Source organism: Zea mays, chromosome 2 (assembly GCF_902167145.1).
Source record: "Zea mays cultivar B73 chromosome 2, Zm-B73-REFERENCE-NAM-5.0, whole genome shotgun sequence".
Lineage (NCBI taxonomy): Eukaryota > Viridiplantae > Streptophyta > Magnoliopsida > Poales > Poaceae > Zea > Zea mays.
This window is the reverse complement of record NC_050097.1, coordinates 128,594,920-128,667,008: the sequence shown is the minus strand read 5'-3', so window position 1 is coordinate 128,667,008 and position 72,089 is coordinate 128,594,920. Positions and strand designations below refer to the sequence as shown.

The 72,089-nt window shown below is 45.3% G+C and overlaps 1 protein-coding gene across 3 annotated transcripts; it reads right to left on the bottom strand.

Annotated features, from left to right (window-relative positions):
- Window positions 1-42,964: 42,964 nt before the first annotated feature.
- LOC103646942 (mRNA-capping enzyme) lies at window positions 42,965-66,587 on the bottom strand. Of its 3 annotated transcripts, none has more exons than XR_562556.4 (18): window positions 66,354-66,582; window positions 65,702-65,847; window positions 64,935-65,067; window positions 64,651-64,802; window positions 62,802-62,885; window positions 62,666-62,728; window positions 48,002-48,139; window positions 47,720-47,929; window positions 47,440-47,553; window positions 46,861-46,910; window positions 46,325-46,484; window positions 46,120-46,242; window positions 45,480-45,605; window positions 45,291-45,389; window positions 44,434-44,523; window positions 44,172-44,332; window positions 43,919-44,049; window positions 42,965-43,517 (listed from the first exon to the last, which is right to left on the bottom strand). XR_562556.4 is itself a non-coding variant. In XM_008671549.4 (18 exons), the coding sequence occupies exons 2-18, from the start codon at window positions 65,837-65,839 to the stop codon at window positions 43,365-43,367; spliced, it is 2,049 nt and encodes a 682-aa protein (XP_008669771.1). In that variant the 5' UTR covers window positions 65,840-65,847; window positions 66,354-66,587; the 3' UTR covers window positions 42,965-43,364. The 3 variants fall into 3 exon arrangements, 2 of the variants coding, with proteins under 2 accessions (XP_008669771.1, XP_008669772.1); XM_008671549.4 differs by having other exon boundaries at window positions 44,248-44,332; window positions 66,354-66,587; XM_008671550.4 differs by having other exon boundaries at window positions 42,968-43,517; window positions 44,248-44,332; window positions 65,702-65,885; window positions 66,354-66,579.
- Window positions 66,588-72,089: the final 5,502 nt, after the last annotated feature.

Sequence of the window (72,089 nt, the reverse complement as noted above, 5' to 3'; positions counted from 1 at the left end):
TCTCAGGCAATTCTATGTTATATTACTATCTATATACTCATCTTATAAATTTTTTATCTTACTTCGCTTTTGGTTTACTTGCTGGTCATATAGTTCTATTCTTACTCCTATGCTTACGATGTCTTTTGTAGATGGCTCGTATTGGATGCACTGCACGTAAGTCAGTGATCCCCTTTTGCCCTCTCGCATTGCGGAGCGTCCACTGCTCCGCACGGTGACAGGTCAGTCTAGCCACCTGGAGAGACTGCATCGCCGCCAGCACGAGGAGTAGGAGCGCCGATGCCAGGAGCAGGAGCTGTAGGACTCTTCCCCCTTGCCTCAGCAGGAGGTGGAGCCTGGGAGGTAGCCTTCCCCTGCACCTCAGCCAGAGATGCCCCCTGCACCACCACAGGGCATCCCGGCTGCTGGAGGAGACCCTGACGGAGACGGAGACAACGACGATGATGGTGACAGTTCGAGCCACAGCACGGAGCTCTCGGAGGAGCAGGAGCCTAAGGGATGGATCGCTAGACCCATCACTCGTGACGCCGCTCGCAGTTGTCACTTCCACGATGCTCTCAACACCTTGCTGCGTCGGGCCTTCGACCGACACACTTGGTCCATCGAGTACCGTTGTGTAGTCTACCAGCATCATCACAGGTTATACCTAGACCAGTGGGAGGCTACTTGCCTGGTGCGCTGTTCAGACGATGATCTCCAGGGTGCAGAGGCCTTCTCAGATCATTATTCTATCAGTGAGAGGGACTCTGCCGAGGCAGCCATGCAAGATGCTGCACGGCGTGCACTTTCGCAGTACTGCTCGTTGTTTAGCGGGGTAGCGGACGGCCTTGACCTGAAGTACTACCCTCATCGTTCGACTGGTAGTGCTGGAGGTGTGATTGTCTCACCAGTTGGTGACGGCAATTCCAGGCTGAACAACATGGTCAACCTGGTCACCGTGCTCAACACCGAGATGGACCACATCCTTGATGAGTTGGGCAAAGCTCAGGCGGAGATTGCGGAACTGCATGATAAGCACGTGGCATGCCACTATCAGGATGGTGGTTCCCCGCTCCTATTGTGATTCAGCACCCTTACTGCTCGCCGCCCCGTGGTCATTATGCTTATGGAATCCCTGACTGCAGGACCCAGATAGATTTGGAGCCATGGATCTACCGAGTCGGAGTATGTAATAATGCTTAATTCAGTTTCTTAGTCTTAGGCAGTCCTATTTAATGTTAGTTTACTTATCTTGTTTTTCTATGTCTATCATGATGAACTCGTGATGAAGTTGGATCTTTTAATGATTGTCACCAAGGTGTGGGCATCCCCTGCAACTTGGTGTAGTTATTAATAAAGTCAGTTATCTAGTTGGGCAACCCTTTTATTTCCACTTCCTTCTTTATCTAAGAAGTTGTGTTGGTTGTGTTGAGAGTCAGTGAAGATGGTCAATTATTTAGTGTTGTGAAGACTTCTATATATATTTTCTTATGCTGAAAGATTGCAGAGTCAGATCTAATATGTGTGTGCTTTCTACAAATGTCTGAAAACAGGCGTAGAGGTGGAAGGCGTGCTCAGTAGGAGCAGCAGGTACCCCAAGAGGAGGCACCTCAGTAGCAGTTGCCACTGCCACCCCCAATGACTATTGAGCAGATGTCCCTGATGCAAACCCAAGCAATCGAAGCGATTGGCTAGACTTTAGCAGCAATGCAGCAGGTACAACAGCAGCAGCCCCCACCTCAACCTCAGATGCAAGTGCAGATGCCTCATATGCTCAGGGACAAGCAGGCGGAGTTCATGAGGGGTCATCCCCCTGTCTTTGCCCATTCTGCAGACCCCATGGGCGCTGAAGATTGGTTGCATACTGTGGAGCGTGAGTTGCACATTTACCAGTGCAACGATCGTGAGAAGGTTCTATATGGTCCCCACCTGCTAAGGGGAGCAGCACAGTCTTGGTGGGAGTCTTACCTCACCACCCATGCAGACCCTGAAGCTATCACCTGGGAGGAGTTCAGGGACAACTTTCGTCGTTACCATGTGCCTAAAGGATTGATGATCATGAGGAAGGAGGAATTTCTAGCGTTGAAGCAAAGTCTGTTGTCCGTTAGTGAGTACAGGGACAAGTTTCTGTAGTTGTCACATGTTGCACCTGAAGATATCAATACAGATGCTAAGAGGCAGTACCGCTTTCTGAGAGGTTTGGTTGACCCCCTTCACTACCAGCTGATGAACCACACTTTCCCTACCTTCTAGCATTTGATCGACAGAGCCATAATGACGAGAGGAAGCGTCAAGGGATGGAGGATAGGAAACACAAGATTGATGGATCTCAGGCCGGGAGCAGCAGTCATCCCTGCTACTCAGACAACTGACCTCAACAGTTCAAGCAAGGTCACCCTCAAGGACACCAGCATCAGCATCAGCGCTAGCACCAGCAGCAGTATCAGAGGTAGTTCCCTCAGCAGCAGCAGCGTTAGAACAACCAACAAGGAGGAAATCAATACCAGCAACAGAACAACCAGGCACCTCGCATTCCTGCCCCAGCAACCAATCAGAGCAACCAGGCAGCGCCAGTGCCAGCGCAAGGAGGAGGTTGTGGATGTTTCCATTGTGGGGAACAAGGTCACTAGGCGAATCACTACCTGAAGAAAGTAGTTCAGCAGCAGCCAGCTTTCAACACCTCAGCAAGACAAGGAGCACTACAGCAAGCACCAGGCAGCTGTGGCTAGGCCTACAACCGTGGACAGGTGAGCCACTTGGAGGCCGAAGCAATCCAGTCGAATCCCATCCAGCAAAAATACTATTTGATACTGGTGTCATGCATTCTTTGTTTCAACATCATGGGTTGAAGCACATAACATCCCTGTAGAACCAATGATTCCACCTTTAAGACTTAATTTAGTTGGGGGAAAGGTTCAGTCCGATAAGATGTGTCTGAATCTAAGGATTGAAATAAGGGGGATAGATTTCCCTGCTAACCTAGTAGTAATAGGTCCTCAAGGGTTAGATGTCATTCTAGGGATGAATTGGCTGCACAGAAACCAAGCAACTATCAGTTGTGACAAAAGGACAGTAAAGTTAGTGTCCCCATCTGGGAAAAAAGTAGTAACTGTAATGTTCATGCCTGGCCTAGAAGACGGAGCCTGTCACCATTTGTCTGTAGATGGCAAGGAGGCCAACCTAATGGAGGATATTAGAATTGTGTTGGAGTTCTCCGACGTGTTCCCTAAGGAGTTACCAGGCATGCCACCCAAGCGTAAAGTTGAGTTTGCCATAGAGCTTATACCTAGCACCGCCCCTATTTCCAAGAGAGCCTATCGAGTGTCCGGACCAGACTTGGTGGAACTCAAGAAGCAGATAGACGAGCTGTTGGAGAAAGGCTACATCAGACCAAGCACCTCGCCTTGGGCCGCTCCAGTTTTGTTCGTGGAGAAGAAAGATGGGACAAAGAGGATGTGCATTGATTACAGATCTTTGAATGAAGTCACTGTCAAGAACAAGTGCCCCCTGCCCTGAATTGAAGACATGTTCGATCAGTTGAGAGGAGCCAGTGTGTTCTCAAAGATAGATCTGAGGTCAGGTTACCATCAGCTTAGGATCCGACCTTCGGATATACCGAAGACAGCATTTATCACCAAGTATGGACTATATGAGTTCACCGTCATGTCATTCGGATTGACGAATGCGCCAGCTTTCTTCATGTACTTGATGAATAGTCTGTTCATGGACTACCTCAACAAGTTTGTAGTAGTGTTCATTGATGATATCCTCATATATTCTTAGAATGAGCAAGAGCATGAATAGCATTTGAGGAAGGTATTGCAGAGGCTACGAGATTGTCATTTGTATACCATGCTTAGCAAGTGTGAGTTCTAGATCAACGAAGTCCCGTTCTTGGGTCATATCATAAACCGAGATGGATTAGCTATGGATCCGAAGAAGGTAGCAGCTATTTTGGACTGGAAAGCACCAAATGATGTCCGAGGAATCTAGAGCTTCATTGGAATGGTCGGCTACTATTGGCGTTTCATTGAAGGTTTTTCCAATATTGCTAGGCTAATGACAGCACTGCTAGCGAAGAAAGTTGAGTTCAAGTGGACCCTAGTGTGCCAAGAGTCCTTTGAGACGTTGAAGAAGAAGTTGACTACATCAACTGTGTTGATTCTACCAGATGTTCACAAGCCATTCTCAGTATATTGTGATGCTTCGTACACCGGACTGGGATGTGTGTTAATGCAAGAACGGAGAGTAGTGGCGTACTCATCCCGGCAATTGAAGATTCATGAGAAGAATTACCCCACACATGATCTAGAGTTAGCAGCAGTGGTTCATGCACTGAAGACCTGGAGGCACTATTTGTATGGGCAGAAGTGTGATATCTATATAGATCACAAGAGTCTAAATACATATTCACCCAGTCAGAATTGAACATGAGGCAGCAAATATGGCTGGAGTTGATCAAAGACTATGAGCTAGAGATACATTATCACCCAGGCAAGGCTAATGTGGTTGCAGATGCTTTGAGCCGAAAGAGCCAAGTCAACAAGATGGTCGCTCACCCGATAGGTATGAGCTAGCAAAGGAATTCGACAGGCTGAGTCTTGGATTTCTAAACAACGCTCAAGGAGTGACAGTTGAGCTGGAACCCTGTCACACCCGGTTTTTGAAGGTAAACCGAATGTGAACCATGTACGTGCCAGGATCCGAAATTCACGTACACAGCGATTACATAAATGACTCATCATAGCACAATGCTTCGAATGATAATAAAGAGTAAGTGATAATATTAAAGACTAGAGTCATTTACATAATACAAATCAAAGTGTACATAATAGAAATGTAGCCAACGTAAATAAACCCACCACAGGCAACTGACTGGGGGAGGTCGCTAGCCTAATCCTCGAACTCGTTGAAGTCCTGGAACTCCTGGAGATCCGCCTCAATGCATTCTTCTTTACCTGAGCATAGATTGCACCAAAGGCAACCTGGTGTTTTGTGAAAGCAAGGGTGAGTACACATCAACGTACTCAGCATATGTCCTGTTTGGCTGAGGTGGACTAGCTTTATGTGGAGTTAAGCTCAAAGCAGTTGCTTTTAGTTGGTCAAATATTTATTATTAGTGGAAGCCAAATTTTAGCAATAACCAGCCCATGAATCATTTCCTCATCGAGGAACATCATTATCATCATCGTAACCAAAACCATAAATAAAACCATTGTATCTCGAACCATCTGTATCTCTAATCAAAGAGGATCCCAAGGCCGCTCATAACCGTGAGCACGGCTGAAATATCAGTTTCATTCCCTCTATAGAGGTCGCACACTTTACCCATGAGCCGTGATCCCTTTCCAGCCTAGGTTTGCAAGACCCGATCTTCACTACCAAGGTGAAGGGCTAGGGATACACTACATTGCCTTTACAAAGACTCCCCTGGTGCATAGCTGCTCATTAGGTTTTGCCAGTCGTACAAACGTAGTACACCCCACATGGTGGGTGACTAACAAAACCAAATCGAATGAACCTCTGCACCCCCCCCCCTTGGCAGAGCGAGCACTACGCCCCGGCCCCCATTGACGGCCCTCCGACAAAGCCAACTACACCCCTAGGTTCATCTAATTATTTAGCTAAGGGCGTCCCATTCCACCCTCATGGCTGCACTATTATCCTAGGTGGTCACTTAACGAACAGGTCCTTACGGAGAGGTACTCAGGAAAACAGTCTCAGTCCCCTAAAGTAACACAAGATCATCATCGAGATAACATCATCATATCATAAAAGTTCACATCATGTTCATTGATTAAAGTAAAGCAATAGCATGAGGCTAACCATAATAACGCAAAAGGTAATCAAGGACAAGGTAAATACAAAGCTAGTCAATCCTTAGGTCGATCATGGTATGCGGGGCAGTGGATTATAAAGTAAATAGGACATAATAGGTCAGAGGACACTTGCCTTCACCAAACAAATGCTCAGGGTCTTCAATCTCGTAGAACTCAAAGAACTGAATCATTTGGTCGCCGAAGCTTGATCTTCGATTCCTCGAAGCTCGGAAATGGGTCACAATCTATTCACAATGCACAACAAATACAAACAGGCACAAACAAACATATACATGCATAAGAACATTACACCATACAAGATAAAACATTATAGAAACGTGCAGTGTGAAATAGAGCTCGTTAATACAGTCACACGAGAAAAAGAAACATCAAACTCGAAGCTACAGTCAAAAATTTATCGCGTTTACGCTAAATCAATATTAACTATAACATTTAATTCAACATTATCAACTATAAATAATATCTACCATCTAGTTTTCGATTAACATGTTACCCTAGCAGCTATCAGTTAAACCCGTAATTTAATTAAAGCGAGAGATTCTAAGCGAGACTAATTTACGACGTGCAAAACAATGCGACAACGTGCAAATGACGCATGGACACGCGCGACATAGCACGCTGACGACACACAAAACAGTGCGCGCCCGACCAGCGCGAACGACGTGCGAACTAGCACGCCACCACATGTGGAACATCACGCGCGACAGGCGAGAAATCTAAATAGGTGAAACGATTATACTAGACAAATATTAAATAAATAAAAGGTAGTTGAGGTAATATTAGCCATGTTAATGTTTATTATAAAGCGCAAGTTGAACACTACATATTTAATCTGATTGGAATATTAATCTAATAAATATTAGTCTAGTAAACCTTAAGTTAATTATCTAAAATATCTGATCTGACGAGTTAACGTTATTAACATGAGTGTTAATAAGCGAACACAATTTATTATCACATGTAGACGCCATGCGACACACGTGGTCGACACGCGAGATACGCGCGACATGCGCGGCAAGGCAAGCGACACATGTAAATGGCATACGCGACACACGCAAAAGACACGCAAACAGCGTGCAAATGACACGCGAAAAAACACGCGCGACAAACCGCGAACAGCGTGCACGTTAGCACTCGCAACACGCGAGAATCAATAACAGAGGTCGCGTTTCTGCTAAACAGGTATTAGTGCAGAAAATATTTGAGGTGGCATTAATCATGTTAATAGGTATTTTAAACTACGCTTAGCTAGATTACTACTTTAATAATCCTCAATTAAACAAATAATTAAATAATTAATGAAAACATGTGTCACGATAAAATAATGCTACTAACACATAGGCAACCAGGTTACGAAGTTAACGCAACTTAAACTAGTCGAAACATGTTTGCGGTTGAAAATAATAATAATGTTTTGTGGATTCAGTGTGATGCGACGTATTTTCATTGGTTAAAACTCACCACACGGATGGCCACGGGTTTGCTGACGCAGAAAACCCGACCGGATCTGGTGTGGCCATACACGGAACGGCGTTGCACATGGCCAACCAGGCATTGACACATGGCAGTCAGTTTTCTTTTCCACACACATTACATGCAATGAGGAGGTCGTATAGGAAGGAACATGCAGGGGCCTATAACGGTTCTCTTTCCATGCAACGATCGTGTGTGCAGTGAGCCGGTGAGAAGATCGCGCCGGGGCGCTAGGCAACGAACGAGCATGCAGGTTGGGAATTGGCATGCATGTAGATGGGACCCACAAACAGTTTCTTCTCGTAGCGTGCCTGAGGAACTCAGGACGGCATGCAACACTGGATGGGCAGCGGCACAGCGCTCACCGACCGGTGGCAACATCAGCGGCTCGCCGGAGAGCGACTATTGGTGCGGCGGCTAGGACAGGGTGTCTATGCCCTGAGTGTGCATGCACACGCGCAGAGAGGCATGTGAGGCAGCAGCGGCGAAGCAGCACGTGCCTATGGCACGGTCAGTCCACCGTCGACGGGGCGAGGCTCGCCGGAGCCGAGGTCGGGGGCGGGCAACGTCGGCGCAGCAGGCATGCACGGGCAGACAGTGCGCGGCCAAGGATGGCAGGGTGGACGCGGTGCATGCAGGAACTAGCCGAGGCGGTTCCAGGTCGAAAGCTCACTGAAGCGATGGCTCGGAGCTGGACGGCGTGGCGCTGCCTCGCGCATGGAGGCTGGGCGACAGGGTCAGTGCTGCCGGGTCTACTAGCCAACGCACGGGAGAAGAGATGTTGAGGAGAACTCGTGTAGGGGCTTGCATTGGAAAGGGCAGGACGCCATGGTGCTGGTGCTTAGGCGACTGGCCTGTGGGGACAAGGACAACGCGCGTGTCGCATCGTGGCACGACAAAGCTCCTCGACTAACGCAGCGAATCGAAAGCGAGCAACCGGAGCAGGTGTAGAAATGACACGAACAGAAAATCGAAAACACGGGAGGAGAAGAAGGCCTCACCGGGGCGGAGAAGATGGCCAAAGCGGGCACGAGAGGTGGTGCAGCAGTTCCAGGGCACAGGGGCTGCTGCGGTTTCGTGGGAGAAGAGAGAGGGAGGGGGTTAGCGACACCGAGATGTGTGTATATATTAAAAGGGAAAGGCGTGGGAGGCAGTTGCTGATTTTGTCGTGGCTCATATCCTGACCGAGCGAGTGAGACGATTGTCCACACAATATGGTTGATGTTGCGCGACGAGGCAAGACAAGAGGATAGATGGGGGTAGACAAGGGGTAGGACGAGGTTAGCAGACGCGAGTAGCATGCCGTTCGCAAGAAGCGGTTCGGTGATCTTGCGAAAAAGCGCACGAGATCTGGAACAGGCTCGACGAGAGGAAGAAATATATATATTATCGAGATTCCATATTTTTTATAGGTTTTCACAAATGCTAATTTTTTAGGTATTTAAATAATATTAGAAAAACTGAAATGTTTAATATCCGAAGAAACGTTCCGAAGATTCCAACCACTCTTGGAAACGTCCTCGAGATATTTTTAACATGTTTTCGATAACATTTTGCACTCATAAACAGTATGCATCGGCATGAATGCAACACTCAAGCTCCTCTAAGATTTTATTTTACTAGGCTTACACCTAGATATAAAATAAAATAATTCTCCACTTTTAGGAAAAAGAGAAGGAAAGCAAAGAAATGATAGAGTAATACCTAAATTTGGTGGATATTAAGAAATGAAATTTTATACTCCCAAATTCAGGATGTTACAAATATAACCCCCTTAACAGAATCTCGCACTCAAGATTCAAGGAGATGCTAGCAAGAAAATGAGATTGGTTCATTGGTTGTTCACGGCTTTCTTGAGTTGATGTTGACTCTGCAAGTTTAACTTATGGACCGGTTGGTTTGACCTTCAGATGTTCACGACCCACTGATGCAATTCTTGAGGAGCCCTTAGACCTATGGGTTAGGACCCACCCCACTTCTGTTGTGCCACTCCGATCTTGTTGGTTGATGTTGATCGCATTGTCTTCATCGAGGTTAGCGGCTAACCCCCTTAACAGGAGCGTTGATACGCACTTGGTGAAGATGCTACCGACTCTGATCTTGACTAATTAAGAGAGGTTGTAGGCTGCTGATCGGACAGGTGCAAGAAGGAAGGGTACAGATAGAAAAGGCAAGTATTGATGGATTAAAGAGAGAAAAGGGAGAGCACCCAACTACCTAACTTTATGGCACTCACCTAGTAAACTGATGCCATTGCGAACCAAGTGCCACAATACATCAACACTCATTTCAAAGAAGCAAAACAGTCATAACACAAAGACAAACATCACGGGCACACAACAGCAAATATCTCGTTGATATACGTTAATGTTAGCTAGATGGTGGTCTTTCCTTATCAAGGGGAAACTACTCTAAGGCCATCGAAAGGCAAGGGGAATAATAAGACATGCAGGATAGGGGCATGAGCATAATAAAGGGTGGAGCTAAAGCAAGGATTGTAACCGATAGGGAGAGAATGCAACCAAGATCAGGATAGGTAAAACACCATTCTCAAATCGAGATGGGAAAGATGATATTTCAAAAGGTAGGATAGGATAAGCATCATGGAAAGATCTAGATATTAGGAAGGTAAGGGTGATATCAAGCAAAAGCTAAGACTTGCAACGTGACAGAAGAAAAGGGAACGAACAAGAGCGGGATGGGTAAGCCATCACTCTTGAAATGAAATGGGAGAGGCGGCTTTAAAATATGGGTACATGATAAGTATCAAGGTAAAGATCGAGGGATGACAAGGGTTAAGGTGATAACGGGCAAACACACAACAAATGATGTATTTTAGACAAAACATGAAAGGTGTCAAAGAAGGGGGAGCAGTCAATGATGAAATAGATGAGGCATTATCCCTGAACAGGGATGGAAAAGATCGGAGGCTTCAAAGGGTAGGTTCAAGGTAAGCAGGAAGACAAGGGCATAGATATCAAGAGGGTTTCAAAGGTAATAACGGACAAGGATGTATGAGAGGAGGTAAATAGGCATAAGACAAAGGATATAAGTACCATAAAGGATGGAGTTAAGACATGACCTGCAAATGGAAAAGGAGAGGGTACGTCCAAGGGCCAGATAGGTAAATTGCCACTCTCAAATTGAGGTGGAATAGATGAGATTTTTGAAGAGCAGGAATAAAGATGAATATCAAGGCAAGATCGATGGATGACAAGGTGATGGTGATAGCAAATAAAACACAACAAAGGATGGGATTAACACAAACTTGTAAGACGACAAGAAGTGAAAAGAAATCAAGGGAGATATAGGTAACTCGCAACTCTGAAACTGGGTTGAAGGAAAGGGGAGACTTTTTAAAGGATAAGTTTAAGGTGAGCATTTAGGTAGAAGACCTCAATATCGCATGGGTCAAAGGCGATAACAAACAAGGGTATGAAGGAAAAGATGAAGGCATTGGAAAGCCAGTGGTATGAGTACAACAAAGAATGAAGTTGCGCCCAAGAGTACACGCGGTAAAGAAGAGGATAAGCCAAGGGTGAGGTAAGTAAAACACCGCTCTCAAATTGAGATAGGAGATTGGAGATTTTAGATAACAGACATAATGTTATCACAAGGTAGGATAGAGTGATGAGAAAGGTAAAGGAAGTAACAAACAAAAACCCAACAAAGTATAGAGTTAAAAACTCACAGGTGACAAAGAAGAGGATACGACCAAGGGAAAAGTAGGTAAAGTACAATGCTCAGATTGAGATAGAAAAGAGGATATTTTAAAGGCCGGTATAAGATAAACATCAAGGTAAGATATAGAGGCGACAAGGATAAAGGTGATAATGATGAAAAAGCATAATCCATGGACAGAGTTAAGGCAAGACTCGCAAAGTAATGAAGTGGAGAAAACAATCAAGGATAAAATAAGTGAGGTTCCGATAGAACAGTTGAAGTAAAAAAATTCATTACCGAAGGAAGCTACAAGGAATTAACGAGATCACCAAGGATGTGCAAAATAAAATGACTGCTCATGGATCCTTAAGAAACAAGGGTGGTCAAGGGCATGTTAACTGAAATGTCTTAGATAGATATTGAGGTATAAAGGTAAGCATATATAAGAGTATGCAAGATTCCAATGGTACGAGCATACCAAGACCAAGAGAGTACAAATTGCCAAAAGATAGCGACTTAACAATAGAAAAGGAAAGGGTCTCAAAAGACAGGAAGATCATGGACATATAAACTGAAATATTTAAGTAGGCAATAGAGTTTTTAGGGTTAAGTATTTGAATTAAGGGATAATGGTACGGAAGAATCCAAAAGATGCAGCATGTCAATACCAATGGCATAGATATTGTCAAAGGTTGGGAATTTAACGATAGAAAAGGAAAGAATCCTGAAAGACAAGAAATTTATGGTCAGGGGGCACCTATAAAGATGTCGCAAAGACAAGAGTGAGGTCAGATCTAATAGATTGTGAGAAGTATAGACCATACTAGAATAAAATACATTTTGGCAAGGGGCATATAGGAGCACAACATAGAATTAGTCGAGGTGACTAATATTTTGAAGCAAAATCAAGGATGAGGTGAAGTAATAATCAATAAGTCCTTAAAACGGTCATTGCTACTCTAGGATAGCGGTCCTACAGTCAGCAAGGCTTTGATACCACTTATGTCACACCCGGTTTTTGAATGTAAACCGAATGCGAACCATGTACGTGCCATGATCAGAAATTCACGTACATAGTGATTACATAAATGACTCATCATAGCACAATGCTTTGAATGACAATAAAGAGTAAGTGATAATATTAAAGACTAGAGTCATTTACATAATATAAATCAAAGTGCACATAATAGAAACGTAGCCAACGTAAATAAACCCACCACAGGCAGCCGACTAGGGGAGCTCGCTAGCCTAATCCTCGAACTCGTCGAAGTCCTAGAACTCCTGGAGATCCGCCTCGATGCCTTCTTCTTTACTTGAGCATAGATTGCACCAAAGGCAACCTGGTGTTTTGTGAAAGCAAGGGTGAGTACACATCAACGTACTCAGCAAATGTCCCGTTTGGCTGAGGTGGACTAGCTTTATGTGGAGTTAAGCTCAAAGCAGTTGCTTTTAGTTGGTCAAATATTTATTATTAGTGGAAGCCAAGTTTTAGCAATAACCAGCCCATAAATCATTTCCTCATCGAGGAACATCATTATCATCATCGTAACCAAAACCATAAATAAAACCATTGTATCTCGAACCATCTATATCTCTAATCAAAGAGGATCCCAAGGCCACTCATAATCGTGAGCACGACTGATATATCAGTTTCATTCCCTCTGCAGAGGTCGCACACTTTACCCATGAGTCGTGATCCCTTTCCAGCCTGGGTTTGCAAGACCCGATCTTCACTACCAAGGTGAAGGGCTAGGGATACATTACGTAGCCTTTACAAAGACTCCCTTGGTGCATAGTTGCTCGTTAGGTTTCGCCAGTGGTACAAACACAGTACACCCCCCCAAGGTGGGTGACTAATAAAACCAAATCAAATGAATCTCTGCACCCCCCCCCCCCTTGGTAGAGCGAGAACTACGCCCCGACCCCCATTGACGGTCCTCCGGCAAAGCCAACTACACCCCAGGTTCATCTAATTATTTAGCTAAGGGTGTCCCATTCCACCCTCATGGTTGCACTGTTATCCCGGGTGGTCACTCAACGAACAGGTCCTTACGGAGAGGTACTCAGGACAACAGCCTGAGTCCCCTAGAGTAACAGAAGATCATCATCGAGATAACATCATTGTATCATAAATGTTCACATCATGTTTATTGATTAAAGTAAAGCAATAGCATGAGGCTAACCATAATAACCCGAAAGGTAATCAAGGACATGGTAAATACAAAGCTAGTCAATCCTTAGGTTGATCATGGTATGCGGGGCAGTGAATTATAAAGAAAATAGGACATAATAGGTCAGAGGACACTTGCCTTCACCAAACAGATGCTCGGGTCTTCAATCCCCTAGGACTCGAAGAACTGGATGATTTGGTCGCCGAAGCTTGATCTTCGATTCCTCGAAGCTCAGAAACGGGTCGTAATCTATTCGCAATGCACAAATACAAACAGACACAAACAAACTTATACATGCATAAAAACATTACACCATGCAAGATAAAACATTATAGAAACGTGCAGTATGAAATAGAGCTCGCTACTACGGTCATACGAGGAAAAGAAACGTCAAACTCGTAGCTACGGTCGAGAAGTTATCGCGTTTACGCTAAATCAATATCAACTATAACATTTTATTCGACATTATCAACAATAAAAATATCTACCATAGCATCTATTAGTTAAACCAGTAATTTAATTAAAGCTAGATATTCTAAGCGAGACTAATTTACGACGCGCAAAACAACGCGACAACGTGCAAACGACGCACGGACATGCACGACATAGCACGCTGACGGCACACGAAACAGTGCGTGCGCGACCAGCGTGAACGACGTGCGAAACCAACATGCCACCACATGTGGAACATCACGCGCGAGAGGCGAGAAAACTAAATAGGTGACACGATTATACTAGACAAATATTAAATAAATAATAGGTAGTTAATGTAATATTAGCCATGTTAATGTTTATTATAAAAGCAAAAGTTGAACACTACACATTTAATCTGATTGAAATATTAATCTAATAATATTAGTCTAGCAAACCTTAAGTTCATTATCTAAAATATCTGACCTGACGAGCAAACGACGCGCGAATGACACGCGAAAAAACGTGTGCGACAATGTGCGAATAGCGTGCGCGTTTGCACTCCCGACACGCGAAAATCAATAACAGAGGTCGTGTTTCTACTAAACAGGTATGAGTGCACGAAATATTTGAGGTGGCATTAATCACGTTAATAGGTATTTTCAAAGCGCAAATTAAAATTATAAACTAGGCTTAGCTAGATTACTACTTTAATAATCCTCAATTAAGCAAATAATTAAATAATTAACGAAAACATGTGTCGCAATAAAATAATGCTACTAACACATAGGCGAGCAGGTTATGAAGTTAACGCAACTTAAACTAGTCGAAACATGTTTGCGGTTGAAAATAATAAAAATGTTTTGTGGATTCGGTGTGATGCGACATATTTTCATTGGTTAAAACTCACCACACAGATGGCCACGGGTTTGCAGATGCAGAAAACCTGACCGGATCTGGTGTGGCCATACACGGAACGGCGTTGCACATGGCCAACTAGGCATTGACACGTGGGAGTCAGTTTTCTTTTCCACATACATTACGTGCAATGAGGAGGTCATATAGGAAGGAACATGTAGGGGCCTACGACGGTTCTCTTTCCATGCAACGATCGTGTGTGCGGTGAGAAGATCGCGCTGGGGCGCTAGGCAACGAACAAGCATGCAGATGGGGAATTGGCATGCATGTAGATGGGACCCACAAGCAGTTTCTTCTCCTAGCGTGCCTGAGGAACTTAGGACGACATGCAACACTGGATGGGGCAGCAGCACAGAGCTCACCGGCCAGTGGCAACATCAGTGGCTCGCCGGAGAGCGACCATTAGCGCGGCGGCCAGGGCAGGGTGGTTATGCCTTGAGTGTGCACGCACACGCGCAGAGAGGCACGTGGGGTAGCGGCAGCGAAGCAGCACGTGCCTATGGCACACGGTCAGTCCGCCGCCAACGGGGTGAGGCCTACTGGTCGGGGCGAGGCTCGCCAGAGCCGAGGCCGGGGCGGGCAGCGTCGGCGCAGCAGGCATGCCCGGGCAGACAGTGCGTGGCCAAGGATGGCAGGGCGGACGCGGTGCATGCAGGAACTGGCCGAGGCGGTTCAAGGTCGGGAGCTGGACGGCGTGGCGCTGCCTCGCGCATTGAGGCTGGGCGATGAGGTCAGTGCTGCCAGGTCTACTAGCCGACACAGGGGAGAAGAGATGACGTGGAGAACTCGTGCACCGGCTTGCATTGGAAAGGGAAGGATGCCATGGTGCTGGTGCTTAGGCGTCCGGCCTGCAGGGACAAGGACAACGCGCGTGTGGCATCGCGGCACGACAAAGCTCCTCGGCTAACGCAGTGAATCGAAAGCGAGCGACCGGAGCAGGTGCAGAAATGACACGAACAGAAAATCGGACACCCGAGAGAAGAAGAAAGCCTCACCAGGGCGGAGAAGATGGCCAAAGCGGGCACGAGAGGCGGTGCAGCAGTTCCATGGCGCATGGGCTACTGCGGTTTTGTGGGAGAAGAGAGAGGGAGGGGGTTAGCGACACTGAGATGTGTGTATATATTGAAAGGGAAAGGCGTGGAGGCGGTTGCTGATTTTGCCGTGGCTCATATCCTGACCGAGCGAGTGAGACGATTGTGCACACAATATGGTTCCGCGACGAGGCAAGACAACATGATAGATGGGGGTAGACGAGGGGTAGGCGAGGTTAGCGGACGCGAGCAGCATGCCGTTCGCAAGAAGCGGTTCAGTGATTTCGCGAAAAAGGACACGAGATCTGGAACAGGCTCGACAAGAGGAAGAAATATATATATTATCGACATTCCAGATTTTTTATAGGTTTTCGCAAATGCTAAATTTTTAGGTATTTAAATAATATTAGAAAAAAACTGGAATTCATATTTAATATCCGAAGAAACGTTCCGAAGATTCCAACCACTCTTAGGAACGTCCTCGAGATATTTTTAACATGTTTTCGATAACATTTTGCATGCATAAACACTATGCATCGGCATGAATGCTACACTCAAGCTCCTCTAAGATTTTATTTTACTAGGCTTACACCTAGATATAAAATAAAATAATTCTCCACTTTTAGGAAAAAAGAGAAGGAAAGCAAAGAAATGAGAGAGTAACACCTGAATTTGTTGGATATTTAGAAAAGAAATTTTATACCCCCAAATTCAGGGTGTTACAAACCCACTCTACAGCGAGAAATCAAAGATGGTCAGAAAGATGATGAGAAGATCAACGAGATTCGGCAGCTGATCATAGATGGGAAAGGCAAAGATTTCCGTGAAGACGCAGAAGGCGTGGTATGGTTCAAAGATAGGTTGTGTGTTCCCGACATCAAATCGATTCAGGAAATGATTCTTAAGGAAGCTCATGAGACAGCTTATTCCATACACCCTGGCAGTGAGAAGATGTACCAAGACCTGAAGAAAAGATTCTGGTGGTACGGAATGAAAATGGAGATAGCAGAGTATGTTGCCATATGCGACAATTGTCAGAGAATTAAGGCAGAGCATCAGAGGCTCGCAGGTTTGTTGTAGCTGTTGTATATTCCTCAGTGGAAATGGGATGAGATTGGGATGGACTTTATTGTCGGTCTGCCTCGCACTCGAGCCGGTTATGACTCCATCTGGGTAGTAGTGGATCGCTTGACAAAGGCGGCTCACTTCATACCAGTCAAGACAACCTATAATAGTGCAGTGTTGACAGAATTATATATGTCTCGAATTGTATGCTTGCACAGAGTCCCAAAGAAGATAATATCTAACAGAGGTACCCAATTCACTTCTCATTTCTGGCAGCAGTTGCATGAAGCTTTGGGCACACATTTGGAATTCAGTTCAGCGTATCACCTGCAAACATATGATCAGGCTGAGAGAACCAACCAAACTCTCGAAGATATGTTGAAAGCTTATGCGTTGCAAGACAAGTTAGGTTGGGACAAAAGGCTACCATATGCAGAATTCTCCTACAACAATAACTACCAGGCCAGTTTGAAGATGTCACCATTCCAAGCACTCTAAGGGGGAAATTTTAGAACTCCGTTGTATTGGGACTAACCCGGTGAAAGGCAGGTGTTTAGTCCAGATATTCTACTTGAAGCTAAAGAGAACATCAAAATGGTTCGAGAGAATCTAAAGACAGCACGATCCAAGTAGCGAAGCTATGCTGACACCCGAAGAAGAGATCTGGGTTTTGAGGTAGGAGATTATGTCTACTTGAAGGTGTCACCCATTAGAGGAATCAAAAGGTTCGGAGTCAAAGGCAAGCTAGCACCTCGATACATCGGACCGTATCAGATCCAAGCAAGACATGGAGAACTAGCATATCAACTCAATCTACCAGAAAGTCTGTCAGGTGTGCATGATGTGTTCCATGTGTCTCAGCTGAAGAAATGCTTGCGAGTACCAGAAGAGAAATTGTCAATAGAGGATCTTGAGGTTCAAGAAGACTTAACATATATTGAGAAGCTCACCTAGATTCTAGAGACAGCAGACAGAGTCACTCAAAGAAGCACCATCAGAATGTGTAAAGTCAAATGGGGCCATCACTCAGAGGAAGAAGCAACCTGGGAAAGAGAAGATGATTTGAAAGCCAAGTACCCTGAACTCTTTGCTAGCCAACCCTGAATCTCGGGGGTGAGATTCTTTTAAGGGGATACGTTTGTAACACCCTGAATTTGGGGATATAAAATTTCTTCTCTAAATGCCTACCAAATTCAGGTGTTACTTCTTGTCTCTCTCTCTCTCTAGACTCTCCCTCGTTTCCTTTTGATTAGAATTAAGTTAATTAGGTAAGGTATTAATTATTTATTTTGTCAAAACTTATGTGAGTCATGAAATGTTGCATCATGCTGAGCCTAAATTATCTTTTTGTTTGATGCACATGTTTGAATTGGTTTGAATTTGTATTTGGTTTGAATTTGATTTAAAATCCATAGAGAAAATAAAAAAGAAAAGGCATTAGGAATTCCACGGAAAAAGAAAAATCTAATTCAGCCCAACCGGCCTAGCTCGGCCAAAATCCTATGCGCGCACCCACGCGAGCGTGCCCTCCCCTCCCTGACAGGCGGACCGTCAGCACCATCCCGCGCATGCTCTCTCTCCCTCTCTCTACCCAGTGGGGCCGACTTGTCAGCACCAGTTTTCTCCGCGCACGAGAGCCATCTCTCTTTGTCACGCAGGCCCGCTCGTCAACTCTGCTGCCCATTCGCTCACCCGCTCTCTCTGTTTCGTGGGCCCCGCCTATCGGAACCGTCCCCCCCCCCCCCCCCCGAACCGCCCGCGCTCTCCGTCGGGGTCACGCCCACAACCGTGCGTTTCCTGGTCACGACCGACCCTTTTCTGGAGCCTGCACACACTCACTTGCCCTCCCCCGCTCAGTTGCGCCCTCAACCGAGCACCCTCGCCCTCTCTCTCGCTCTGTGTGCGCGCCCGTGAAGCTCACCTTGATCCGTCGCCCGTTCTGTGGCCGTCGTTGAGTTTCTGTCGTGCATGTTGCCTCGGTGAGCTCCGCCTCTTTGCTAGCAACGTGGGACACCTCCTGGTTCACCCCCAGCACCTCTGGTTCGCCCGATCCGCGCTCACCGGCTTCCTCACCTTGCAGCCGGAGCTCCGCCATCGTCGGCCCGAGGTCTCCTTGTGTCCCCGCCATTGCTCAAGCGCTCCAAAGTCTCCACCCAAGGTGAGAAACTCCCCCCATGCCTTTAATTCTTCGTGTGTTTCCCTGTCATTCGAGCAATTGCTCGTCGGAGCGGGTATGCGCCGCTGTTGGGCCGCTCCGCCGCGGACTGTGCCCTCTGGTGCCCCTGTGCAGGTGTCGTGCCTATGTTCGAGTCCGTCGTGTCACCCGAGTGTAGGCCTGCAAATGGGGTGGGTGTAAATGGGTATTTTAGGTGCGTTTAAGAAATGAGTTTGTTTTGGTGGGTTGTAATGGGTTTTAATTGTGAACGGGTTGGGTCGGGTGGATGTATTTTGTATTGCGGGTCAAAATGGTTGATACTCATGAGTGTAGATGGGTTTGTATAGGTGTGGGCTTCCATTAGACTTCACCCATCAGACTACCACATATAACAGACTTCACAACTTAACTCATCTTCGTGCGATCGTGCGCATCCCGCACCGGCGGCCGGCGGTCGTGCGCATCCCGTAGCCCCGGTGGCGCTCCTCTCCCGCCTCATCCTCTTCGGTGGTCGTAGATCTAAACGAGACAAACAAAAAAAGGGAAAACGTTTTATCATCCTCTGTGATTCCCTCAGCCTCTCCTCCTCATTATCTTGTCTCTATCGCCGGCAGTAGACATCCACCGGTGTATTCCTGACCGCCCGCTGCTTCTCCCTATCCTTTCTCTCGCCTCGTCTAGCGTTGAGGCCAAGGAGAAGGACGGAGGCTGCGGCCTCCATGTAGCAGACCGACATTGTCTTGGTGGTTTTTGACCTTTTGATGTGGTTCTATAGAGCACTGTGGGAGGCCATAAAGTTTGGGTGATTTTTAGAGCACCGTGGGGCACATTTTATTTTCTTTCTAGCACATTCATCCACTTTTTGTAGGCATTTAAATCTTCTCTGTGTGATACTTGCAACTCATCAGTTCCTAAAAATCACAACTATGCAGCAGCGACCTTTTCTTTGCCTTCTCCTACCACATTATCGATAATAAATATGGCACAAGACTTTCTGGTTCACATTCTTTTTACTGTTTGGTCACTTGCTAGGATGTGCGAGTTCTCATTCCATTTATATTTGTAGAAACAATACACATAAGCAAATAAATAGCTGCTATGGCGCGTGATTTATTAGCAATACCTTTGAGCAATGTTCCTTCGGAGTCTGCTTTTAGCGTCGGTGGTCGCATTCTTGGTGATAATCGAAGCTCAATGACACCAGAAACACTTGAATGCCTTGTATGCTGCAAGGATTAGTTGTATGAATACCCAAATATTCAAGGTACTTGATAAGTATGCTAGTAATCACATAGATTATTAGTTGCTTTTACTCTCTCTATATTTACAGAAATATACTGATGTTGGGGCGAAGGCGAAGACGCTACCCTTCGCTCCAGGCCTTCGTCAATCTTCCCGCATCAACAGAAGCAAAATGACCGGCACGACCCACCCTTCGTCCTCTACACTGCAAGACGAAGGCCTATGACGAGGTCGCCCCGTCCCATGTCCTCACCCAACCTGGAGGCCCACGTGGGATTCGGCCCATTGTAACATGCCCCGCACGGAGAAGTGTGTTACGGGCCCGATTTGTAATGACTTTTCTGTAATGACAGTCTGTAACCCTCCCTTATGGGAATATTCTAGGGATAGTCCAGGTGCCTGAGGGCACATGCGTCCTTACATCGAGACGTTGGGCACTCGGGCACCTATAAATACCCCCGTATAGTGCCCTTGAGAGGCTAGATTAATAGAGCAATTGCCATCTCGAGTTAAACCTTGTTTGTATTCTTTCCACTTCCCCGTTGGATCATCTTGCCCTGGAGAGCAAGTTCCAACATTTGGCACCCACCGTTAGTGCTACGAACAAACCACCCGCGATGGCACCCAAAAGAGCTAGCTCGAAGGCAGCCCCATCCGTTGACGAAGCAGCGAAGGCAGCGCTGCTAGCCGAGAAAAAGGGCAAGGCCCTTGCAGACACCACCCACCAAGAAGCCTGCGAAGACGACGCCGTCAGCAAGAGACAGCGCCACGACCAGCCAACTCCCGAGGGCAGCCTCCGCACCTACAGCTCTGGAGGACAGCCACAGGAACCACCCCCAGGCTTCGCTCCGCTAGAGGGCGAGGACGCCATAGAGGACGGCGAAGTCTTTGGCGTTTCAGCAGAAGAACAGCTACAGCTGTGGGCCCCGCGCATCAAGAACTGCAACCTTCAGAAGCAGAAAGAAAATCCTCGAGGCCAAGCACCAGCGTTTTTCCGCGCAGGCCAAGGTGCGCCAGATGATACGAGACGAGGAGCAGAGGGCTCAGGAACTCGAGCAAGAGATTGCGCTCATGCAGCGCGAAGGCCAACATGATCTGCAGCACGGCCCGCCCCTCCAACAGCGCGCGCCAGTTGGAGACCTATTCATTCCTTAGTGCGGACCCTTCATCCCGCACGCCGCAGCATTCCAAGGCGTCAACTACCTTGATGAGCGGAGTCCCCTGGCGCCGCAACTGCAAGTGTCACCATGGCCCGCCAACTTCAGGGTAGGGACCTACCCCAAGTACAACAGCAACACTGACCCAACACAGTACATCATGAGCTATCAAGTCATCGTCGCATCATCCGGAGGGGATGACGCCACGATGGCCAAGTCCTTCATCATCGCCCTCGAGGGTCCGGCCTTGACCTGGTACACCAGGTTGCCCCAGTTGTCCATCGACTCCTGGAGAACTCTCCGGGACAAATTTCTGCTCAACTTCCAAGGGTACCACCAAGACACCGATGCCTTGGCCGAACTGTCACTCTGCAAGCAGCAGGAGAAAGAAACCCTGCAGGAGTACTACCGCAAGTTCTTGACTCTCAAGTCACAGCTGCCCTCGGTCGACGACCAAATTGCCATACACTACGCCATCAGTGGCCTTCGGGCTGGCGTCCTGTACAGTCACTGCATCAGGGACCCACCCAAAAACCTCCAAGAACTTTATCAATTGTTTGAAAAGTACGCCAGATCCGAAGAGCTCCGCCAGCGCAAGGTCGAGTCTCAAAGAAAACCCAAGGACCCTCCGCAGTCCAGCCGAACATAGACAAGACCTTCGCAGTTAGACTCCGGTCAGGACAGCCGCAGTCAGCAGCAGGTGCATAATATTGCCAACCAGCACCCCGCCGGCGAGGCCCCTCGCCGTCAAGATTATCCCCCCTAGGGCCGCGGCAATGGCACGCGTGGTCAGGGCTGAGGACGAGCGCAGCAGCCACGCAGATTTTACTGCCTGTTTCACGGCGAAGACTGCACGCACCCAACGAGGGACTGCCCAAAAACAAAGGCCACCAAGGACAGGATGTCCCGGGCACAACCCGCTGACAACCCAAGAGTTGTCGCCCACACATATCAACACCACCTCCCACAACCATACAACCATGGCCCCGCCCAACATCCACCTAACCACGCATACCAACACCACCAGGAGGTACAAGTCGTACCACCCCCACTTCCGTCTCCGCACCCGCATCAGCCAAACATCCACCACCACAATCACCCCTAAGCACCAAAACAGGAAGACTTCGCTGATCAACCATATCGTGGAGTCATTCACATGATCACTGGAGGGTCTAGCGTCGACTTCGACACGAAGCAACAAAAGAGGGACCACTACCGCAGCATCAACCACGTCGCCATCACCGGTCCAGTCGTGCAAACGAAGTGGTCACACATGCCGCTAACCTTCGACGCCAGAGATGTTGATCTACGCAGCGCACCACATATTGACGCCATGGTAATCAACTGCAGTGTGGCAGGATGGGACCTGCATAAAGTCCTAGTTGACAACGGCAGCAAGGCGGACATCATCTTCCTCCACGCCTTCGACCGCATGGGCATCAGCCACAGTTTACTCAAGCCTTCGGACAATCCTCTATATGGCTTCGGTGGCAAGGGCACCTTCCCTGTGGGCAAGATAGAGCTACCCCTGTCCTTCGGCGTAGCGCCCAATGCGCGAAGCGAATAGGTCACCTTTGACATTATTGACATGGTCTACCCCTACAACGCCATCATGGGTCGGGGCTCTATCAACAAATTTGAAGCAGCCATCCACGGATTATACCTCTGCATGAAGATTCCTGGTCCGCAAGGCACAATAACGGTGTACGGCAATCAGCAGACTACGCGTAACATTGAGAGAGACTTCGTTCCCGATCAACGGAACATACACTGCCTTACGACGCAACGCGAAGTCCCCGAGGCTACTCACCCAGCCGCCAACGAGCATGAAAAGGCACAGCTACAGAGCAACGATGGAACGAAGACAGTTTCCCTTGACCAGGCAATGCCCAAGCAAACAGTCATCATAAGCGAAGATCTGACTTCGCAAGATGAGGAGAAACTCATCTCCTGTCTCTCCAGAAATAAGGACGTCTTCGTCTGGTCTGCCCTTGACCTGGTCGGAGTCAGTCGCACTGTCATCGAGCACAGTCTGGGCATCGACCCTTTGGTGCGCCCAAAGAAGCAGCGCTGCGCAAAATGTCCGACGAAAAAATAGAAACCGCCAAAGCCGAAGTACAACGCCTGCTGGAGGCCAATTTCATCGAGCCAGTCGTCTACCCTACGTGGCTCGCCAACGTAGTCATGGTGCAAAACAAGAGTGGCAAGTGGCGGATGTGCATCGATTTCACCAGCCTCAACAAGGCCTGCCCCAAGGATAATTTCCCGTTGCCTCGGATCGACAAGATCGTCGATAGTGCGGCCAGATGCGAAGTCATGTCACTACTCGACTGCTTCTCTAGCTATCACCAAATATATATATGAAGGAGGAAGACAAGGCCAGTACCAGTTTCATTACACCCTTCGGCACGTACTGCTTCATCAGGATGCCGGAGGGACTCAAGAACGTTGGGTCTACCTTCTCTCGCCTCACCAAGACGGTGCTCGAGAGCCAAGTAGGCTGGAACATCTTCACGTATGTGGATGACATAGTCGTTGCCAGCAAAAATAAGGCGGATCACCTAGCCGACCTCGCAGAGACATTCGCAAACATGAGGGACGCTCGACTTCGACTCAACCCCGAGAAGTGCGTCTTCGGGGTCAGCCAGGAGAAAATACTGGGCTACCTGGTGTCACACCGCGGGATCGAGGCCAACACGACCAAGATTCAAGCAATAGTCAACATGACACCCCCGCAATCAACCAGGGACGTCCAGCGTCTGACAGGCAGATTAGCCGCTCTGAATAGATTCATCTCCAAGACCGCCGAGCGGAGTCTACCTTTCCTCAAGACACTGCGAGGTGCGAAGGACTTCGCATGGGGACTAGAACAGGCGACAGCCTTCGCATCACTCAAGCAGCACCTGTCAGACTTGGCCACTCTCACCAGTCTAGGCCCTTCACTGCCGCTGCTGCTCTACATTGCCGCCTCACCACATGCAGTCAGCGTAGCCCTAGTCCAAGAGCAGAGCAGGGAGAGCACGACCCGGCAGTGTCCAGTCTACTACGTCTCTGAGCTCCTCACGGCCTCTAAGTGTAACATGACCGAACCGGAGAAAATCTCCTACGCAGTCGTCATGGCCTCACGCAAGTTGCGCCATTACTTCGAAGCATTCAAGGTGCGGGTCACCTCGGACAGGGGACTAGGAGAGCTGTTCCGCAACCCGGTGGCGTCTGTCCGGATTGCCAAATGGGCAGCCGAGCTCTCCGGCTACCATATCACCTTCAAACCCAGGACAGCAATCAAGTCACAAGTCCTGGCAGACTTCATCGTTGACTGGACAGGGCCAATAACGCAGCCGGACGAGCCTGTAGAGAAGGTGTGGACCATCCACTGCGACGGCGCATGGTGCCATGCGGGGGCAGGCGCAGCTGTAGTCATCACATCACCCACAGTGGTCAAACACAGATATGCAGCATGCCTCAGCTTTGCTTTGGAGTCCGACAGATGCACCAACAACGTAGCAGAGTACGAAGTTGTCATCCTGGGTCTTCGCAAGCTACGAGCGCTTGGTGTCACTACCTGCATAATCAAAACAGACTCCAAAGTGGTTGTCGACCAGGTCGAAAAAGATTATTCAGCAAAAGACCCCGCACTCATGCAGTATCTCATGGCTGTCCGCAGTCTTGAGAGACAATCTAAGGGATTTACCTTGCAGCACGTGGACTGAGCCAAGAACGAGGAGGCCGACGCATTGGCCAAAGCAGCCGCCAGAGGCGAGGCCCTGCCCTCCGACGTGTTCTACCACGTCATCGGCACGCCAGCCGTCTGCAGTCTAGAGGGCCTACAAATAACCAACGACACTGAGGGCCATCGCATAGTCAACCTCATCATGACCGAAGATTGGCAGGCACCAATCACCCTGTTCCTGCAGGGATATTACCATCCAAGCGACGTCAACGAGGCCAAGCGCCTCAAGCACCGAAGTCGGTACTTCGCACTCATTGAGGGCCAACTTTACAAGAAGGGGGTCAGTCAACCCATGCTTAAATGTGTCACCGAAACCGAAGGCATCCAGATCCTGCGCGAAGTCCACAGCGGAACTTGTGGCTCTCACTCAGGGCCTAGAGCCCTTGCTGCCAAGGTGATCCGTCAAGGGTTCTACTGGCCCGCTATAATTTGCGCCGCGAATCAAATCACGAGGTCGTGCGAAGCCTGCCAGAAGTTATCTCCCCGTTCAAGCAACCTTCGCAATACACAAAGCTGATTGCCCACACATGGCCACTTCAACGCTGGGGGCTGGATATTGTTGGGCCACTACCCACAGCCCAAGGGAACCTCAAGTTCACCTTTGTCGCCGTCGAGTATTTTACCAAGTGGATCGAGGCAAGGGAAGTATCCACAATAACGTCGAAGACTGCCCAGAAGTTCTTCTGGCAAAACATTGTTTGCCGATTCGGAGTCCCGTCCGAGCTCACAGTCGACAACGGCAAACAGTTTGACAGCCAGGATTTCAGGGACTTCTACTTCTCCATCGGCACCAAGCTTGCCTTCGCCTCAGTATATCACCCGCAATCTAACGGCGTCGTCGAGCGCGCCAACGGCGAGATTTTCACTGCCATCAAGAAGAGGCTTCTCAACGACAGGAAGGGTAAATGGGCCGACCAGCTACCCGAAGTAGTCTGGGCACTCAACACAACCAAATGTCGGGCAACTAGATTCACTCCTTTTTGACTACTATATGGATCAGAGGCCATGACCTCGCAGGAAATAAAGCACGGGTCACCTCGAACAAATGCATCAGCCACCCCCGACGTCGACGAGCCAACATCCAAAGACCTCATCGACGGAGACCGCGTCTTCGCCCTGCAGGCCCTCAACAAATACCAAGCTCAAACGAAGGTCTGGCGCGACCACGTGGTTGTCCCAAGAGAATTTAACGAAGGAGACCTCGTACTCATCCGAACCACCCGGACAGAGTCACGGGGCAAGCTGGAGCCAAAGTGGGAAGGTCCATTCATCGTCAAGTCGAAGGCGTCCCCCAGCGCATACAGGCTAACAACGCCATTCGGCAACGACCTAGACCATTCCTGGAATATTGACAATCTACACAAATTTTTTGTCTAAGCCCTCAGGGCCTACGCGCCCTTGTAATTCACCAGACAGCATTATTCAGGCCCGCACTCTTTTCCTCCTGGGGGGTGAGGTTTTTAACGAGGCGAAGCCATGTAATATATCTGCAAAAATCCCCCGCAAAAAACTAAGATGCAACATGTTGAAAAAGACCGCATCAACGGTCTTCGGCATTCGACCACTCCAAAGTCACCGCGAGAGGCAGCGCAGACTACCCTCGTGTGCGACACTCCGCGCAAAAAGTCGCCTAAGGGTGCAGCCGGAATAGCACAACAAGTGCGATAATCAGTCTTGTATTCAAAAGACACTCCGCGCAAAAGTCGCCTAAGGGTGCAGCCGGAATAGCTCAACAAGAGCGTTATTCAAAGTATTTTTCAGAAGACACTCCGTGCAAAAGTCGCCTAAAGGTGCAGTCGGAATAGCTCAACAAGAGCGTTATTTGAAGTCTTTTCTTCAGAAGACATTCCGCTCAAAAGTCGCCTAAGGGTGCAGCCGGAATAGCTCAACAAGAGCGTTATTCGAAGTCTTTTCTTTACAAGACATTCCGAGCAAAAGTCGCCTAAGGGTGCAGCCGGAACAGCACAACAGAAGCGTCAAACAAAGTCTTTTATTCAAAAGACAGCGCAACAATTACCTAAGGGCGCAGCCAGAATAACGTTAATCAAAGTCTATCATTACAAAGACACTCTGCACAAAGCCGCCCATATACGTAGCCGGAACAATACAAGCGTACGAATACGACCAACAGGCCACACCACCATTACAATTACATACACACGGCGAGGGCATCGCCTAACACATCGGCTCAACCTTCGGAATGATACCCATCTCCCTGTAATTAAACAGCATTATCCTCAACTCCTCACCCTCAAAGAGCTCCCGAAGATCCCCTTCGCCTATGCCCGCCCCATTCGGCGAAGACAACAATTCTTGGAACTTGCTCTCCAGGGCAAGATGATCCAACGACTGCTAAGTATGCTAGTAATCACTCTACTTTCCTAACAATTGATGTTTTGCTATTTCAGTTTATCCAGTTGTGTTTGGACCCAGCTAGCAACAACACTCTTCCTGCCAGTGGAAATGGGTTAGTAAACAATATATCCTCTTTTTTGCTATTTTACTACTGTAATGTATGCTGGCAGAAAAAAAGAAATAACTTCTATTGACAAGTCCTCCTTGAAGTCCAAACTGTTAGAACACTACAAGAGCTTCAGTTTAGAGATGCTCCTGATCATCAAGTTCTGGTTCATGTACAGTAGCAAGAATGCAGAGAGGAGAATTGTAGTGTAGGGTTTATTTGTTTCCATGTGTATGTGGGATTACAAAATATATGTGTTGTTTTTTCTAAATAAAGAAAATATTTACTTTATTTATAGAAATATTTAATTTTACATTCAGCAAGAAAGCAACATGCACTCATTTATTTGCTTTTGGCCATTTCTCCTTTTGCTCGATAGTTCAATGTGTTGTTTTTCTCACATGGTGCTTTACTTTTCACTTCCATGGAGATTTATACGTCATTCGGTAGGCTTCTGATGCTATCTAGATGTCCCCTTCAACTGTTGCTAGCTTCGAGCTTGATCACAGACTCTTTTCACTGCTGCTAGTTTATGTTTCTTGCCAAAAAGATTATTGTTCATTAAGGATCTTTAACATATGTTTTTGTTATTCTCTCGAGACCTAAATGTTTATCGACCAAAATTGTTACTGTGTATGCAACTATGTTTTTGTAGGTCACTGAAACTACCTATAAAATTGTCATTGTGTATCAATGTATGCAGTTGGCTTGATGTGAGACAATAAGCTAAACCCACGGATTTTCCATGGGTTTCCATCCAATTATGGGTTGGTTTGGGGTCAATAATATTATTGGATGTGTTGGGTTTAACTTCTTTCTAATATTTTTAGGTGGGTGTGGGATGGATATCAAAGTTACTAAATTTGGATATGGGTGGGAGTGGGTTGGATTTTTTGCCATTAGCAGGCCTACCCGAGTGCGCCCGAACCCTTCCCCAGTGCCCTAGACCCTAGTCGTGGTAGTGCCCTCGCCGCCTGCGAAACCTCGCACGCAGAGATGGGTGCCGCCACCGCGAGTAGACTAGCCACCCGGTCCGTGCTTGCCGACGGGATCTCAAGCGTTCATCCAAGATCGGGCAGCCTAGTTTTAATTAGATTAGAGCTAATCCCAACTATTCATTTCAGATTTGACCGCTCGGATCCGCGGCCTCGCTCGTGCTCTGCGGCTGGACTCGGCCTGTCAGCCCTGCTGACCTCAGGTCACTGACACCCCCGCCCCACCTGTCAACCACGCTCGCTCGTCCGTGCCCTCGCGCTCGCCCGCCAATCTAATCTTGGCCGTTGATCGTGGATCTGATGGCTGAGGAGACTCGATACCCCTTCGCGCGGCCGTTTTGCTAAACAAACCCTCGGTTTTCCGAAAACTAGCCCGTCGTCCCTCAGTTTCGCGTGCAGGCTCCTGTTTTCTTGCAAACAGACCCCTTACCTTTTAATTAATCACGGATTTAGACCTAATTTTGTATTTTTCAACTCCAAACCTTGTTTATTTCATGTCTTTTGCATATGAACTCCAAATTGAGTGATTCAAATTGCAAAATGTTCATAAGATTGTTCTCTATCTATGTAAATCATAATTGTTTACTGTCTACATGTATTAATTTTATGCCTAGACTATAGGTTAGTTTAGGTAAGGGTTTATTTATTAATAAGAAAAATAAAAAGGAAACCCCTAATGGTAATTAGATGTTTAACTTTGTGAGATTAATAGTATTTAAAGTATAAATTTATCCCTGGTATAATTTTTGTGTCCCATTAAGATAAATGCATTTAATTTATGTAATATATGGAGATAGATAATGCTTAGAGAATCACAAACTTCTAAGTGTGCTAGTTCACCCTAGAACCTATGTCTACCTTTTGTGTTTATATTGTTCTGTCAAACTTGTGTTCACTTGATTGTATATGTTTGGTGTATTGTTTATTTGTCTTCATCGCAAATGTATTGAATGCATGATCGCTTTGTTTAGACAACGAGCAGCTTGTGGTTCCTGAGTCTGTTGTCGAAGATCTTCCTGAGCAACAACCTGGTGAAGGCAAGTGTCCTCTGATCTATTATGTCCTACTTACTTTATAATTCACCATCCCGCATTACTTTATTGAAACCCAAAGATTTACTAATCTGTATTTATCTTATCCTTGTTTACCTTTTGGGTTATCATGGTTAGCTTTATGATATTGTTATACCTTAATCAACAAACATGATGTGAACATATATGATATGATTATGTTATCCCGATGATGATCTTGCGATACTTTAGGGGACTCAGGCTGTTTCCTGAGTACCTCTCTGTAAGGACCTGTTCGTTGAGTGACCACCCGGGATAACAGGGCTCCCGATATGTCTAGGCGTGGAATAGTTTGAGCCTTGGATCTGTGATCGTGTGGGTTTGAATGGATTTATGTTCATTAAGATCTGAACCATAGACTTTAGGATCAAACGACCTGGGGCTCGTACTAATCACTTAGGGGGAGGTCTAATCTACACCCTTGATGGATGATCGGACGAATCAGAACGCATATCGATTCAATAGAAATAGAAATCTAATATGGGCAGCTGGTCGTTGATCGAACGGCTCAACGGCGCGCATACCCCTTGGGCTGAAGCTTTTACATAAGAGACCCTGTAAGTTTACAAAATAAACCCTCCATCCCCATATGTATAAAGATCACTACACTTATGTCCTGTTTTTCTCATATTAAACCCTAGGGTATCTAATGTTAGGACCCGATGTACATGAGATTGGTTTAAATAAAATAAAAATCTGGAAATTTAATTTTAAGGGTAGGAATAATTCTAGAAAAACTTAGATAAATCATATCTCTTCCGTTATAACCCCGATTGAATCTGTTCAAGTTGTGTTAGCTCTTTAATAAAATTACCTACACAGTACCAACATTATATTTACCATATCATACATCTTTATAATTAGACATTTATTTAACCTATGTTTAGTGGTTTAGCCTATGTTTAATAGATTAGCCCTTCTAATCAAAGTTAATCTATCAATAATTATAATCTAACTAAAATATGATCCCAACTCAAGTATAACATAGATTGAAGTGAAATTTTTATTTCTTTACATTTCTCACATGATTTACATAGAATATAGTTTTATTGTTTAAACACCTAAGAACTTCAGAAAGCCATATCTTTCCAACCATAACTCCGATTTTAGTGATTCTCAAACCTGCGATCTCGTTACGATGCGTAGATCATTATTATTCAATATGTTTTCATGATTGGTGTTGGAGACTTGTTCTCAAATGCTATGAATTAAGAACAAGGCAACACAAAAAGATGTTAATGGTTAATGTCCTTCGTCCTTCGAAGCATTATTTCCCTTAGGATATAACGATCTTCGGACGAAGGTCATGACGGACATACCTTCATCATCACGGTTTACATTGATAAAAAGGAGAAGCATATGAAACATGAGAGAATAACATAAAAATCACATAACATTATTTACATACTCTTATTATATAATCATGAATGAGTAAGAACAATATTGAATTACATTTGTACCTTCGGCTTGACAGAAGATGAAAGTACAAACGTGATGCACTAGCGATTACAAGTCAGCGTGAACAGTACGGGGTACTGTTCATCTATTTATAGGCACAGGACGCAGCCTGTGTAAAATTACATTCATGCCCTTCATATTTAGTATTAACTTAAGAACAATCTGTCGAGGACTAAATAGTCTTTTCCTCCTTAAGTCAGTTCCTTTTTCTGCTATTGAGCCGAAGCTTCCTTGAGCACAGCTTCGGCACTAGTTCAACCTTCGTTCTGACCTTGCTTTCCATATTATGTACAGCTTCAACCCATGTCCAAAGGTTCCTACACATTTATTATGCTTTGGGAAACATTGTTAGTTATGTTTTTGAGGACCTTCAGAGGATGAAGGCCCCCAACAGTAGCCCCTCGCAGTATAAATTTGTTATATCAACGAATTCATACTGCGACGTGAACGAAGGCCTTAAGCCGAAGGTCCGAAAAAACACCTTCCCTTTGCTAGAATAGCAATAATCAATGACAGACGGGGCCCTCCAAGTTGCAGCGTGCTAGGCGTATAAATATGAACTCACACTGACATCATTTGATACATTGTTTCTGTCATTTGCATTATTTTTCTCAAACTTTTGGCTCTTGCTTACTAGCTCTCGCTAGATTTTCAAGCTTCTTGAGCTTCGGTTTTAAAGTCATGTTTTCACCATGTCTGAGGAAAAAATGACCAAGGAAAAGAAGGTTGTTGCGGAGACGAAGCAGACTGAAGAGACGAAGCTGTTCGAGGAGAAGAAGGCTATGGATCCTTATATCGCTGGATTTGTTGAATCGATGGCAAAGACAAACACAGAGAAGATTACTAAAGATATACTGGAAGGTTTATCTGAAGATACTGGTGACAGTGATAGCTATGATGTGGAAAGCGGAGACGAAGATTCTGAAGATCGGCTCTGGCGACCAAGCCATGCAATCTTCAGAAAATCAATGATTAAACAGAGTCATCTTGACAACATGAGAGGAAGGTACTTTCGAGATATGTCTATCGTGAGAGATGGCGGAGACAACACCGCCCCTGCCCCTGAGGAAAATTAAGTTGTTATTTTCCGAAGCTTTTTCAAGGCTGGTATGCGGTTTCCTTTAAGCAAGTTTGTAGTTGAAGTGCTGAAGATCTAACATATCTTCCTTCACCAGACCACCACCAAAGCTATAATGAGGATGGGGATTTTTGTCTGGGCTATGAGGAGTCAGGGGCTAGAGCCAAGCGCGAAGTGCTTCTGCAGTATGCATGAACTCTTATATGAGACGAAGGCTATTGGTAAAGAACAGTACCACAACAACTTCAGTTGTTATGGATTTATTGCTCGCCTTAACGCAAGCCACCCGGTGCCAACGTTTCGGAAGAGATGGCCCAGAGCCTAGATGGAAGAGTGGTTTTATGTGAAGAATGATTTAAAAGCAAGGGAATACATTAAAGAAATCATCATGCGCCCCATCTGGTCCCGCTTCGGCCTCCGAAGGCCGAAAGTGGAAATCGATGACACTGTCGAAGCATGTCAGAGGGCCTTCAGCGTTGTTTGCTCCTTCATTGGCACAAGAGATTTAATTCAAGAACATATAGCCTTCAGGGTATGGCCGCTTGTGGAAAGCTGGGAAATACTGAAGGAGACCACCACTGACTCTAGCGAAGGTGGTCTGGTCTGACTGAAGTATACCTTCAGATTCAGGGAGAAGTTTGATGAACCAAACAACGACTGGCTGAAGTGTATCGAAGCTACAAGTGATGAACTACTTGGAGCATATTCCAAGGAAGAAGATAATGCTATGTCTGCAGCCTTCGGAGGTCAGGGAAAGAAAATGCTGAACAGAGTTTTTGACGCCATCGGCTTCGTATACCCCGATTACCGCTACCCGCTGCGAGGATAGGGGAAAAAGAGGAAGATTGCTACTTCAGTCACCCCAACTGAGCCTGTGCTGAAGAGCAAAAATGTGAAGGTTCTGACCCACCGGTCACGTTACATTGAACCGGTCGTGGTGCCTGAATTTGGCGCAGGGTCCACTCCAGCAGCCAAAACAACACAGTCTGCTTCGATTACACAGAGCGCCGAAGAGCCCAACGTAATGCCGAAGACACATACTGTCAAGGTAGCCGAAGATAAGATTGATACGACTGAAGGGTCAAAGGCTGAAAAAATGATGCAAGTGCCAAAAATTCCGAGCCCTCCGACAGAGGCAACACTGCCGAAGGTGAAAAAGGCTTCTGCTACAACTCCCGAGAGGAGGAGAATGGCCAACGTGTTGGATGCTGTGCTGGAAGCTACAAAGACGATGAGCCCTTCTCCTGCAAAGAAAGTTGCTCAAACTGAAGCCAAATCACAGGCCGAAGCCAAAACCGGGCAAGCAGAAACCGAAGCTACGCAAGCTCAAGCAAATGTCGAAGCTGGCCTTCAGTGCCCACTGAGATGGAGCCTGCTGATCCAAAGGGAAAAACGACATAACAGATTGCATCTGAAAAAATCAAAGTTTCTGTTCCCGAAGCTTCGAACAAAAGCACTGACTACATTATTCGTCATGCTTCGGGAAAAGAACTATCTCAAGAAGAAATGCTAGAAGCACGACACTACGCCCAAAAATTGAAATATCCGAAGGGGGCGTTAGTGTTCAATGGTAGTGATGAAGAAGATTTTCTGTACTGTCTCCCGGATAACAAAGAGATATCCGTTTGCCGGGAGATAGGTAAAAACATCGAATTCCTGAAGCTGGAAGACGGCCTTTCAATTTTATCGAAGGATGAACTTGCTGACAGCTTAGCATATAATAGCATAAAGGTAAAAATTAACTTTGAATTTGAAAATGAAGTATTTCATTTGTCAAACTCAATTCTCTCCTCCTCTTGCAGGGCTTGATTCTTAGTAATGCCCTTAGGGCACAGAAAAATATTGAAGACGAAGGCTATACGATGGCTCTAAACAACCTTCGTTCAGAGGTGATCGAATTAAGAAACGAAGGTCTTGAAAAGACAAAATCTTACTTTCTCTGGTTAACAAAGTGAAAGAAGACGAGGCTAGTTTCAAAGCTCAGGTCGAAGCCCAAAAGATTAAGATTGAAGACCTTTGGAGGCAACTAGCTGAAGCTAAGGAAAAATACGCACTTGTAGAAGCTAACCAAGAAATCAGCGAATATTGGAAAAATCATTTAGAGCAAAATGTTGAAGAACTTCGCGCATCCAAGGAAAGATGCTTTGAAAAATCCTTGGATTGTGTGAAGAAAATAAAAGCTAGTTTCGCCAAAGTGGGTGCCTATTCTGCCGAAGAAAACTTCATACGAGGCGACCCCGAAGGTGTTATTGAATGGATAAGTCGAGAAGCCGAGACCTCCGAAGAAATTTTAAGTGATCGCGGGGATGTTTGCGCGTTTTCTAGTGCACGGGGAATTTCAGCCATCTTGGAGAAGGCGGGATGCGACCATATTAAAACCATGGCCCAGACCGAAGCTGCCTTCTCCATAGATGACACGAAGGATCCTTCAGCTAAGCAACCTTGATGGGCGGAAGATTCTATAATGATGTCTGGGTGAATGGTGGCCGAGAGATGGCTCATGAAATTATAAAGAAAAGTGAAAAAGACACCCATGACGCTCGAGCAGAAGCAAGACAAGCTGAAGAAGTTGCAGAGCGCGAAAAGCGTATAGGTAATATCTATTGATTTTCAGCTTCGGCATTTATTTTTGTGGCAGCTTCGGTATTTATTTTTGTGGCTTTGGACTAATCAATTTTTCCTATTTTAGCTGAAATATCTCCGCCGCCGGAACCGTTCGATCCCCTGGCTGATCCAAAAACGAAGGAAGCGCTGGAGATCATTAATATGGCTGAATCTATTGTTGACAAAGTCGTCAATAAATTGCTAAATGAAGTTGCGGAGAAAATCCTGAAAGAAGACTAGCACTTATTGTAAAAACATTTTTAAATGGTCAATGTAAGAGACACTAGAATGGACATTGTGCTTTTATTGTAACAAAGTTGTAATATTAGATGTGTGTAACTTTGGATCGAATATGTAAATTATTGTAATTTATTTCTTTACGATGCATGAAACTTACATACATACCATTTTTGAGCCTTCGGCGAAAAAACACCTTCCCTTCTTTTCATGCTTCGTAAAGAAAGAAGGTCCATGGTTCGTAAAAATAAAGATATCCATGCTTCGCAAAGAGAGATCCCTCTTTTGTGTGCAGGCTGACGAAGCTGTAATTCGAAGCTTACTTCGTGCCTTAGCACTTTTCCATTTTGACAAAGTATTTTCCAAAAATCGGCTCCGTATTCCATTCTCGTGTCATTGATGCAATATGATGTATGATGTGATGCTATGTGAAATGATGTGATGATATGATGCAAAATGATAATGCCGAAGACACATACTCACACTCCCACACTGGAACACACAATCTCTGCATTCCCTTAGGAACGACTGGAATCTCTTTGCCGTTTATTTTTTGGCTTTACCGTTTATTTTTCGGTATAAGCTTTGCATCCCCTTAGGAACGACTTTTGAACTTCTTCGCCTTCTATTTCGGCGGTATAAGTTCTGCATCCCCTTAGGAACAACTTTTGAACTTCTTCTCCTTATATTTCAGCGGTATTTGGCTCCGCATTCCCTTTGGAACGACTTTTGAGCAGAAAACTTACGTTGCGCTCCCTTAGGAACGACTTTTTGTAGCTTCGGCAATTTTAGCTCTGCATTCCCTTAGGAACGACTTTTGAGCTTTGTAACTTTTGAGCTTCATAAGTCTGTGAAGAAGATATTCCATTCTGATAGAAGCAAAATGATTACAAGAAATTAAAAGTAAATTTACATTGCTTGTTCCTTATTAAAAAACAATATGACATAGAACATAAAAGTATTTCAGGGGCAGGATATCGCTCAATAAATGTGCTTTGATTCTGGCACAGTACTGTTGACTGTATGAGCTTCGGATTCCTCTCTGAATTCACGTTGCTATTGAGAGCGCCCTTCTGGCTGCTGGCTTCGGGACTAGATAGGTTGCAGTGGTGGTGGCAGTGGGAGCTGAGGCCAAGAAGCATGTGAATAGCTAGCCGAAGCAACAGAAGTTGTAGGATGATTGCCCACATATTCTGGTATGTAGGGAGAGTGGCACGAAGCAGTGTGCAAGACCTGCTTCGGCTGATTCTGCCGAGCTTCGGCTTCTGCGATCTCCTTTTGCTTCAGAATAGTGATTTGGCACATTCTTGTAGTATGGCCTTTGTCCTCACCACAGAATAAGCAATAGATTTTCCTGGGCTGATCCCCATTTCTTCCTCTGAAGCCCCTGGTGCCTCTGCCCCTTGGAGCTGGCGGCCTGAAGGAGCTTTGCTGTTGCCCCAAAGATTGTGGCCTCTAAAGCTAGCTTCCTTTGTCATCATTCTGACTGGAGCTATGGATTGATCTGACATGTCTAGGGTGAACTCTCCCTCCGAAGCCCCTAGTCATCTCAGAGAACCTGTAAGCTTCCTCCCTTATTTGGCGGAAGTTGTTGTCAGCCCGGATGTATTCATCCATTTTCTGAAGTAGCTTCTCTAGAGTCTGGGGGGGCTTTTTGGCAACGTATTGAGCTGTAGGTCCTGGCCGAAGGCCCTTGATCATGGCCTCAATGACAAATTCATTGGGCACTGTGGGCGCTTGTGCTCTCATTCGCAAGAACCTTCGGACATACGCCTGAAGGTATTCCTCATGGTCTTGCGTGCACTGGAACAAGGCCTGAGCTGTGACTGGCTTCATCTGAAAGCCTAGGAAACTGGTAACCAGCATGTCCTTAAGCTTCTGCCACAACACGATTGTCCCTGGCCGAAGGGAAGAATACCATGTCTGGGCTACGTTCCGGACTGCCATGACGAAGGACTTTGCCATGATAGCTGCATTGCCTCCGTATGAGGATATTGTTGCCTCATAGCTCATCAAGAATTGCTTTGGGTCTGAGTGCCCATCATACATGGTTAACTGGGGTGGCTTGTAGGATTGTGGCCATGGGATAGCCTACAATTCTACTGCCAAGGGAGAAGCATCATCAAAAGTAAAGGTATCATGATTAAAATCATCGTACCATCCATATTCGTTGAATAAGCCCTCTTGACGAAGCTCCCTGTGTTGGGGCCTTCGGTCTTGATCATCTTGAGCAAGATGACACACTTCCTCAGTAGCTTCATCGATCTTCCTTTGAAGATCGGCCAGCCGAGCCATCTTCTCCTTTTTCCTTTGCACCTGTTGGTGGATGATTTCCATGTCCCTGATCTCCTAGTCCAACTCCTCCTCCTAGAATGTTGGACTAGTGGCCTTTCTCTTCTGGCTTTGAGACTCTCGGAGAGAGAGAGTCTCCTGGTTTGTGTCCAGTGGCTGCAGTGCAGCCCCTGGCGCTGTTATCTTCTTCGGCGGCATGGCGAAGGTCGATGCTTTGCCGAAGGTTGTGGAAGTGAGTACACCGGAGGTGGGCGCCAATGTTGGGGACTTGTTCTCAAATGCTATGAATTAAGAACAAGGCAACACAAAAAGATGTTGATGGTTAATGTCCTTCGTCCTTCGAAGCATTATTTCCCTTAGGATATAATGATCTTCGGACGAAGGTCATGACGGACATACCTTCATCATCATGGTTTACATTGATAAAAAGGAGAAGCATATGAAACATGAGAGAATAACATAAAAATCACATAACATTATTTACATGCCTTTATTATATAATCATGAATGAGTAAGAACAATATTGAATTACATTTGTACCTTCGGCTTGACAGAAGATGAAAGTACAAACGTGACGCACCAGCGATTACAAGTCAGCGTGAACAGTACGGGGGTATTGTTCATCTATTTATAGGCACAGGACGTAGCTTGTGTAAAATTACATTCATGCCCTTCATATTTAGTATTAACTTAAGAACAATCTATCGAGGACTAAATAGTCTTTTCCTCCTTAAGTCGGTTCCTTTTTCTGCTATTGAGCCGAAGCTTCCTTGAGCACAGCTTCGGCACTAGTTCACCCTTCGTTTTGACCCTGCTTTCCATATTATGTACAGCTTCATCTCATGTCCAAAGGTTCCTGCACATTTATTATGCTTTGGGAAACATTGTTAGTTATGTTTTTGAGGACCTTCGGAGGACGAAGGCCCCCAACAATTGGTGTAATTTTGCATATACCATGTTTGTTTGTATTTCTACGAGTAGCAGCGAGGTTGCGAGTCACCCGAAGACCAATTTGGTGAAGTACTTGGGATCTCAAGTCATAGGAAAGTTGAACCCTTGATCATTGTTCTTTACCTAATAATGTTCTCTGTTAATCATTGTGACATGCTCAGATTAATTTGATGGGACCTAATAGGTTTCCCTAGTTTTGTTTACCCCGCCCCTTGTAGACAAATGAATTATTTGGTAGACTTGCTATTGCTCTACCTAGTTTCGGGATTAATGTTACATTTGAATTATGATCATATTCCAATTATGTTGTTGTTTTAATTATTGTTCATGACAAGATCATTGTGTTAATTGGAACATGGAGCTTAACTTGAGATAACCATGCTACCACAAGAATGCAATGGGATGCCCTTGGCTAACTAATTAGGAAAGCTAGTGGTGGACTACCTTACCCGAAAGGGGCAAGGGCGTTAAAGGAGTTGCGTATAGGGAGGTTCTCGGGTTGATGATCCTGCGATGACTTTTCGGACGAGGGATTCCTATATTGCCCTTCTAAGAAACCGTAGCGGGTTTTCTGAAGCTACTGGAACTTTGTAATGGCCTCATAGCGCTACCCAGCCCCGTCTCCTCGGCAGAGATGAATGGGAAGTCGTGATCCCTTGGTAGATGGGTAACACGACTTGTGGGTATAGGGCGCAACCTCTGCAGAGTGTAAAACTGGTATATCAGTCGTGCTCACGGTCAAGAGCAACTCAGGACTCTCGCATGATTAACTTATGGAACTAAACTTAATTTGTCATATGCATTGCATTGTAGGTGTTATTATCAATCGTGGTCTCTTATTTATTTGGGTTGGTATCAACTTATACTTAGTAACTGCTAATAAAACTTTGACCAACTTTAAAAGCAATGCTCAGCTTTAACCATCTCTTTTGGTAAACCTTACACTTCACATGAGCCCCATTGTAAGTGAGCTCCTGCACATTATTCCCCACAACTTGTTGAGCGACGAACGTATGTGAGCTCACCCTTGCTGTACCCACATTCCCCCAGGTCAAGAACAGGTACCACAAGATGAGGAGCATGAATGATGTCACGATGAGTTGATGGGAGATCTAGGCCATCGTCTCCCAGTCAACTATGGTTGTTGGATCGTTGTCTTTGTATGAAGTAATTATTTAACTATTTGTACAGAACTCCATTATATATTAAAGATGTGACATTTGTTTCTGTACCATGAGTCATCATATGTGTGAGACTTGATCCCAGCACACATTTGATTCGTGCCTGGATTTGCCCTTAAATCCGGGTGTGACGATACAATCCAGGCTAGAGGGGATACATTGCTTGCGGGGAAAGTTGTACCACCTCTACAGAGTGTAAAACTGATATGCCAATTGTGCTCATGGTTAAGAGCTACCTGGACCCTCACATGATAAGTGAACTTAAAGATGGAGAATAAATCATGATCCCTTGGTTAAAATGGTTTGCTTAAGTGGTTTCATTTAAGTGCTTTTGAGATATAATCATTATGCTCATGATTAATTGGGTTTTGGGATACACTTATAATTATTCAATTAGGTGTTGTTAATAAAATACTAACCAACTAAGGTGTGCTTGGACAAAAGGACATGCTTCCACTGCATAACAATATCAATGTACTTTGTGCAAGTTCCCCTTGGTTTTCATTGCCTTTTTCTTTTAATTCACAATTTCCGTGACCCAATAAGGTTTAAGGCCACTAGTTTCTCTGTTTTGGTGCTTAATTAAGGCAAAAGCAACTAGATCAACTGCCACTTGTGAATTTCAAAAATCATTGTCCTTTTTTATCAAAACCTTCTTGACATCAAAGAGGATGCTCTAATTGAAAAACTACATTGTGGGGGAGAAACCTTTATAAGGGAAAAAGGGGGAGTTTTTGGTTTTTGATCAAAACTAGTATTGAAAAATTGTTTGATTTGCTAAACTAAAGTGTTTTGGCTTAGAAGTTAGAAAAATGAATTTGATTCGCAAAAGCAAACCAAGTGGTGGCAAAATGATCCAAATATATCAAATCCTATTCTTATTCTATTGGTGTTTGATTTGACTTCAACTTGCAAAAGTTGGCTCATATTTGGTTTAAGTCAGGAATTTTGAGTTGCTTTAGGTGTGTTGGCATAAATCACCAAAAAGGGGAGATTAAAAGGGAAATGTGCCCTTGGGCCATTTCAAATGTTTTGGTGATTAACTGTTCAACACACCACTATGAACTAACCATCTTATTATGAGCATGAGCATAGGTTCTAATCGAGCAGATTGAAGATGCAAAGTCCAAATGAGATGGATTAAGAGATCAAAAGGTGCAATCTTGGGCAAAACCACAAAAAACAAAAAAAATTAACTATTTAAATAAGTTGCACCTACTTTATGTTATGGCTCTTGCTCTACTATTCGGCTACTAACTTCTATGTGCAAGTAAAGTGTCATTTGGACTAAGTTTGAGCTTATTGCAAACTGTTATGGATCACCATGATAAAGGTATGTTTCTAGCACTTAGTCAATTGATTTAGTTGCTAACTATGTCCATCTAAGTGTTAGGGAACTCCTCAAGTCGAGCCAAAAAGAAGCAAAGAAGTTTGGCACAAAACAGGAGAAGTTGGGCCAGACTGGGCACCACCGGACATGTCCGGTGCTGGCCTGGTCGGCTGGCCCAAGCTGGTTGCTCTCGGGAAGCTCTCGGGTGCGCTGGCTAAAATTCACCAGATTGTCTGGTGTATCGGACATGTCTGGTGTGCCAGGCATGCAATGGCTCTTCGCCCGCGCCAACGGCCGATCGCACGATCAGCGATGGCCACGTCAACACGACAATGGTCGGGAGGGTCATCGAACATGTCCGGTGTGCCACCGAACTACTCACTGCCCACCCGAAAAGGAAGGCAGCCAATCAGACGATTTGGTAGTTATTGCACAGGAGTTGTCCAATGCGCCAACGGACAGTCCGGTGCACCCGTGGATAGAGGCAATTATCGCCATCCAAATGGGACTTCAACGGCTCGTAGGACTCTTGGGGCTATAAAAGGGACCCTAAGCGCATGGACCAGTACACGAAGCATACTTAGAGCATACTACAACTATGAGACTCTGCGACCACGCCTCCGAAGTGTTTGAGATAGATTTGAGCACATTTTTTGAGTCGTTACTCCGTCGCTTTGTTATTGCGCTCTCTTTTTTGCATTTGTATGTGTTGTTGTGTTGTGCTCTTGTTTGCGTATTCTACTCCCTCCCTTACTCCGGTTTTGATTGTGATCACTTGTTTAAGGCGTGAGAGACTCCAACTTGTCAAGATTCCTCACAACCGAGATATTATGACATATAAGGAAGAACTGTGGTACTCAAGTTTGATCTTTGGATCACTTGAGAGGGGTTGAGTGCAACCCTCGTACATTGGGAAGCCACAATGTGGAGTAGGCAAGCATATTACGCTTGACCGAACCACGGGATAAAAATTGTTGTATCTCTTGTGCCATTTACCTTATTGAAACTTTTATCTCTTTCTCGTTCCAATTCTTCACTTGTGATATTGCTCTAAGTCCTCAATTAAATCTTGATAGAAGTGAAAGGAACTTCTCTCTTCCTCTCTACTCTCAAATATAGTTTTAATTCACTCTAACTCATATTTTAAACCAAGTTTGTGTTGTTTTAGTTAAGTTTTGCAGAATCATCTATTCACCACCCCCACTAGGTGCTCTCAAAATGCAAATGAACACTCTAACTCATATTTTATCAAAATATTTACAAAAACAAGCTATGTGGTGCAAATGTGGTCCAAAATTTTAACTATGTCAAAAACATACATGTGCACTTAGAACTGCTTTCATTTCATTAGCTTATGAACACTTGTCTGATTTGCAAACTAGTAAGAAATTTACACTCCACCCGACCCTGCGGGTACGGGTGAAGATTTTGACCCATAGGTGCAACCCCGCACCTGACCCAAAGTTTCACAGGTGTGGGTACGGGTTTCTATTTTAACCCCCGAGTGAGTTATTGTATACAGCAAAAACCCACTAGTGACCCAAAACCTGACGGGTTTGTGTGCGGATTTTGAATTGCACTCGCAGGTGCAATCGTGGGCGGATTTTGATAAACTTCACGGGTGTGATCGCGGGCTGGTTTTTGCTCCACCCGGCCCAACCATTGCCATCCCTAATTTAGGGTGTTACATTTACACTTTTGCTCACAAAATTTGGAGTGTGATTCATGTCAGCTACCAATCTGCATGCTCCCTAGAATGTGTCTGACATGTTTGGATCTTGGCTTTCGGGACTTCATAAAGAGCATAAGCTTCTAATGCTATAGCACCAAGCTTTCGGGACTTGATAAAGAGCATAAGCTTCTAATGCTATAGCTGGTGCTGCAGCCACTTGCTGGTCCATTTGGCGTTACAGAAATGACTTGGTTTTTGATCAAAAATCTGTTAACTCCCCTTTGCAGGTAACCTATTCTATTATCCACTGGGGATTGTTCTTTCTCAAGACTGCCTTATAGAGCTAGTTATAGCTACCTGCCGATGTTTGGAGGTGCTTGTCTTTATCTATTTGGCTGAGTGTGTTGTACAACTTAGTTGTGTGACAGAGGTCGAGAGGATATTCAAGACGGTTGTAATGTAACTTTCTTGAATGTTATTAAAATCTTTCCCTTTTCAAAAAGAAAAAATATATGGGTAACCTGATGCACACCACCTAAACATGACCCTACCTATGATGCACTCAATTGGATATGTACAGTTAGCCCTATACGAACGTGCTGCACCCAGTTTGTTATGAACAGTTAGAAAAATTGCTATGAACAATCGCCACAAAGTGGCGGACACTAAAGAGAAAAAATGGACCACGCAGTACATGATCTAACCATGTGAACAAAAAAGCACTATACCATAGAGTGGTAACATTGACGTCCTTTTTTACCCAAAAATAAGGGGAAAAAATCTTCGTTGGACAAAGGATCGGATCAGGTGCGCACAAACCAAAACACTAAAACCAAGCCATATATCGCAACCACATGGTATCGCCAGTACACCCTACATTATTCTAGCACGAGGCAGCACCGAGAGATGGCAACGCCTACATAGAACACCACCCGCCTTGTTAAACGCTATTCTACACCCATGAAAAATAAAACCATAGGGGAGAATATGGAGGAACATAGAGCACACAATTTACAGGGAAGCCTATACAGGTAGGTGTGAGGGCAGGGGACAAGACACAAATGAAGTGCAAAGAATTAGTTGGCTGGCCATCATCATAGGGGGGGGGGGGGGGGGGGGGCTACTGAAACCTCTACTAATTACACAGCTACAGAAGCCAGCCGCTGGCTAGGAGAGCGACCCAGCACTCTAGCAACGAGACTAGCACTGTGGTGGCAATCTTCGCCTGTGTTGTGCCATCTTTGTATGAACACGAACATTCATCCTATCGGCATACATCGGCAGGAGCGTTATCTCATCAGTCTCTTCGAGAAGCTTCTCCTCGGTAATGTTATCTGTGATACTCCTCATCACCTGCAGACCATGAAAATGAACTGTAAGAACACTGCAGTGGTTTTCAACAGTAGGCAAAATATGATGCTCAACCACCAACAAAAAAAACAATGATGATCAGCTGTGAACAGCTTTAACTGACACTGAGAATTGCTGAAGTGAACGTCTTAGAGAGCATGATCCTAAAAGATGCACAAAATGCAAACTTGTAAGGAGAGCTAGCCATGCAAACAGAATACTATGATCCAATGTGACAGACCAACTGTATTCGGGAAAATGATTTTACCCTAACAGCAAGCCCATTTCAAATGAGTACATTTAAATTTTCTAGCAAAGATCACGATGAGATTAACATACAGCAATGTTCCTAAAAGAAAATAAATTAACAGATGAAGAACAACAAAAAGTATATAAGAACCAGCCTTCCGGTATGTGTTGATGTCGTTTGGAGTTGATTTATCAGATCTAATACGCATACATGCCCAACACTGTTCTTCCTTGTTCCAAGAGCACTCGACAATCCTCCCAGCGACAGAAGATGGATCTACATCATCTGTATAAGTTTAAGAACAGCAATAAATATACAACAAATATAGTAGGGCAGAAAAATAGAAACATATGTCATTAAAAGATAATACTCCTAAATATCTTTATAATTTGTTTAAAGAATATTACTTCAGCAACTAATAGACAAATAAGCTGACTACACAATGAACGACCAGTCATCATGAAAATTCAAATGCATGGCTACCAGTAAATGATATCCGAGCACCATCCATAAGTTTCTTTTTTCCTCTCTCATATAGGAAAACCAGCTGACGATTATCATTTGTAAGCTGCAATAGTAAGACATACAAAACAAAACCCAAATTTCAAAATAGTATCTTCATGATGACTAATCCATTTGAAACGAAACAGTTAAAAATGGTCAGGAGACCTCAAACAGAAAGTCAACAGAATTCATCTCAGGGTATTTCCACTTTAGAAGACCTTCATGAGTACGAGTTACATATGGATCATCCCAGCCCTGTAAGAACAATTGAAGCATCAGCCAAATAAAAGCAACATTTACATATAAATAACCACAGAATGAATAATTACAAAGAATGTTAGGGGTCACACTAGGGAGAGGAGTTCCATATCCAGCACCGTTTAAAATTTGGTCCACCAATTACACATCCACGACAAAATGTTCTAGCTACATGTCTCAACAAATAGGAAACTACTCCATGAGTGGACAAAAAATATAGAACTTAAGTTGAAACCAACTGTAAACAGTCACATAACATCCATACATGAACAGTAAAAATGGAAACAATATTTGTGTGAATTATCAAATGAGCAACGAGAAATAAAATGATTGGCTTTATCTCAATATGAATACCATAAATCCCCATGAGGGCTTGTTTGGATGCTTTAGTATTCGTCCCAATACACATGGGTCGAGGGAGGTTGAGGTGTAAGTTAAACTAATTTACACCATAATCCACCTTAACCAATGTGTATTTGAGTGAATACTAGAGTATCCAAACATAGCCGGAGGTGCAACCCCTCCCTCCCCCCCCCCCCCCCCAAAAAAAAAAGAAAGGAAATCGGCATGGTCATAACTAAAAATAGAAATGTACAGTTACATAATAAGTCCAACAAAGACAAGAATTCTATCAAATAAGTATCTGTAAATTTTATCTACCAAAGCACTGCACATTGAAACAAACAGTAAAAAATGTCATCATCAGGCTCATTCCTTCAATAAATGATCCCAAAACAATGCAATTCCTACAGAAAAAATCTTACCTGAAATATAAGGCCATCAGCATCATGGCATAGCGATGGAATAAACACCTTAAGAACCTTTTTTACTGTTAATAGCACCCAAAAAGCCTTTCTCCTAACCTGGTAATGTCATATAATAAACAAAAAAGGATTAACTTTGTAGAGCTCATGAGTTGAACATTACAATTCAGAAATACTAGAATCCGATACCGAAAATAGTTCCATGTCATATTTGTACAACGGATTGCTCTTAGCACCACGCTCAAGGCCTTTCTCATTATTACGCGGCTGTATTATTTCATCTTCCAGCATTTTCCACCTTTCAGAAAATGGCAACTGCGTACACAAATTTCCACTGTTTAAGATTAATCCCAAGCCATAATAATTTGTGTTTATATCACCCTACAGAACAATAGAGCATAGAGCTCACATACAGGAGTTACAGCAGAAAAAATAAATACATCCTCAACGACAGTTCACTAATTGTGTGGCAACATGAAATTTGTAGGCCAATTTACCAACCAGACTAAGCAAATTATTGACGGCGTGGACATAAAGGGAAGGTACCAAGAAAATAATTCAGAAAGAATGCTTACTACATCTGTTTTCTTTATTAAGGGCGCAAAGATTCATGGATAAAAGAGCAAGTCAGAAATAAGTAAATAATAACGTTACTCCTGGTCTATTCCAAATTATAAGACGTTTTGGTCTTTTTTTACATACATAGATTTTGTTATGTATTTAGATATACACTATGTCAAGATAAACAGTAGAAGCAGCTTATCCAGTAAAGCCAAAACATCTTATGATTTGGAACAGAGTGAGCATATATCATTCCACAACATATTACCCTAGTTTTGGACACTGAGCCAAGCGCCATAAGATCATATGCCAAGTACCGTCTCTTCAAGCCTGAATCTGGTACTGTGTCTATAATCATCTCTCCATCAATCAAGGTCATATCTTGCAGACCCTTTATAGCAAAAAACAAGATTAAAGTTTTGTGATAAGAGTCATGTTCTATGACAGTTTCTCCAGCACAATTGGAACCTTACTTGGAGGCTCCTATGGGGAAAGCGCATCTGAACCCTTCTAAAGCTAAAATTCCGATCAATCAAGAAACAACCATGTCTCATTATAAGCATCATATAACGTGTTCCGTCAGCTTTCCATGTAGCATAGTAGTATCGCTGTCTAAGTAGTTGCAGATTTTCACTGAACAAAGCAAAACGAGTTCATCAGATAAAAAAGGATAAATATATTAAGCATATGAACTAAAATTAGGACCTATAAAAAAAACCAACACTTCTAATGCTCTAAGGATAGAAAATTTGAAACAAAGTATCAGCATTATATTACAAGGAACTCATAACAAGTGTGACAATTCAAAAAAAAACTACATGATGCAATACTTTAAGCTTATTTACTGCATCCATCTGCCTAACCCCTATGCCTTTTTTTACTTTATAAAAATTAGCATGTGCTGAAGGCTCCTTACACGAATTTCTATTTGCAGCATGCCCTTACAAGAATATCATAATGCACAAACAAGATGTGCGAGAAATTTGAGTTACTGGTTGAGGTTAATCACCTGTTAAGAGAAACTGGATGTGATCCAGGAAAGTGTGCATGCCCCCTTCCCTATAAAGTATAAACAAATAAAGGTGATCAAATCATGCATAAACTTGCAGAAATTTATGATACAAACCAATCCGACTCAAAGTAGCGCATAGAATAATAGATAGAGAACATGGTATATCAATAGATTGAAACAAGTTTAATCATGACGAAGTTCTATTAGTTCCCACTTCCCAGCATTTCCAAAATGTCATTTCTGAGCCTTACTGTCAACATTCCAGATGGATTGTCAAAAAATACACTGTTAATGTACCACCTTGTACTGTAGCAAAAAGTATTTTGCCAGCCCAGTATTTCAAACTCTCACATTCTCAGCCTGCATTGCATGTCATGAAATATTCATGCATCTGCTCCATGCAAACTTTTAAGTTACTCTCCCAGAAATGACATAGTTACTGAAGATGGGTTTCGTGGTATTAGAACTATATTCTACAAAAGGTTATCAATTATCATAATCCATGTTTTAATTGTAAAGCATATACAAAATTACCGATATAAAGAGCTGGAAATTAATACATAAAATGGCACTTACAAGAGGCATTTCAAGCAACCGATAACATAGGACACGCAAAGCTTCTTGCTGGTCATATGGCACTTCATCCCCTAACACATCGTCATTGGTGATGACTTTATCCTCTGATTCATTCTGCAAACATATTGTAGTGTTAAAACATTATAAGAAACCATGCAAACGGCTTGCTTGGCAATGAAACCATAAAAGAATACCAAGGGCCAAGCAATACTTAACTCTAAACGATAAACAAGATAAGTAGATCTGGTAATTTCCTATAAATTTCAAAGGAAACACATACATGCAGTGGTCCAGGATCACCATTGTCATCATCGTCATCCTGCTTAGCTTCGCCATTTAAATCGAGATCATCTGGTCTCTTCCATTCTGGTGTTGGAGGGCATGCTATCATCATATTGTCAGGAACCTCATGGTAAAATGAATACAATGCTTCAATATAGTCCCTCTTGTATATGCCAGGTGGCCGCCTTTGAGCAAATATACTAATCGCCTAGAAAAAGAAGTCATGGAATACTGGACAATAGAATCAATCAAATATCATTTTGGGTCTAAGTATCCCTACCTCAGCAACACAAGAGACGTGTGTGCGCATAAGGTAATGAATAATCATGAAACCTGTACGATTATGACCATGGGTACAGTGAACCAGAATATATTTAGGATTCTTTGATTGTTTTTGTCGATCAAGGAACATCATTGCCTGAAAGAACAACAAAACTTGTTAACAAAGATTGCTTACAAGAAGTTTTTCTTAAAAATGGTGGCCATTGACCTAGATAGTCATTTTGTTCTACACAACAGAGATTGATGATAGTTGAGAAATTATCTTATAACTCCGCCTATGTTTTCTCGACATAGCAAGTCCCAAATCCTGATAAAGAAGGGTTGTGATAGGCTTGGCAATTCTAATGGAGATGAAACCCAAAAGAAATCCGTTGAGGTGTAACCCTCTTAACAACGCACCATATCATAACACTGGTATGGTGTTAAATGGACAAGGGCCAGGTTAGCACCCCCTTGGTAACGCAACGTGTCACGATCTAGGCACAGTGTCAAGTGAGCAAGGATCAGGTCATTACTTCCTTAATGGCGTGCTACATCGGCGTCTATCACATCGTCGATGGGTGAAGGGTAAGGAAGCTAGTCAAACCATCTAGGATCCATCTAAGTAGTTGGAATGTAGCTTGTCCGGCCACGATGTCTCCCGCCCGTGGCGAGTCCTGACTTGGCAACCGGTCGCTCCGCCGGCTGCCGCGCGTCTTGTCATGCGGTGTTCTCTGTTTCCGCTGGCACGATCGCTGCGACGAGGGTTCCACACTCCAGATGTCATGGGCATAATAGGGAGCGAGAGGCAACAGTCAGGCTAGGATAAGGCTAGAGAATAAGATTGAGATGAGCTGGGATAAGGTTAGAGAATAAGATTGAAATGAGAGAATTGTGGAGAGTTGGTTAGCATCAGATAAGTCCAAGAAAGTAGGAGTTAGTTGAGAGTTTGTAGGAGAAGTTGGTTAGCCATAGGGCTATTTATAAGCCACATGGCAGCAGGGAATAAATCAAGCAAGATCTTTATCAAACCAATCTCTCTCTCTCTTGCAATGACCCTCTCAAGCGCCTAGGGCTGCTACCCTAGAACCAAGCCTGCGGCAGAGGGGTATAACCTCGCCGGAGAAGACAGCTATCCCCATGGACCGAAGGTCCATGACACCTGGTATCAGAACCAGGTTATCCTCACCACCACCAGCCGCCCATCCCTCACCACCACCAGCCGCCGCGCAATCAGCCGCCGCAACAACCTCACACCCGCCCCTCTCCAACTCCAGATGCATTCACTCGGCTCGAAGAGAGTTTTGGTCGTCTCACAGAGAAGTGGGATCAGTTCGTTGTGATGTTCCACCGCTACAAGGAGAAGACAGAGAAGGAACTCCAAGCAGCGGTGCGGCTTCAGGCGGCAGCGCGAGGGTTCCTGGCACGCCGCCAGGTACAGTCCCTTCGTGGGGAGAAGCACCTTGCTGTGGCCTCCAGGGCCACCCCATGGCCGTCATCACATGAGCAGGTCGTGGTGCGCCTGCAAGCCGCAGTGTGTGGCTTCCTTGTTAGGCGGGCGGTGCGGAAGCTGCACTTGCTGATCAGCTCATCGCTGCACCAACAAGCAGCCTGCACGCCCAACCACCAGGTCTCGTCTATACTTTTTGAACCCCCTGCAGAAGTCGAGATCTGGGTATGCAGCCCCCCTGCACGGCCAAAGAGGGTCGTCTCCTTCATTCGGGCAACTGCCTTGGTGCTGGACAGACCCAACATAAGAACGGGCTGGTTCCTCCTTCACCTTTCATCCAACATGAAGTCCGCAGTTCAGCTCTTTCCTTGGGATCCAGGAGGACAGGAGGACATAGTTGCAGTTCAAATTTATATTTTAGTTCCACAATTATTTTGTATTTTCGTCTTAAATAATAAAGGTAAGCCGAGATGTAAAAGGCTTAACCTTAAGTCGTGTCAGGTAAGTCTATGGCAGCTCGAGGACGAGCTGGTCCTCAAGGGAGGGGGAGATGTCATGGGCATAATAGGGAGCGAGAGGCAACAGTCAGGCTAGGATAAGGCTAGAGAATAAGATTGAGATGAGCTGGGATAAGGTTAGAGAATAAGATTGAAATGAGAGAATTGTGGAGAGTTGGTTAGCATCAGGTAAGTCCAAGAAAGTAGGAGTTAGTTGAGAGTTTGTAGGAGAAGTTGGTTAGCCATAGGGCTATTTATAAGCCACATGGCAGCAGGGAATAAATCAAGCAAGATCTTTATCAAACCAATCTCTCTCTCTCTTGCAATGACCCTCTCAAGCGCCTAGGGCTGCTACCCTAGAACCAAGCCTGCGGCAGAGGGGTATAACCTCGCCGGAGAAGACAGCTATCCCCATGGACCGAAGGTCCATGACACCAGCGCTGGTTCGGGTAGCCCTCCTCGGAAGTATACTTGTCGTGATCACACAAGGCGTAGGTCCTACGATCGGCCATCCCCCTCTATACTTGTACATGTGGGTCGGCTTGGCCCGGCATGACACGGGTCCATAAAAGCACGGCTCATAGCACGGTCCGCAAAAGCACATCCCCAATTATGGATCGTGTCGTGCCAGCACGTGGGCCCAGTCACCGGCCCACGACACAGCCCACAATTAGTTATGTGTGCCAGGCCGGCCCAAATAGCCCAGAATGCCTTAATGTGCCAGACCGGCCATATACATATAACAGTAATACATAAATAAAAAGTATAGAATATATATGACCAAAATAAAACTAAGATGTTTTGTGGCTGCACATTAAAACCCTTTGGTCAGAAGGAAAAATAGTACAACTTGCTCAGAAATAATATTCAGTTATCTGTTCAGTGTTTAGTTGAGTACATACAGCCATACAGAATATATATACAATAACCATCATCGTTATTCACTATCCCCATCTGGTTCTCGAAGGCCTATTGAAGCTCTAGATTCTCCAAGTTGTGTTGGACCTATGGGCTTTGACGGGTCTTAGTTAAACACTGAGTTTATGTTTAGTGGGCCTCGATGGGCCTTAGTTAAATGGACCGTGCCAGACCGACCTGTGGGCTTGACCTGAGGCCCAAGCACGACCCACATATTGGGTTGTGTCGGCCCAGGCCCACAATTAGGTTGGGTCGTGCCAGACTTAGGTCGTGCCAGAAATTGTGTGCTTTCAGCCGGCCTATTAGGTACAACACAAATGTACACCTATACCCCCCTCTCACCCACCGAAGGGCCTCATCGACGGCCTCCTCGCTCCTCTCCCTCCCGTTGGTGACTCCTCCAGACCCGTGGTCGTGGAACGGTCTCAGTGCATCATCAGGCGTTCAGCTAGCATCGCCCAGAGGGATATTGCGGCCATCTTCGGTCTTGGGGCTGATGCGCTCGTTCTATGATGTGTTGCGTCTGAGACACCAAAGGTCAAGGTGAGAATAAGGAGTGGTATCACCAACTTACGTGCAGTGCATCTAAGACGGGCCATCTACAAAAGACATCGTAAGCACAAAAGTGAGAATACAACTATATGACCAACAAGTAAACCAAAAGCAAAACGAGACAAAAAATTTGTAAGATGAGTATATAGATAAAAGTATAACATAGAATTGGTCAAGATGACCAACTTTTGAAGTGACGCCAAAGGTCAAGGTGAGAATAAGGGCCTATACTCCTTAGGGCAGCCATTCTAGTCTAGGTTAGCGGTCAGTCAGCAAGGCTCGGGCGGAGATTGCGGAACTGCGTACTGAGCGCGCGGCGTGCCACCATCAGGAGGGTGGTTCCCCCGCTCGTGTCGGGATTCAGCACCCTTACCGCTCGCCGCCCCGTGTTCGTTATGCTTATGGAACCCCTGACTGCAGGACACAAATAGATTTGAAACCATAGATCAACAGAGTCGGAGTGTGTAATAATGTTTAATTCAGTGTCTTAGTCGTAGTCAGTCTTAGTTGGTTTTAGTTTGCTTATCATATGTTTTGATGCTTGTCGTGATGAACTCGTGATGAAGTTGGATCTTTATAATGATTGTCACCAAGGTGTGGGCATCCCTGCAACTTGGTGTAGTTACTAATAAAGTTAGTCATTTAGTTGGGCAACCTTTTATTTCCACTTTCCTCTTTATCTGAGAAGTTGTGTTTGGCTGTGTTGAGAGTCAGTGAAGATGCTCATTTGTTCAATATTGTGAAGACTACTATATATTTTTTCTTATGCTAAAAGACTGTAGGGTCAGATCTGATATGTGTATGCTTTCTACAGATATCTGACAACAGGCGCAGAGGTGGAAGGCGTGCTCAGCAGGAGCAACAGTCACCCCAAGATGAGGCACCCCAGCAGCAGTTGCCACCACCAGTCCACCACCCCCAATGACCATTGAACATATGTTTCTGATGCATACTCAAGTAGTCCAAGCGATTGGCCAGACTCGAGCAGCAATGCAACAGGTGCAGCAACAACAACCCCCACCTCAACCTCAGATGCAAGTGCAGATGCCACAAATGCGCAGGGACAAGCGGGCGGAGTTCATGAGGGGTCATCCCCCTGTCTTTGCCCACTCCGCATACCCCATGGACGCCGAAGATTGGCTGCGTACCATGGAGCGTCAGTGCAACGATCATGAGAAAGTTTTGAATGGTCCCCGGCTGCTAAGGGGAGCAGCACAGTCCTGGTGGGGAGTCTTACCTCGTCACTCATGCCGACCCCGAAGCCATTACCTGGAAAGAATTCAGGGATAATTTCTGTCGATATCATGTTCCAGCAAGTCTGATGACAGTGAAGAAAGAGGAGTTTCTAGCATTGAAGCAAGGTCCCCTATCTGTCAGTGAGTACAGGGACAAGTTTCTGCAGTTATCTCGTTATGCACCTGAAAATGACAACACAGATGCCAAGAGGCAGTACCGTTTTCTGAGAGGTTTGGTTGACCCCCTTTACTAGCAGTTGATGAAACATACCTTCCCTACCTTCCAGCATCTGATCGATAGAGCCATCATAACCGAGAGGAAGCGTCGAGAGATGGAAGACAGGAAACGCAAGATCGGTAGAGCTGGTTACAACTCCGTCTGGGTAGTAGTGGACCGCTTGACAAAGGCGGCTCATTTCATACCAGTCAAGACCACCTATAATAGTGCAGCGTTGGCAAAGCTGTATATGTCCTGGGTTGTATGCTTGCATGGTGTTTCTAACAAGATAGTGTCCGATCGGGGAACCCAATTCACTTCTCATTTTGGCAGCAATTACATGAAGCATTGGGCACACATTTGAAGTTCAGTTCAGCTTACCACCCGCAGAGAGATGGTCAGACTGAGAGAACCAACCAGATCCTTGAAGACATTTTGAGGGCTTGTACTTTGCAAGACAAGTTAGGTTGGGACAAAAGGCTACCCTATGCAGAATTCTCCTACAACAACATTTATCAGGCCAGTTTGAAGATGTCACCATTACAAGCACTCTATGGGAGGAATTGTTGGACTCCGTTACATTGGAACCAGCCCAGCGAAAGGCAAGTGTTCGGTACAGACATTTTGATTGAAGCCGAAGAGAACATCAGAATGGTTCAAGAGAATCTTAAGGCAGTGCAGTCCCGGCAGCGAAGCTATGCTGACACAAGAAGAGATCTGAGTTTTAAAGTGGGAGATTATGTTTACTTGAAGGTGTCACCCATCAGAGGAATCAAAAGGTTCAAAGTCAAGGGCAAGTTAGCACCTCGATACATCGGACTGTACTAGATTCAAGCAAGACGAGAAGTGGCATATCAACTCAGCCTACCGGAAAGTCTGTCAGCCGTGCATGATGTGTTCCAGGTGTCTCAGCTGAAGAAGTGCTTGCGAGTTCCCGAAGAGCAATTGACAACGAATGATCTTGAGGTTCAAGAAGACTTAACTTACGTCGAGAAGCCAACCCAAATTCTGGAGACAGCAGACTGAGTCACTCGAAGAAGCATCATTAGAATGTGCAAAGTCAAATGGGGTCATCATTCAGAGGAAGAAGCAACCTGGGAAAGAGAAGATGGTCTAAAAGCCAAGTATCCCGAACATCGTCGAGGGCGAGATTCTTTTTAAAGGGGATAGGTTTGTAACACCCTGAACTTGGGGTATAAAATTTCTTCTATAAATGCCTACCAAATTCAGGTGTTACCTCCTATCTCTCTCGACTTCCTATCTCTTCCTTTTGGTTAGATTAAGTCAATTAGGTGAGGGGTTAACTATTTATTTTTATTTTTATCAAAACTTATGTGTCATGAAATGTTGCATCATGCTGAGCCTAAATTATGCTTTTGTTTGATGCACAGGTTTGAAATTGTTTGAAGTTGAATTTGGTTTGAATTTGATTTTAAATCCATAAAGAAAATAAAGAAGAAAAGCAATTAGAAATTTGAAGAAAATAGAAAAGTGATTTTGTCCCAGCTAGCCCAGTCTAGCCCAGCAAGGCCACACGCACGCCCGCGTCGTATGACAGGTGGGTCCCACCTGTCAGCGACGACCAGCGTATGCGCACGCGCTCTCGCCCTCCCTCTACCCGGTGGGGCCGGTCTGTCGACGCCGGTTTTCTTCGCCCGCGCTCTCTGTCTCGCTGGCCCGACCCGTCAACGCTGCGAACTGTTCCCTCCACGCGCTCGCTTCCTCTCGTTGCGCCGTGGAGCCCGCAAACCACCGTGGACCATCGCGCACGCACGCCAAAAACTCCGGCCACTTCGCCTGCCCATGCGCCCCAGCTCCCTTTTGAGCATCGTCCCGAGGTGAGGAACTCGCTCCTGAGCACCGTCCCTGAACTTGCGACCACAACATTCTCACGTGAAGATGTGGGGTTATGGTGCTTAGCTGGGGCCTCAGGGCTTAGAAGGATTTGGCCATAATCTATCAGTGGGTCGGGTTTTGTTTGATGTCTTGTAATTGTGGTTTATAATCTTTTGCCCCTTAAAGTGGGTTTGTATTGACCTATTTTGGCTCTCCTTTCTTAATATAATGATGTGCAGCTCTCCTGCGCGTTCGAGAGAAAAAAATGCTAAAATTGTCAAAATACCACCCAGTCAAGCTGAATTTCACAACGTTCTAGAAGCATGTTGGGACTTGCCGACTTGGCAATCTCTCTGAAAACTGCGCCTACAACAGCAGCCTGGTTAAGACTTTCAGCTTTGTTCAAAGCATCTAGAAGACGGATATACATGCCATTACATTAACTATACGTCCTCGTAATCGAGTTTCTTCAAATACATGATATGCCTCAATTGCTCTATCTGCATGGCTCATTCTCTATAAGAGCATTTAAAATTGCAGCATCAAGGATTCCACCGTCGGCCTTAAACTTCTCAAAGAGACTGCAAGCATCTATTATGTTTCCTATCATTGCAAGCCCAGAAATCATGGTTGTTTAAGTCACCAGATCACAAAAGCCTTATTGTACTTCTGTACACGGCAAAGGACACTTATAAGAATAATGTATGTATAAGTGTTTGCGGACCATTTCATTTCCTTCATTGACTTGAAACAAACAAGTGCTTCATTATTAAATAGTCTTCATCTATCCTACCAACCTACATAGAAAAGACTCGTTTACTGATCAAGAACTCTCTTTTTCTGACAAGCAACCCCAAAGTTGAAACAGCCTGAAACATTTCCGGTTTTTGTCAACGGTACTGAGGAGGTACATGCTTTGTTTCATTGTTCCCTGCTGCAACCATGTACTATTTTTCCCTTACGTAATCTATTGTATTGTTGCTACGTGATGTGCCTATTGCCCTGGTTCTTAGTTTCCACTGATGGTGTATAGTGTTGCCTTCTACCTTCGTTATGTTCCAACTCGGCAATTACATGTTAACTGCTTGTTTGAACTAATGTAACAAACAGGTAAAAGCATATTGCTAAGAAAGCAGCCATTCTTCTGAACGATAGTGCTTAATCATTTATTGAAACTAATTTGGAGTTGAAAATATTCAATCAATTTTTATAAACTTGATCAAGGCTAGAGAAGTTTGGCTTAGGACAAAACTAGAATGACTTACGTATTGAAACAGAGATAGTATTTTCAGTAAGCAACAAAATAGAACCAACTTCAAAGGTCTGTGCGGTGGAGCAACATGCCTTCCTTTTTCTTTATCTTTTATTACATATTGTAGCAGTTTATTTTCAAAAGTTTCTGGGGTTCTACACAACGAACCTACCTATGTCACATGTTAATTCCATCCTGGAGTTTTATCTTTTTTTATCCCGTATGTATTGATAATTTGATATCTCCACAGGAAAAAGGAGACTAAAAGTGGATAAAGGAGACAAAGAAGCAAAGCAATCTTAATAATCAAATTGATTTACTATTTTAACAATTGATTGCAGGTTGTGAGGTCCTCAATTGATTGAACGGTCACAAGAACTGTTACTGCAATGGTCGCCAATATGTTGCCATTGCCATGGATCTTGGCGTTCATGCTCCTTCTGATCCTCCCAACCAACCGTCGCCTCTCACCCCCTCCTGCGTCCCCGTTGGCAACCACCGCCTGTCAGGATGCACCCGCCGCGAATTAGTCGCAGCAACCCCGCCCGCCGCGCGAGAATGGATCGCGCTCCCTGCATTCTTCCTCGCCCCACGCGACTATAAATAGCATTATCCCTTGCCGACTATAAATAGCATTGTCCCTTTTTTATAGCTCGCTCGGTCGCTCGTCCTTCTTCAGCTAGCGAGGTGGTACTATGTGGGAGCGATGTGCTACGTGTGGCTTCCTGTCATGTTAGGCTTGGGTGGTTTTACATAGCCCATTTGTGTTGTAACAGCCTATTAGGCCCATTTGTCCACAATCGACGATTCTGTGACCACAACAACCCGGCCGCTCCACCCGGCTGTATAGATCCTCAACAACCCTGCCGCTAGGACTGGGCAAAAAACCCGTAACCCGAACCCGAAATACCCGAAACCCGAATTTTGTTCGGGAATTTCGGGTAGCAACTTGCAAAACCAGAATTTATTTCAGGTGATTCGGGTATCACAATCGGGTACCCGAAATACCCGAATTACCCGAACTTTCATGTGTCATGTACTCATGTCATGCTTAATTATTAATTTGTACATCTATAATTATGTGTAAGTGTGCATAACTCGTAATTGTAGATTGCTTGTGTTTTATATATCCATGTATATCATTATTCAAACTATATTTTTATACTAATTTAATAGGGTGTATGTGTTTTTATGAAGCCGACACAATAGTTCGGGTAGTTCGGGAATACCCGAACCTGAAATTCCGGGTACCCGAATTTTCGGGTATTGCAAAACCCGTTGTAATTTCGGGTATCGCTTCTCAAAACCCGAAATTTTAAAAAACCCGAATTACCTGACTCGAAATTTTCGGGTAACCCGAACAGGCCCCGTGTCTGCCTCTCACTTTTCCTTCGCCCTATATTGCTTTTATCAGAGCGGAGCATCGGCCATAGCGAGGGAGCAGTGGCCTCACCTTCCCCCTCCTCCGGACAACCGTAGTCGTGTTGAACATTGGAGACCGGAGTCCACAGCGGCGTCGGGCACGACCACATTATGCAACAGGAACACGTCCTCGCCACGGTTCCACCCTCCTCATAGACGAAGAAGAATATCTATGTTTCATACTAATTTTTTACTCTTGTGGCAACGCATGGGCACGGACCTAGTCTTGATGAAGAGGGTTGAAAAGAACGTGTCTCTTTCTATTCTGCGTCAGTGCGTCGCGGCCGTCAAGTAGTCGGTGCCAAGCCGTGCTCCTCAGGTCCGATTGTTACTGCAGCTCAAAAGAAGTTGATTAAAAGCTTGGGTATTTCTAATGGTCGAGTAGTCGGTGCCAAGTCGTGCTCCCCGGGTCCCATTGTTACTGCAGCTCAAAACAAGTTGATTAAAAGGTTGGGTCTTTCTAATGGTAGAGGCCATTAATCAAAAAACTCAGGATGGTTATAGCAAGCTGTTCGAGCAGCCCCTTACCGACGTTGACCTTGCTGCTCTAGCTGCCATTTTTGGGTGGCAGTCAGACCTCGATGAGGATGTTCGCAGGTAGGAGTTGCTTGTCGGCTTCTAATTGTTCGGGGTATTCCGTTTGGTCGTTTAATTGGTCTTATTCATGAAACTGTCATCCATTCTCGGCTGGAACACCCGGGACCTCAACAAGCGGGTCAGACAAAACTCTGTGCGCGACATAATTCTTTCCTCCCACACTAACATTGTCTGTCTCCAGGAGACCAAGCTAGCAACAGTTTCTTCTCAGCTCCTCACCGTCTTCGGGTCGACTTTCGACAAGTTCGTGACTCCCGACAGATGGTTCTCGTGGCGGTATTTTGATCACCTGGAAGGGTGCTTGCTGCCACGAATTTCCTCTCAAGTGGACAGATACCCGGTCTCCATTCAGTTTGCAGAACAAGACGGCAGGAACTGGTGGTTTACCGGTGTATATGGTCCTCAGGAAGATGAGCAAAAGCTTCGGTTCTTGCAGGAGTATGGTTTACCGGTGTATATGGTTTACCAAGCTGCTGACAAGAATAATGCCAATCTGAATACGGCAATGATGGGAAGATTCCGGAGGTTTTTAGATGACACTAATCTCAAGGAGCTTCCCCTTCACGGGCGCAAATTTACCTGATCGGACGAAAGGTCTTCCCCTATCCTGGTAAGGCTGGACAAGGTATTCTGCTGCCCTGAATGGGATGACATTTTCCCTGGTTCCTTCCTCCAAAGTGCAGCCTCAGGTGTTCCCGATCACTGTCCTCTGTTGTTGGGCCTGCATACTGTTACACGTGGGAAGCGTCGGTTCCACTTTGAAAGTCTTTGGCCTAAACTTCCCGGTTTTATGGAAGTCGTCTCGCTGATCTGGAACTCTTCTGTTGCTTCTACCTGCCCTGTGGAGCGTATTTTTTTAGGGTTTTTTAAATTGGTGCCCTTAGTTTTGGTGGTGTGCTCACCTATACCCTTAGTCGTGTTTTTTGCTCAGTTATGCCCTTCTGTTCTATAGCACTGGAAGGGCACAGCTGAGCAAAAAACACGACTAAGGGTTGAGCACACCACCAGAACTAAGGGCACCAATTTAAAAACCCTTTTTTTAAGTTGCAGCAGCTCAGTAAAGTCCTGCAGAAGTGGAGCCACCGCAGGGTCGGCAATATTAGGCTGCAGCTCGACATGGCCAATGAAATCCTTCAACAACTGGAGATTGCTAGAGATAATCGGGCTCTCTCGACCGGTGAAGAAGTTTTCAGACAGAAATTAAAGATGCATTCCCTTGGCTTGGCTTCCCTCGAGGGCACGGTCGCAAGATTGAGGTCCCACATTCTTTACCTCCGGGAAGGTGACGCCAATACCTCTTTCTTTCATCAGCAGGCATGTGACCACAAGAAAAAGAATTTTATTGCTAAATTCAATGTTGAAGATCAGCTGGTCACAGGTCAGGAGGACAAGCAGCAAGCAGCTCATGATTATTTTGATATGTTTCTTGGTTCAGCTGAGCAAAGAGATTTCACTTTGGATTTACAGTCCTTGGGGCTGCAACACCATGATCTTTCCGAGCTTGATGAACCATTCTCCAATGAAGAAGTTTGGGTCACTATCCGGGAACTTCTGATGGACAAGCCTCCTGGGCCCGATGGTTTCACCGGCCGTTTCTATAAGACCTGCTGGAACATCATCCATAACGATGTTATTGCCGCTCTCCTTGCTGTACAGAGGGGCCATGTATCCAAATTCAAGCTTCTCAATTCCGCTTTCATCACGCTTATGCCTAAGAATGTGGATGCACTACAGGTCAAGGATTTCAGGCCAATTAGCCTCATACACAGTTTTGCTAAACTGGTGGCTAAGCTCCTTGCTAACCGTCTTGCTCCTAAACTACAAGAGCTGGTTTCTGTCAATCAAAGTGCTTTTGTCAAGAAGCGGACCATCCTGGATAACTTTCTAATGGTGCAGCAACTAGCAAGGTCATTGCATAACAGGAAGACGCTGCATGTGCTCCTAAAGCTGGATATTTCCAAAGTTTTTGATTTGGTGTCTTGGTCCTTTTTACTGGAACTATTGCAGCACATTAGTTTTGGTCGCAAATGGTGCAATCTGATCAGTTTGTTGCTGTCTACTTCTTCCACCAGTATTCTAATCAGCGATGTGCCTGGGAATAGCATTTTTCACCACCGTGGCCTCCGCCAAGGGGGTCCCTTGTCACCCATGCTTTTTATTCTTGTCATGGGAGCATCTCTTGCAGCCAATCGTTTGTCAGCAGGCCAAGCACCGTGTATCCTTCCATGCCGATGATGTGAGCTCCTTGATATTTTCGGGCATGCCACATTGTGTGTGTGTGTGTTGGGGGGGGAATGATTCGGCCATCATCTCAGAGCTGCTACCATGTGAGCTGAAAGAGTTTCCATGTGATTATCTTGGGCTTCCATTGACAATCCGTAAGCCTACAAAGTCTGAGCTGCTGCCTCTCATTGACAAGGTGTCAAACAAATTACCGGGCCGGAATGCCTCTCTCATGAGCAAGGCTGGCCGGCTTGTGATGGTTAAGGTGGTGTTATGCTCCATCCCTATGTATTCTATGCTTGCCTTGGACCTCCCCAAGTGGGTGCTCAAAGCAATCAACAAAAGAAGAGGAGGTTTTATGGAAGGGCAGGAACAGGTGAATGGAGGTAATTGCCCCGTTGCTTGGGAAAGTGTCCAGCGGCCTTTGGAGTTTGGAGGCCTTGGTGTTCTTAACTTGGAACTGTTCGGCTGGGCTTTGCGTGTTCGTTGGTTGTGGTTACAGAAGACAGACACCTCTCGCCCTTGGGCTGGCCTCCCCATCCAAGTACCGTCCAATGTGCAGACCTTGTTCGACATGGCTGTTGTTACCTCAGTTGGCAATGGAGAATCCACAAAATTCCTTTTGATCCCTAAGACTGCTGATTTGGCCCCTAATTTATTCCTTTTGATCCCTAAGACCGACTCCAACCACACACCTCCCCCCACCCTTGCTAGCGTGTACTATGGGGGAGAAAGAGCTCCAACAGCTCCCCCCACACCACACCCTATGTGGGGGAGAGAAGAAACTCCCCCCACATATGGGGTGAGTTCTAATCTCCCCCCACATTTTAATTACTCAATTTCTTTGTGATATTAACCCTTTTTAAGTATCGTAACCTGGTAGCAATGTGCATTATGGTAGTACAAACAGTCTATGATTTTTTAAACTTCAAAAACTGATGAGAAAATACTAAATAACTGAACTATAGTATATAGTGGGAGCTACATAGGGTGAATGGTTGGAGACGTCCTGTGTGGGGGGAGTATCTTTTGGGGTGATGTAAAAATATAATAGAAAGTACAGATAGGGGGAGAAATGTGGGGGAATGGTTGGAGATGGTCTAAGGCCAGGAAGCAAAGAACAGTGGCACAAGCGTTACAGGATCGGAATTGGGTCCATGATATCAGGGGTGCATTGTCTGTGCAAGTGTTAGTGGAATACCTACAGCTATGGAATCTCCTTGGTAACGTGAAGCTCCAACTTGGCACCCCTGATCAACTCTCTTGGCGCCTATCCAATCATGGGATTTACTCTAGTAAATCAGCATATGAGGCCTTCTTCACTGGGACAATTAAATTTGGCCCTTGGAGATACATTTGGAAGACATGGGTGCCCTCAAAATGCAAGCTCTTCATCTGGTTGGCTGTGAAGAACCGATATTGGACTGCTGACAGGTTAGCTAAGAGAGGGCTGCCACATCCTAGTGCTTGCCCTCTCTGCGACCAAGCCGTGGAGACCATCCAACACATTCTTATCAGCTGTGTATTATCTATGGAGATTTGGGCCTCAATCTTCCAAAGGTTGGGGCTGCTTGTCCTTGCACCCCAGCCTGACTGCGGCAGCTTCGTTAGATGGTGGTGCAGAGTTAGAAAGGTTGTTCCAAAAGAGTTGTGGAAAGGTCTTAACTCCCTAATCACATTGGTGGCCTAGGAGATTTGGAAGCATCGTAATGCTTGTGTGTTTGATGGAAGGAGGCCTTGTGTCCAGACCGTTTTGCGAGTAGTGGCCAATGAATGTAACTTATGGTTTTTGGCAGGTGCCTCGGCCCTCCAGGAGTTGCTCACTCACCAACTCCTCACCGGGATTAATCTGGCCTGGTAGTAGTTGTGGTCGTGTTTTTTTGTAGGTCTTTTTACCGTTTGTTTGTTCGCGTAGTGGTGTTTCTCTCACTCCGCTGTTTATATTCTCTCTTAATGAAATGACTTGCAGCTCTCTTGCAACGTTCAAAAAAATAATATTTGTTTGTATCCGATCTGGTTTTATCCCTAGGTGGATTGGGTTAGTTTGTGCCAGATCTCCCAGATCGGCAACTCTTTACAAATATATAGGTTTGGCCCATTACAATGAAATCAAGCTTACAACCAACCTCAACAACTGTAGTGAACCAAAACCAACAAATCTCCTAACAATCGGCTAACTTAACCAACAAGCCACCACCTAACAATTTACATTCCAATTATATCTCTAAGATTCAGATAACCACACCTTAACCTTAATGATATGCTTCTTGCATCACCCATATTGCCAGGCCAGATGTCCACAATAAGGTAGGTACAATCAATAAAATAACTTGGAGCATAAAGTATGGTGCCCAGGGGTGGACATATAATAAAAACCTTGATAGTAGAGCATTAACATCAACCCCCACCCCACCTCAAAAAAATGGATATATGTAATACCTAGAGTCAGATATAATGCTTTTGCAGAGAAATGCATGATTGTACCTCATAGACAAACTTATTAACAGATTCATTGTCAGGTACAGCATCTCTCCCCTTGCATGCAATCTAAACCAAAACTTTGTTAGTTAAGATAAAGGTCCTTGAGAAACAATAAAGCATTTAAGCTAAGCGATCTCACCTTCGCATACTTAGTACCTTGCTTCGTCCATTCTGCTGGTGAATAATATCGGGTGGTATTTGTCAAATCAATCACCAGACCTATCTGAAATGTGAAAACTAGAAGTTAATACAGAATGTATGTTCTGTCAGCCTAAGTAAACGGCTGCTTTGCACAATATTTGCATAAACAATGTGTGACCGATTTTTTAGCATTTAGGAGCACTGGTGCATACAAATACACATAAGAAATGGCATAACAAAGAAAAATGATGATGAAACAATATTTTAACTCTATATGGAATTCCACAAACCCCACCTAATGATGCCATAAGCCTAATACCTCGTTTGGATGTAGATATTGGAGCACAGAATTGGGAATTGGAATCAGCTTTACTAAATTCTGTTGTTTGGTTGCTCGTGGAATTAAGATTTAAAATCAGAGGCTCAATTCCCTGGAATTGGACTATAACTAGAAACCTCCTCACCCAATACAAAGCATCGCCCCTCGGTATTGCGTGGAATTAGACAACACAATTCCAAACTCCAATTCAGTGGCATCCAAACAATAGAATTGGAATTACATCTCATTTCAATACCATGCCAGATTTGCTATTCAGCACAATTCAATTCCATCCTCTCCAATATCGACATCCAAACGGAGCATAAGTGATTTGTCATTTATGTGCATATGGAATAGTGAATACATGCCACTATTTATGCAGGGTGTCTACTCTCTAGGCAAAGAGGATGGCCATAGGATATCAGAACTAAATAGGAGTGCCAATGAACCACAACCACGAGCGCAGTCAGCGACTAATAATCAACTAAAGACATGTCTACACCCTAGCTATCTATGTCATCCACTGGATGCTGCCTCCCAATCCTCGACACCACCGACAACCTAGAACCAAGCATAACAAAGCACAGCAAGAGGAACTGTGATGAGCATGTAGCAGCTCACAACCACCTATTCAGCTATGCCATCCACTGCCCACAAGCACCTATGCAGTTCTGTAACCCGGAAGCCCCTGAATCACCCCTCCCTCTATACCTACTATCCAGATAGAGCTCCACCACTGGTCCCTCCCAGAGCGAACGTAGAGATTGGTCGGTACTGGACTGGACTGGAGCCAGCGAGGATGGGAAATGCGAAGGGAGAGTTGCCTGCCTGCTGGTTCTCCTCATCGTATTTAATTCTTCTGCAGTCCCTCCCTTCTTAGGCTTAGCACTTTCTCACCTAGGCAACAACTAGACCAACACCTTAAAACACTGGTTCAAAATCAACTGGAGAACATAACACTGGTGTGTGCAGCACAAAGAACTAATTGCTCTGGTTTATGTTAATACAGATGAATTCACCCTTTTGCCTTTTGCCATTCAGGGGGCATCAAAGGTGACAATGGCACTGGAAAAAGTTTGGAAGGATCTCAGAGCAAGCAATGATGGTATATCTGTGCAGGAGAAATATCATTGTAGGATGAAGACAAGGAAATGGAAGGATGATTTGCTGCCTGCTGGCATGAGAAGCCACAAGACCAAAAAAAAGGAAATTGCACATTGCTCCAAAAAGGTAGGTTCCTAACACACATATGTGGTACCAGACAACTAAGAACCACCCACCCATCAAACATATATGATCATCTAGCCCACCAAGTGCTGATTAGAAAATAAATACCACCTAACACCTCCTCTTTTTAAAACACTAGGGTTGTAGACAAGAAAAGAAACTCATTTCTAGGGGCAGAATGATGTCGATGAGCCAAATTTCTGTATACAACAATGGTAAATAGAAAAGAAGACTACCTTCACATGATAGTTAGGAGGAGGGGCTACAGTTTGGTCCACAAGAACAAGCAAGCAATACTTACTTCGCGGCCAGCTTTTCTTTGTTTGTTAACTAGTTGCTTTGAGGAGTACCGCTTCCCAGGAGGCACTGACTCATTGAATGTTTCGTCAAGAGGAACTTTAGATGGTATGATTTTATCTATTGGTTCCCCAAATGCAGGGCAGTCCAGCCAGCCTGAAATTGTACCAAGATATTATGTATAGAATCCACATAGGAAAAACGATAGTGAAAGGAAAGAATAATGCATAGGCAGGGGGGACACAAGGTGGAATATATCAGTAACCCAAACTGCCCAATACTTCGTACCCTGAGGTGCCTCTTTAATGCGACTATGTCTTTTGGGTTGAGGAGCATAATCATTCCTAATCTGCTGGGAATGTAGCCTTGACCCATCATCCTGCTGCTCTCTCTTTAGTCTCTTGCGTCTCTCTTCACGCTCCTGGCAAAAACAGCAAGATCACATAGAAGGTATGGTTAGTATCGATAAACCAGCTTGCAGGCTCGATATGAAAAGAAAAGAAAACTAAAATGAACTGTTTAAAAAGACACAAGGCCCTTCTGGCACATAGATAAACAATGCATGTGTACCAGTATGTATGCAGTATTAAGGCAGTCAAAGTAAATCACCCTTCAACAAGGAAACATATTGAACTTCAAAATAATGGTTCTACTACAAATCCAATGTATAATTCACTACACCTGTGGTGCACATTAAGATATTCCACTATTTAATACATATATAAACTATAGTTAAGAGGGTCCCTCACTTTGTGAGGCATTTCCTTCGGCTAATAATGTCAACCCAGCAAAGGTAAACGTGGGTACTAAACAACATTTATCGTACCTAATCAGCAATCATTAATAAGATACAAGCATGGTTTTTAAAGCGGTATGGCGAGACAAGGCGTTGGACTGCCGCCTGGACGCCTAGGCGAGCAAGGCGCCTAGCGTTGGACCACCGCTGAACGCCTAGGCGACGCCTTTAAAACAGTGGATGCAAGAGCAGATATGCCAAGGGCACGGACGCACAGTACATGGAATAAACACCAACACCAATGAAGATAGTTGTGTACCCGGCGCAATGTTGCAACAGCAGATTCAACATGTTCCGTCTGAGCATACCCAACCTCAACTGAATCATCATAAGGCTGTTGCTCATCATCGTCAGGCACCGGTGATGCATTCAAATCCATATTCGTATAGAAGGTCATTCAATGACCTACATATATGATGTAGTCAGTTCTTTTGGACTTGCACCTAACAGAAAATGATATGCTCAGACACTTGTATGTGGACAAAGAATGCATATTAGAGATGTCCCAAGCTACCAAAACCAGAAGCCAATAAAATGGCAGGCATTCAAAGAACTTGTGCGGCGGCAGTACAGGGCAGGCAAGCCTTGTGTGAATACACGCAAGTATGGAGGCGCCCCAGGCAATCATTAGAAGCCAATAGAAAAACAATCATTCAAGAATTAGCCAAAACAGCGCGTGCTGAGCGATGTCTAAGCCATAGAGCACGGAAGGACGGAATCGACGCGAGCCGACGCCGCTAAGAGCACACTGCACACATCCGGAACCAAGTAGGGTTCACGAGCCCTAGCCCACTTCCACCATGCCACGCTCTCAGGAGCCGCGCGGGACCCAGCCCGAGAAGGCTCGCGCGCTGAGCGAGCGGGACCACCTCTCACCCGGGGAAAACACAGTGGGATGGGAGGGACCCTACCTTGCGCGGAGGGCGGAGGTCCCCGAGGCCCACCCCTTTCTCCCCGCGAGGTGCAGCGTAGCGGACCCTTAACACCGCGCCGACGGGCACGGCGACGGGTGACGAAGACCGGCGGCGAGGCGGGGGTAGAGGAAGGGGAGGGATCTGCGGGGTAGGGTTTGGGAGCCGTCAGGTGACGGACGGACGGACGGACGAGGGTCGAGGGGAACAGCAGTCTCCAGTCGGGGCCGTGGTCAGGAGAGGGCGGGGGATTTATGAGATGGCCAGGTGAACTAGGCGCACCACGCGCGCTCGTGCGCCCTCCACGTGGCATGGACCGAGTAGTCGCCAGTGTCCAGCTCAAGAGAATGGTCACGGCAGCGACAAAAAAGAGTCTCAGGCTATCCGTACTCATACTACTCTAAATTTCTACTCTAAAAGGAATATTCTATCCCCGTCAGCAGTCATGTTTACTCTATATCACAATCCTCTGTAGTCATGTTTACTCTATATCTCAACTCTATACCAACTATCACATATTATATTATTTCTTTTCAATTTCTCTTTCATTTCCCATCTCAACTGTCACCTGCTACCTAAGCCGTGTGGTGCAAAGTCCCACTGAAACACATTCGATTGGGTAGAAACGTACGTACGCTAAAGATAGAGTTTCCTTTGGGCCCATGAATTTACAGTAGCTGATAGAGTCTCCCGCTGCAGTAAATTTTTACTCTATATCTCACCTTATATCGGTAGAGTATTCTTTACAGTTCATCGGTGCGGATAGCCTCAAAAGAAGGCGGTGTATAGGCAATTGGGTATAGGCAGACGGCAGACCAGGTGACAGCCGCACTTTGTACACCTTGTTTAAATAGAATTAGACTTCACTATGCTTCTTATTTCAATGGGTACGTATGCAATAGTTAAAAAAATAATATAAAACATAAATTTAGAATAATAAACATCAATATGATATATAAAATATCACTATGATATATAAAATCTATGTAGCAAAATATCATCACAACACTAATATTATATTGATGATATAAATATATAATATTATTATAAATACGTCGACCCGAATAGAATGGACTAGTGTCGAACAAACATTATAATATCGCACATATTTCTAAAAAATCAATATAGAATTTTAAATGGTAGACAAATATATTAACAATCGTATATACTAATCTAATGTTGTTTAGCAATATTGATAAGTATATGTTGTATGTTTTGCAGGGACGGTAAATTAGTTTTTCAGGAAATTTGATTTGATCCTACATGTATGTATATATGTATTTGCCATTGTTCTATGATAGAGTTTTAAATATTTCATGCAAGAAACAAAATAAGAAGATCATGGCATTATCCTAATTTTGTTGACAATAAATAAGCAATAATTATCGGAGACAAGGAACAAGTAAGTAACCCATGAATAGTGAGAAAAATGAATGAAAAATAAAAAAAAAACTCAATTCTTGTAATTCTTATATACATATGAATAAAAATATGTACCTTCAGAATTATTGCCATGATACCTCTTCTTATTTGTATAAGCAGTAAATTCAATATAGGCGCCATGGTGTGCGACCTATAACCCTTAAACTGGTTATAATAATACACATAAATGTCTAACAATTTAGACCAAAAGAATTCAAACCGGAGACGCCTCTTGCCGGGGATATGATCCCGGGTCTCTAGGGCCCGCCAGTGAGAGTGTGCGCCGAGGAAAGGCCTCTGGTCGTTGGAGCTCGTTGGTCAGCTGGAAAAAATAGGATACGTCAATCCTGAAAGAACCCACCCCTGTCGAGTCCCGCGGCATCGAGCTCGAGTCGGGCATGGGGAACCTAACAGGGGCCCGAGCGTGTCGGAGGGAAACCACTCGAGTGGATCATGCGTCCAGCCCCAGACTGACTCGTCGTAAATAACCGACCGCATTAACGAGACCTGGCATCGAGCCACAGGGCGGTGTCGGTTCGTTCCCACTCATGACCTACGAACCCGGCTGCACAGCACTCATGGCCTACGAACCCCCCCACACACACACGAGAAATTTGGAATTCTACCACTATGAAACATGGGTTTCTCTACTTTGCCATCGAACGAGTGGTCTTCGTTTATATGCCATTATCAAACTTGACACAAACTTTATACTGCCATTTCATCGTTTAATAAAGTAAAAAAGAAATAAAAGAAATATTGAGACCATTTGCCCTGCCTTATCCTTATCTGTAGACGCCACACAGACAGGAGTTGGAGGAGCAGGGAGAGCACCTCGTCTCTCGCTCTCTAATGGTCGGAGCACGCATATGTGTTGCCTACCTGCTCCGACGTACTTTGCAGTCAAAGGAGAGCAGGACGGGCAGTATCTTGGCGGGTCCGTGGCAGTGCACGCGTGGGAGTCACCGCAGTTGGCCGGCCGCTAGCGAGGAGTGCCACCACGACGGTAGAGCCAAGTAGCCAATGATGCTGGAGCAGGTGCGAGCGAGCGCCGAGCGGGCAGCAGCATGGGCGCACCACGCGGCCGCACGCACACGCCAGTGCTGCCATCGTGTCCACCACGATGCCGGAGGAGGCACCAGCAAGCGGGCAGCGGCAGCTCGGGCCTGCCATGCGGCTACACGCGCACGACAGCGCTGCCATCGCGTCCAGTCGTCCACCCCACCGATGATGCTGGAGGATACACCGACGAGCAGGCAGCAGCAGCTCAGGCGTGCCACGCGGCCGCACGCGCACCCAGCGCCGCCGCCGCCGAGGTCGCCCCTCCCGGCCGCCGCCTGCCCGCCTTCACCCCCGCGTCCGTTCACTGCAACAACGGAGTAGTGGGAGCAGAGAAACGTCCTTCTCCTTCTATGTCTGTCTTAGAAACGGTTGTGGGCACAGCTTCGGCTTCGCCGCCGTCGCCATTCGCCAAGAGCGTCACCTGCCTTCACGACAAGGGCAAGCGAGGGTAAAATGGTCTCATAATTCCCACGAATTTGTATTCAATGGTTTTTGTTTTATTAAATAGCTAAATGGCATTTTAGCGTATGGGCTTTGGTTGATAATGGCATATGAGCGAAGCCTGTCAAAATGATGGTAAAGTGGCGAAACCTATATGTGATAATGGCAAAATTCCAAATTTCTCCACACACACACACACATTATGGCACATTTATGGCCCGCGCACCCCTCAGCTTGTGGCGCACTCATGACCTATCGGATTTAGTCTAAGTGCACAGACCACTTGTAGGGTGCAACACAATAAGCCGCGCCGAGTCCCGGGCTACGAAAGCCAAGGTTCGATATAGCCTAAATGATGGTGCATGGGACCCACGTAGCCCCGCGCTGCCCACCATAGTAAATACGAGATAGCAAGGCGACCTTGTGGCTCACGAGTATGCATGGCTTTACCCCGGGTAAGTTTACCCTTGCCTTACAGCTCTTTTCTAAAGAAGCCACCGCTGGCCGACCCCTCTCCAGGCCTATAAAAGGGATGGGTTGGCCCCTAGGCAAGGAGGTTGAACGAATGTGAGTTAGTTAGGGACACACCCACAAGGACGAGCCCTAGATGAACTGATGAATAGGAGGAGGAGCCCGACGAGGACCAGGAGGCCGGAGCCCCTCCATCAAGCCAAGATTTAGTTAGGACTACACTCTGTAGCTTCTAAGCTCCATTTCCATCTCAATAAAGGGATATGTGCCAAAAACCCTAAAGACTGCAGACCTAACTTCCTAGAAAATTTCAGAGTCAAAAGCACCTGAAAAGTCAAAGCGGTAGTGCTGGCCCTAGGTCTGGCAGAGTCGTGCACATGAGCGGCAGTGTCGGGCAAGCAAAAATGCCAACAATGATCTGAAATTTGACAAAAAGTTTGTGCATGGTTAAAGAAGTTCTCTGGTGAAGTATGAACCCGAACAAACAAGAAATCAAATTGCATATCAGAAATCCCGAGATGAATGGTTTTTTGTTGGGGGTTTCCTCAAAACGAACTCAAAGAGAACTCAACTCGAATCACGACCAAGAACTACATCATAAGGGCATTTGTAGTGATCCAAGGAGTCTATCTCTACACAAATCATTCCCCAACAACACCCACATCAAAAGAACTCAAAGGTTCTCCACAAAACCACAAGAGAAGGGGAAGGGAAAACAAAGAACACAAGACTTCAGAAATTCTAGCAAGGGTGCAAAACTGAAATTGAGAAGTGATCAAAACCTATGGGCCGTACGGGCAACCCTTCCTCGAATTAAACTTGCAGAGCACAAACACAGTTGAAGTACAAAATCGTTGCAGATCCGTGGCTAAAAACTAGAGTCGTCTAGAGATAGGAAATGTGAGTATTAAAACCCTAAGCCAAAACAAATGGAAGCCATGTGATGCTGAACTAAACAGCTTACCCCTATATTTATAAAGGGTTATTTAAACTTCCTAAACTAGCCTTATTTACATAGAGCCTATACACTCCACCGGGGGTGAAATGGGACAACTCCTAGGTTTTTTATCCGACGGTCACTCGCTCCACACGAAGTTGCTTCGCCTTGACGCACCCTTCGTTATGATAACACATGCCACCACTGGTTCCCTCCGGAACCACTATCGCCGAGTTTTGTGGCCCAAACTCATCGAAACCCGCCATTCGTAGAGCTAGGTAGTTTTGAGGCCCAAACTACCAAACCTATCGCGAGTACCACACCACGTGTGCGTCCTCCACGACCAGACGCGTGTCCCACCAGTCCTTGATCACGCCGACAACACAGTCCACTCCACCACGTCCTCACGCAAGTGTGTGTCCCAAGTGTCCGCCACCACGGTTGGTCACTCGACTACTCCGGTCCGTTAGTCAAGACCCAACACTTGCCCTTCACCGCTCCCGGCCCATCAGCATGAGCCCACATGACCTTCACCTCAGTCGTCGATCACCATATATGTGTTCCATACTTGCACACCACAAGCTGACCGACATGGTTGCAGAAGCATAATCTCACACTCTGGTGAGTCCACTGACTACCCAGAATGCTACTCGTTGAAAATCACTCATCATCAACCTGAACCACAAGGGACAAGTGAACCTTGTGTTCACACTCTCTCAAAGCAAAAATCTCCCCTTTGAAGATGGGAACAACAGAATCCTAAAATGCACAAAAATATCTCCCCTTGTTAGGAGGCCGAAAAAGTCAAAGTCTCTCCCCTTGTTGATGAATGGACTCATCAAGCACAAATGAGGGTAGAGACAGAAGCTCCCCTTGACAAGAGAACTCCCCCTGAAAAATGCAGAGAAGGAAAGGAGTGGAGAAAATGCAGGAGCTTCAGGAGTATAGCAGTCAGAACATAAAAAATGCTCTAAGTGGTGTTGTGCTATGTGTGCAATAATAAATGCATGTGCTAGCAAATACTCAAACTGATCATATGAAAAAGATATGTGAAGTGTAAGCATTTTTATTTAGTTTTAATCAGTTTCAAAAGAGAAGTTCACCACTAAAGAGGTCACTAGGCATACAGTAAGCAGGAAATCAACTAGGTGCAAGTCAAGGTAAACCAGGTGAACTACCCCAAACAGCGGTCACTCATCATGCTAGAAACATATCTGAAAATTGATACCAGATGAAAATTTTCAAGATTTATCAGATTTTGCAGCAGATTACAAATTTTAATGAAAATCGTGTGAGTGTGAGAGGTTATAAACATTGTCTTTGTCTAACTTTTCAACCGAGTGTAGCCTATGCAGAAAAGCAATATGAAGCTAAAGGCCCTGCTCAAGTTCATCCAAAAGAGC

Coding starts and splice junctions, on each gene's coding strand:
- LOC103646942 (XM_008671549.4), bottom strand. CDS start 65,839: ATGACCTTCTATACGAATATGGATTTGAATGCATCACCGGTGCCTGAC. Junction 48,140..62,665: donor TTAATAAGTTTGTCTATGAG/GTACAATCATGC, acceptor TTGTTCTTTCAG/GCAATGATGTTCCTTGATCG. Junction 44,333..44,433: donor CTGTTGACTTTCTGTTTGAG/GTCTCCTGACCA, acceptor TTACTATTGCAG/CTTACAAATGATAATCGTCA.